At 39.2% G+C, this 72089-nt stretch overlaps 2 protein-coding genes across 3 annotated transcripts; one reads left to right on the top strand and one right to left on the bottom strand.

The window, feature by feature from the left end:
• The first annotated feature begins 11028 nt into the window (after nucleotides 1-11028).
• On the top strand, nucleotides 11029-36476 carry LOC103696513 (nuclear transcription factor Y subunit C-4-like). Its single transcript, XM_039119846.1, has 3 exons — nucleotides 11029-11105; nucleotides 11952-12015; nucleotides 34006-36476. Exon 3 carries the CDS (start codon nucleotides 34020-34022, stop codon nucleotides 34710-34712), a length of 693 nt encoding a protein of 230 aa, XP_038975774.1. The 5' UTR covers nucleotides 11029-11105; nucleotides 11952-12015; nucleotides 34006-34019; the 3' UTR covers nucleotides 34713-36476.
• On the bottom strand, nucleotides 36280-49383 carry LOC103713167 (probable potassium transporter 11). 2 transcript variants are annotated; one of them, XR_605036.4, is made up of 10 exons: nucleotides 48554-49377; nucleotides 47531-47756; nucleotides 42705-42950; nucleotides 40438-40488; nucleotides 39568-39828; nucleotides 39401-39453; nucleotides 39208-39322; nucleotides 38872-39126; nucleotides 36600-37748; nucleotides 36280-36521 (listed from the first exon to the last, which is right to left on the bottom strand). XR_605036.4 is itself a non-coding variant. In XM_008799994.4 (9 exons), exons 1-9 carry the CDS (start codon nucleotides 48671-48673, stop codon nucleotides 36700-36702), a joined length of 2376 nt encoding a protein of 791 aa, XP_008798216.1. In that variant the 5' UTR covers nucleotides 48674-49383; the 3' UTR covers nucleotides 36581-36699. The 2 variants fall into 2 exon arrangements, 1 of the variants encoding a protein (XP_008798216.1); XM_008799994.4 differs by lacking the exon at nucleotides 36280-36521 and having other exon boundaries at nucleotides 36581-37748; nucleotides 48554-49383.
• Between the last annotated feature and the right edge of the window lie 22706 nt (nucleotides 49384-72089).

A 72089-nucleotide genomic window follows, 5' to 3' on the forward strand; every position in this document is an offset into this window, starting at 1 on the left:
CTAAGCGGTTGGGGTTGGGCTTTTGTATTTGGAGCGGGTTTGTGCTACAAAATTAAATCAATGACCAGCAAATGAAAGCTTGAGATTAGCTTTCCAAAGTTTGGGCCAACTTTGGTCCACAATAGTGCAGGCCGAGGTGGTCCAAAGTTAGCTTGGACTAATTTGGCCCAACCAATTCAGATCAACGGGCACGCTAGCCTCAAAATTTGTGTAGCTAAGAGTTCATAAACTATATATTCAACAAATAGAAATAACCTAAAGTTTTTTGTAGAAATTAATACAAATAGTTAATTCATTAATAAAAGAAGTCAAAAAATGACATTGAGAAGTAGTAGCTGTATAAATTGATAGTTAATTTATAATATCGTGGCTTGTTAGATGAATATGCCATATGTAGTATGGAAATAATAGAACAGTTGATTATTTAAAAATTTGTATTTTACCATAAGAAGCATAATTTATGCATCCAACATGTAGACATTGCTATCCTATTTTATGCAAATTCAATATCTGTTCATTATTCAATAATAAAAATCTTGTAATTTGTCTAACTCTCCAGAGCTGATCCCACCTACGCAGGGAAAGCCATTGAAGGTTATATGTGCCTATTGCCGATAACTCTACGGGAGTCTAACAGACCAAGATAATGACTAAGGGAAAGAACGAGCAATATATTATTTCAGTAGAATTTTAAATCCTACTAAAAAAGTACATTTCTATAGAGAAATTTTATCTTCATCTGTACTAACTACTGCAAAAATTAGGTATTACCTGTTGCCATTAAATCTTGGACTGAGGTCGGAGTGCAGCTCAGTTGACCTTGAGGTCGGCAGGAACCAAGCTGGATGAGGTAGCCGAGCTATCGGGGGTTGATCTACTCCGGAGATGGCCTGTAAGAAGTCTGTTTGTTAGAGAGTTTCTAGCAAGGATTCTTCGATGCTTAAGTTAAAATAGAGAGGCAACGGTGGAAGAGAAAAATTTTAGCAAAGTTGAGTTCACTAGATGAGAATTGTATGGCATCATATGAGCTTACCTGAGGGCCCCCGAACCATCACTTTATATAGGGTGCTAGTGATCAGTCGTATGTTTATGGCATGGCCATCATTCCATATAGGCGGCGTACGACACAGACCGCGCGCTGACTGCAGTACTGTCACAACTGCTAGTTGCTGAAATTGTCAATCCTTGTTGGCACATGTTGATCGGCTCTCCGTCTGGCCAGCTCCTCGGTTGGGGCTGAGGTTGTCCACCTTGGTTTATACTGGGGTCAGGAAGATCAGTTTGGTTCGAGATTGAAGCATCCAATATTTTCTTTATCACGTGCCCCCCACTTTCGAGGCTAAGCTGTATTTTAGTTTGGACGACGGAAGTCATGTTGTTATCTCGATCAAGGACGGGGCTTTGTCATAGAGTATTAAATGCGTTGATTCGTCTCCTCAAAGCATCACCGTATTTGGCCTATCCCGAGGCGCCATTATTACGGGGTTATCTCTGGGTGTCATTAATGCAACGATCTTGTTGAACCACCCGTGCCTTATCTCGAGCTGATACATGGCTAAATTTGCTCGTGTAGCCAAACTATTTCTCAGATTAGGGCCATCCATGCCTCTATATAAGGGCAACCCCTCCCTTCAGTTTACACTCTTGCTTCATTTGTTTCTCCGCCTAAGTGCTCAAGTGTCCAAGCTCCTGGGTGGCGCTTCGGCGAAGTCCCTTTTCTCTAGCTCCGAGGAGCTGTTCCTTGGGTTCTTGGTCCTTTCTTCTTGTCTTCTCCCTTATCTTTGTCTTCTCCTTTGTCTTTCTCTTCATCTTTTTCCCCATGAGTGAAGCCGAGGTCAACACCTCAGAGGGGAGTTGGTCGACCGACCACTCTCCTCAAGCTTGACAGTCATCACCTCCAACTGAGCTTAAGGTCTAATCGGGCTCGAACTACGATGTGTCCGTCCTCACCCAAAAGGAAATGGATCTCATTCGAGCCAAGCACTTCATACCTCCTAAGTTCATCTTTGAGCTCGTCGGTCCCAATGATTGGGTGACCAGTCCCCCTCCTTCTCGGCTCGGCCTGTACGAGGAGATTCTTAGGGCCGGGCTGAGACTCCCCTTCCACCTCCTTTTTGTTCAACTGATGAGGGTCTATAGCCTCGTCCCTACCCAACTAGTCCGAATTCCTGGTGGGTCCTTGTTAGTTTTCTTACTCTTTGCCTCCCCTGGAACATACGGCCTCGTTTTCACTCTTCCGGGGATGCCTATTAGATTATTGGATTGTTTTTATTTTAAATGACAACATGGGTACTACATGTTGGGAAGAAAAGTGACCGATATTCCTCATTTTTTATGCTATAATGTATGGTTACTATGTAGATACAAAAAAACATGCACAATAGAATGCATACCTACATATATTTGAGTTTAATTTAGCCTCGAGCTTATGGATTGTTGGTTTGAGCTTGGCCTGCATTTAGGTCGTGTGAGATTTTCAAGCCCAAGCTCTGCCACGTTGGGGGGGGGGGGGGGGGTGGAGGACAAGCAAGCTATAGGGAGCTCAATGTGCATTAAATGATGCATCTTCAAATTTTTGTCTTCGTTTAATTGCTCTCGTGGAATCGGCCTGTGAAAACCTAAAGCGAGTAGCCTATTTAATAATTGGTAGGTATGTTTCTTTTTTTGGGTTAGATGGAAAAGAGTGTTCTCCTACCATGCTGTTTATTGAAATAACACTTGGGATGTGACTCATTTTTAAGTTCCTTTATGATTTTTTCGAAATTTGTTACTTAGGAGATAGGACTTAGGGGACAACTTCTAGTTGTTTTTGAGAGGAACTACTTCTATTTGTTGCCAATGATGTTGTTGTCCTTTGTAGAAGAAAGTAGATAGAAGGGTTTGGTGCATGGCTTAACTCTAGTTGGAACTTTTTAGCTCTTTTATGTGCTTGTTTGAAATAGGACACTGCAACACCCTATTTCTAATGTGCTTCCTTTTGTCTTTCTCTCTCTTTATATATAATCAAATTGAACAAATTTTGAAAAATTCATAAGGGAACTTGAAAATGAGTCACATCCCAAGTGTTATATTAATGTATGGTATGGCAGGAGAACACATAAACCCCATCCGTACTGTGTCAATTAGTATCAGAGCAACCATCCGGGGGGGGGGGGGGGGGGGGGGGGGGGAGGACAAGCAAGCTATAGGGAGCTCAATATGCATTAAATGATGCACCTTCAAACTTTTGCCTTCATTTGATTGCTCTCGTGGAACCGGCCTGTGAAAACCTAAAGCGAGTAGCCTATTTAATAATTGGCAGGTACGTTTTTTTTTGGATTAGATGGAAAAGAGTGTTCTCCCCATGCTATATATTGAAATAACACTTGGGATGTGACTCATTTTTTAAGTTCCTTTATGATTTTTTCAAAATTTGTTACTTAGGAGATAGGACTTCTATTTGTTTTTGAGAGGAACTACTTCTATTTGTTGCCAACGCTGTTGTTGTCCTTTGTAGAAGAAAGTAGATAGAAGGGTTTGGTGCATCGCTTAACTCTAGTTGGAACTTTTTAGCTCTTTTATGTGCTTGTTTGAAATAGGATACTGCAACACCCTATTTCTGATGTGCTTCCTTTTGTCTTTCTCTATATACATATATAATCAAATTGGACAAATTTTGAAAAATTCGTAAGGGAACTTGAAAATGAGTCACAACCCAAGTGTTATTTTAATGTATGGTATGGCAGGAGAACACTCTTCTTGACACAGTCGGAGGTAGGATGGTTGCTCTGATATCAATTGACGCAGTATGGATGGGGTTTATGTGGTGGACTCGGATGGAAGGGCTGATCTTTACTCTTTCTTTTTGTTTTTCTCAAGTGGCGGTTAGGGTTTTGATTGATAGAAGGATGAAAGAAGAAGAAGATCATGATGATGATGAAGAGATTGGGTTCTATGGATGGTAGCCAAATTAAGAAAATAGTGAATAATTGGACTAGGGCTAGAGTTAGGGCATGGTGATGATGGATGCAAAGAAGATATAAGGAAGATAACTAGATCTTGATTGAAAGAGTCTCACCTTCGCTCAAGAATTCGGAGCTGGCATGAAGAAGGAGAAGGAGTTTCATCTTTCTAGCTTCTATCGATGAAGAACCTCAGCATCTCACCAAGAGTCTTCAAGGCGTCTCACCTAGGAAGAAAGAACCTTTGGAGTCTCACCAAAGGAGGAAGAAGAAGCCTCACGCCACTTAATCTCAAGAACAATTAAAAACCAAATTAATTCTCTAATTTTATTCTTCAACCTTTTCTTTATATAGAATAAGAGGTTGGAAAAATATGGACTCTTATAACTAGAATTTTAGGACTCCAACTAAACATGGACTCTTTTAAATCAAATCAATCATTTGACAAATCAACTGACGAAATCAACTGATGAAATCCACTAAACTAACTAATACTTCCAAATAACTAGGACTCTTTAAAGACACATGGACTAAGAGTCCAAATAAGCTAGGACTCTTTCAAACGACATATGGACTCAATAACAAAACTCTAAATAATCTAGGACTCCTCATGGCACATGAAAGAGGGTCCAAATCAACTAGGACTCTTCTCCAAATGTCACATGCACCAAACAGATAACTCCTAATCACTTGATATTAGAGAGAATCTAAAACTCCTAGGACAACTTAACTTTGACCAAGTCATAGTCTCCACATCATACTTTGATCTTCATGCCATCTAATTGCCACTTGGCACTTAATTACATGGATTTAATCATCAACCACAAATCAACAAATTACAAACCCAAATTAAGGATTCAATGTAACAAGGTGCTAAAAATATTTGACCCACTGTAATTCAGGCACACCCAAGCAACGATCCAAACATGACACACATCTAGGATGACTCGGCTCGGGCTCCTACATCAATTCTCCCCAGCTGAAAAAGAACTCGACTCTGTCGAGTTGGGGTTGAATTGAATATTCCTAGCCCAAGTGATCGTGGGCTGATGCGTAGTGAAAATTCCTAACTCGGGTGGTACAGGTCTGGGGCGCATGAGATGCAAGATCGGTGCACACAAGATGTGAGTCCGGGTGAACGTCAGGAGGCTGCAATAGCCGATTTGCTTTGTTGCTTCTTCTTCGCTAATTTGTTCCTCTTGACGTCCATTAATGATCAAATCACCCACTTCGAAATCAGATCACACTTCTTCTAAAATTTCAAAGTCATCTTCCTTTACAATCGATGCAAACTTGGTCTCGAATTCATGTTTAATCTCCACTGAATTTTCTGAACTGTCTTTCTTGGCAATTTTTCTGGAGCTACATCAAAAAAATCAACTAAAATTGGCTCAAATTTAGATAGTTGTACCTCTAAAATTTGTTCTTCCACGTTGTCTTCCTTCTTGTCCTCAACCTTAGCGGGCTTATGAGAGACTTTAGGGGAAGAGGAAGGGATCCCAGCGGCAAAGACATCATCAGACGATGCTTCTGAATTTTTAGAACTAGCGCCAAGATCTTCTTCAAAATTTTGCTGATCTTTAGTGGGACAAATATCAGCGAGGTGCCCTCGGCCACCGCACTTGGAGCAATCGGGTTTGCCTTTTCTTTGCGGCATGGGACTCATTATTTTTTTGCTGAATTTTGTCATTCCTCGCTCCTGATATGTACCCTTATTTGCTGAAATTTTAAATCTTATAGATGAAAAAATACCTCAAGGAGAAGGGGTGCCTTTGTTGCTGCGTTCTAAAAGTCGTCACCCAATTTTTGGTTTGACACAGCTACGACGTCGTAGTTCTGCCTCCACAACAACATCAATCTTCCATGCTAGGGCAGCTATTTGATTTTAAACTTCATCCATCAGATCATCTTGTTGTCGTTCAATGTTGTAAGGATAGTATTGATCGTCATAGTATGGATCATCGTGGTAGGGATCATCGTAGTAGGGATGACTTCTTCTTGTACTTATGTGGATCGATTTGCTCTGATACTAATTGACGTAGTCGGAGGTGGGATGGTTGCTTTGATACCAATTGACGGAGTACAAATGGAGTTTATGTGGCGGACTCGGATGAAAGGGCTGATCTTTATCTTCTCCTTTTGTTTTTCTCAAGTGGCAGTTAGAGTTTTGATTGATGGAAGGATGAAGAAAGAAGAAGATGATGATGATAAAGAGATTGGGTTCTATAGATAGCAGCTAAGTTAAGAAAATGGCGAATAATTGGACTAGGGCTAGAGTTAGGGCGTGGTGATGCTGGATGCAAAGAAGATGTAAAGAAGATAACTAGGTCTTGATTGAAAGAGTTTCACCTTCGCTCAAAAACTCGAAGTTGGCATGAAGAAGGAGAAGGAGTCCCACCTTTCCAGCTTCTACCGATGAAGAACCTCGGTATCTCACCAAGGGTTTTTAAGGCATCTCACCTAGGAAGAAGGAACCTTTAGAGTCTCACCAAAGAAGGAAGAAGAAGCCTCACACTACTCAATCTCAAGAGCAATTGAAAACCAAATTAATTCTCTAATTTTATTCTTCAACCTCCCCTTTATATAAAGTAAGAGGTTGGAAAAATATAGACTCTTACAACCAAAATTTTAGGACTCTAACTAAACATGGACTCTTTTAAATCAAACCAATCATTTGACAAAATCAGTTGACGAAATCAACCAACGAAATCAACTAACGAAATCTATTAAAGCAACTAAGACTTCCAAATAATTAGGACACTTTAAAGACAATGGACTAAGAGTCCAAATAAGCTAGGACTCTTTCAAACGACACATGGACTCAATAAACAAAACTCTGAATAATCTAGGACTTCTTATGGCGCATGAAAGAGAGTCCAAATCAACTAAGACTCTTCCCCAAATGCCAGATGAACCAAATAGACAACTCCTAATCACTTGACATTGGAGAGAATCTAGGACTCCTAGGACAACTTATCTTTGACCAAGTCATAGTCTCCACATCATACTTTGATCTTCACGCCATCTAATTGCCACTTGGCACTCAATTACATGCACTCAATCATCAAACACAAATCAAGAAATTACAAACCCAAATTAAGGATCCAATGTAACAAGGTGCTGAAAATATTGGAACCACTGTAATTCGGGCACACCCAAGCAACGATCCAAATATGACACACATCTAGGATGACTCGAGCTCGTGCTTCTGCATCACTTCTCCATCTAACCCAAAAATAAAAAAACACACCTACCAGTTATTAAACATGCCACTTTCTTTAGGTTATCACAGGCCGCCTCAATAAGAGCAATCAAATGAAGGTAAAAATTTAAAAGTGCATCATGTAATGCATATTGAGCTGCTTAAAGCCTGCTTGTCCCTACCTCCCCCAACAAGCATTTTACTTGTGCTAAGGCAAATTGTCATTGAGCTTGGTAGAGCTTGGGCTGGAAAATCTCACCCAACCTAAATGCAGGCCAAGCTCAAATCAACAATCCATGAGTTCGAGGCAAAATTAAACTCAAATATATATAGGTATACATTTTATTGTGCAAGTTCTTTCGTATCTACGTAATAACCATAAGTTATAGCATGAAAAATGAGGAATATTAGTCATCCTTCTTCCCAACATGTAGTACCCATGCTGTCATTTTAAAAAAAAAACAATCCAATTATCAAATGGGCAATGGTAAGATTGGAAAGTTTTAGACCATTTTGAGCTACACTAATCTATGGCCAAGCCATCTAGTGATCGCCAAGCTTAAAAACACTTCTGGCCCATACCAACTATCTAGATATGCAACCATGGTTCAGGCTCTAACTTATATACATTCAAATGCATTGCTATGCCAAGTTTCATGATTGTGAGCAAGTGGGAGTAACTCTATACCGTAAACTATAAACCATGTACCGTGTACCATGTATAGTATATCGTATATCTTGTACCGTATACGGTATACGATATACCCTACACCACAGTATATGGTATACAATACACGGTATATGGTATACAATTACTCCCTCTTGGTCACTTTCATGGAACTTAGCATAGTAGTGTTTTTGAACATATATAAGTTGGAGGGTTGACCGTGGCTGCATATATGGTTGGTTGGTATGGGCTAGAGGTGGTCTTAAGCTTAGCTATCACTGGATGGCTTGGCCATTGCTCAGTCAAGCTCAAAATGGTTTAAAACTTTTCAATCTTACTGTTGCCCATTTGATTATTGAATTATTTTTTTTTAAATGACAACATGGTTACTACATGTTGGGAAGAAGAGGAAAAGGAAGAAGAAAACATTTAATAGGGCCGGGGTGCTTAGTCCAGTAGGTGGCCCGGACACTAAGACAGTTCAAGGTCTTTTTTCAGGGATCAACTCGGGTCATAGATCAAGTCGATAGGGCCCAATTCTGGGTTCCATAGATCTTCTAGAGAGAGAAAGTAGAGAGAGAAAAGAGCAAGAGAGAGAAATTAGAGAAGAGGGAAGGATCCTTCTGTTCATCTCTCTTCATCCTTCCCCCTTGTTGGCAACAAGTGGCAGCTGCGATGACCCAACTGACCACTCGACGGTGACCTCAGGTGACCAAAATCCCCGGCCAAACTTGGCGGGTAACGGTGCCAAATCCCGGTTGAAGAAATCGGAACAGGGGTGCTCTATTTCGGAAGAGACTCCTGCGATTGCTGGCTCAAATCCATGGGAACGAAAGCCCAAAACACAAAGAAAGAAAGAAGAGGAGATGGAGAACTCATACCTTTGTCTGGCAAGGCTTTCCAGTGACGAATTAAGGAGAAGACTCGGAGAAGTATCGTCGAGATCGACGATGATTTTTAAACTCATTGCGGACGACTTTCAATAGAGGAGGAGTTAAATAAGCGAAATCCTAGAGTTCTAGTCGAACTCGGATTGCCTGGATAACTCTGATTTCCACCAGAATCGAAGGACGAAGAAGACTCCTCCATTGCATCGTGCCATAGGGCATTGTGGCCTTGGGCCTGGCCTCTTCGGGCCAGCTCACAAGCCCAAGGGCAGGGCTAAGCATTGTCGGGCTGGGCTTGGCCACTTCAAGCTGGCTCACAAGCCTTTAAAATTAGGGTTATTACATTCTTCCCCTTTTAAAATAATTTTGTCCTCAAAATTAACTTATTTAAGGATCAGATTTTGAAAGCACTCAACCATTACACTTTTGCTGCACACTTTGATCTAACCAACTCTCTTCTATACTCATCTTATGCCTAACTTTACGAATCATAAATCTAAGCTTAAGTTCTACCTATTGCTAGACTTTATGTATTACCTAGAATCAAACTTCTTGCTATAGTACCATTTGTGACAACCCAGAACCTTAACCAAAAAGGCTCGCCATAAAATATTTTTGAATTTCTTAGTTGGGACTAAACACAAACTCACACGGGTCCTCACATACTCTCTCCATTCAAGTCTTGACGTTCTTATTAGGCTAAGGGTTCAAATCCATTCAAATCTAATCACAAGCATTATAATCGATCTGTGGTCATCCTCCATGAACTCGTGCTGTAGTGTCTCCTAGTCCACATAGGTTATGGGCTGGGTTTGCTCTGATATCATTCGTAACAACCCAAAACCTTACTCAAAATGGTTAGTTGGAAGGTATTTTTGGGTTTCTTAGTTCTATATAAGTATCCAAGATCTTCTCAATAAAAAACTGATGTCGGACCCAACACACGCCCGCACGAGTCCTCACAGATAATAGATTAATATATAAGAGACCTATTTATTATTCAAAATAAAAACCATAAATAATATCATCATACAAGCATCCATATAGTGAAGGAAAAGCTCAGTGCAAATTGAGCCTCTATTTTAATTATACAGATATATTAACCGATATAATAGATAGTAAAATATGTAATCAATAAAATAGATATAATAGCTCTATGTATTATCTAAAATAAAAATTATATTAATGATATTAATAATATAAGCTTCTACTTGGTGAATGGAGAGCTCGGCACAAGGTAAAGATAAGATTATTGCAGCAAACTAATAATATTATAAGTTATTTTGAAAATAATGGTTTAATTAATTGTAAATAGTTAAACAGATATACAGCCTACTAGTGATAATTGTCCACTAGTGAAAAACTTTATTCAACTTGGTTTCGCTGTCTGGCTGACCAGGCGTGCAAAGTGTTAAACCGAACGGGATTCTGCCAAGTACCACATGAAAAAGTTTGTCACGGCGGGTCGAAATATTTTCCCACGCGTATAGTTATCCACACAGCTGTACAGCATTACGCCGTTACCACTATTATTCCATAACCATAGCGGCCATTTTGCCGACTTCTGCAGCCGTTAGGGTGGTTCTAAATACACCCCCCCTATTGCTCAGGACACCCCCCAAAAATTAAAAAAAAATTAAATACTCTCTACACCCCCCCATTTGCTAAGGACACCCCTAAAAAATTAAAAATTCCTAAATTACCCCCCACCCTCCCCACCCCCTCACCTAAATTGCTCTCTACACCCCCCAAACCCCCCCCCCACCCCGCTCTTCCCCTCCAAAACACCTCGCCAACGCCCAAAACCCCCCCGTTCCCCCTTCTCCCTCTCGTCGCCGGCATTCTCCCGATCTCCGACCACCTCGCCGGCTTCTCCCGGAACCACCTCGCCGGCTTCTCCCGAAATTTTTTTTTTCACGGTTCGTGCTCCGTTCGGCACTGGATCGCCGAACAAAAGGCTTCTGTTCGGCTGAACAGTGCCGGACAGAAGCCTTCTGTTCGGCACTGTGCAGCCGAACAGATCTGTTCGGTTGAGGGTTGCCGAACAGAAGGCTTCTGTTCGGCACTGTTCAGCCGAACAGAAGCCTTTTGTTCGGCGATCCAGTGCCGAACGGAGCACGAACCGTGAAAAAAATACGAACAGCTCCCGGCGACGTAGCAAATTAAAAAAAAAAAAAAAGCATCTCCCCTGACATCACCCAGCCAATCAATTGCTGCCAGGTCTAAACCACCCCATGGCCCCACGATACACGTGGCCATCGCACCCCATTCCCCGCTACCTTTTCCCTCCCTTCCCCTTCTCTAATTCTTTTGTGCTTCTCTCTCTGGACTTTGCTCCTCTCTCTATCGCTCTCCTTTTCTCTCCAGAGTTTCCAAGGGGGCCACCGGAACTGTTCCTCTTCTCGCAGGTACAATGAGTAAAAACATCAAGTTTTTACCATGTTTCAGCTTTAGTTCTCTGCTAGTTTGAAGTTTCTGCTTCTGATTTCATAGATTTCTTTTGGTATCATTTTTGGTTTGTGTTTTTTTTTTGTTGTTGTTTCTTTTCTGATCGAGAGAAGAAAAGACGTTTGACAATGTAGTTCTGTTTAAGGTTTGTTTCGTTTTCAAATCGATTAGTATGCTTCTCTCTCTTGATTGCTCTGTTATTTCTATGTTACTTAAAGTTCTGAACTTCCAATTTGTGTGGTCCGTTTTGCATCTTCTTTTAATTTGTTTTTCTGATCCCCCGTTCCGATGGAGGGGGAAAAAGAAGCCTGGAAATGTAGTTCCGTTTTTTGATTTTTGGTAAATCGGTTATCAGAACTTGTTTAAAAATTTTGGACAGCAAAATTGATTGGTATGCTTGTTTCTATGGTCGATCTCGTCCTGTTCGATTTGGTGTTTCTATGGTGGGTTCGCTTGGTCCACAATCTATCTTTTGATTTCTAGATTTGGATGGACGGTCCGGGGTTTCTGATGTTGTGGCTATGTTCTTTCATGTGGAAGTATGGTGTTTTATGGCATGAATCTGTTTCCTTGGATTTTCGTTGATTGTGTTAGGAGTTTGCTGGCTTTTATCAATCTATTATCGTCTGCTAACATTGGATTATGAATTTTTAATATTTCTAAAGCCGGATTTTTGATGAGGGATTACAAGTTCACATTTTGATTTTTGAAGCTGATATTAGAATTTTGGAGAATGTGATCCTTTCAACTTTTATATAAAATTTTTATCAAAGTTTGATTGCATCTCTTTTCTGTTCATTTTGTAGATTCGATCAATTCAGTTGAGTCCAAGAATTCTGATCCACCCTGTTTTGCGCTACTTTATCATTGGTACTTTCATCATACTTCTACCATCAGCTTTTTTGTATAAAGTACCATTGAATTTTCATTACATCTCTTTCAATTCGTTTTGTATATGTGATCAATTCAGTTTAGCTTGATAATTTTGATATACCCTGTTTTCTGCTATTTTGTCATAGGTGCTTTTTGTTGGGTTGAACTGTCCCCCGCGTCTATCTATGAGAACTCATAGCAGTAGACAGCAATCTAGCCTAAGTTTTGGCCAGTTGCTGATTGTAGACCTCTCTGTCATGGTATGTTGAATCGGCCCATATCGACTGGTTCAACTCATACCGGACCGGTCCGATCCTTGACCGGTCTGGTTCAAGCATGAAAAACGGTTCTGGCCCCAAAGGGCCGAACCGAGCAATACAAGCCAGGTACCGGTGCGAACCAGACCGCTTCGCACCGATACGCGTGCGTTGAGAACCGCGCCCGCGCGCGGTTCTCCGCACTAGGTAGCCCGCTCGCATGGGCGTGAGCTGGGAACCATGCCCGTGTGCGGTTCCCCGCACTCAAAACTGCACCCGCATGCGGTTCCTTGCACTCGGAACCATGCCCACGCGGGCGCGTGATGGGCAGAGCACCCGCGCGGAGCATTTAATGCCTAAATGCCACTCTATGGCATTTAACGTGGTGTGTGTGCATCCACCCGCGCTTCCGCAGGCTGCGAGTCTGTTGGCCGGTTCGGTACTGGTTTAAGCTAGTCCCAACCAAAACGGTACCGATTCAGTAGGCGACCAGTATGCCTATTAGTACCGGTACGATATACCTTGCTTCCTGCATTGTTTCACGTCTTACAGTTTAGTATGTTTAGTTATTTCATATACATCTTACAAGCCTGCAATAAAAGAGGAGCTTTGGACCTCTAGCGGTTTTATAGTGATTGAACTGGTTGATGTGAAAGCCTTAATTTCGTCTATTACTATTCCCTTTGGCAATGCATAGTGGTGACTCATGGTTGTTTTCAGCCATTGGGAGGAAATTCAGTGCTGGGTTTTGATCAATCATGCAATTAAATTCTTGGATGGAGCAAAACATATAAGGGAGTTAGATTTAAGGCTGAAACTGGTTCCGTCAAACCATGACCCGACAGCTAGACCTGGATTGAACTATTTTGGAAGAGCCATTGCCTAGGTTGGGGTCAAAATCCTGGACCTGTTTTGAAATCTTGGGTCAGGTTTGGGCAGTGTAAATGCTTACCTGACTAGGCATGTAAGTAACCTAGGTCTAATCCAGGTCAAGTCACAATAAGCTTGATGCGATTTGAGCATGGAATAGCATAACTTGAGAACTCAAGTCATAGGAAACACCCTTCCCCCTTCTCTCTAAGTACCTTTTCTACTATGCCCATTGAACACTTCTCTAAACTAATCCCTCTCCTTTCACCCTAGCAAAGCGACCTCTGCTCACCTCCTCTTCTCACTCGGATGTGCTTAAACATTCATTGCTTACATTCATAGCTCGCTACTATGTGCTCAAGTTTATTGTATTCTAAGGTTGTAGTCTGTAACTTTGTATCTCAAGAATATTAATTTTCATGGATCATACTAAAGAAGTTTTATTTGAATGAAAGTTCATGTTTAAATTGGCTTACGTTTATTATTTTTTTTTTTTGAATACTTTTAATGAATCAATAGTTGATTACTGATTATTATGCACTTAGCTATAAAAGAACTGCTAAATGTTTGGCTGAAACTGTAGACTCAACCTAGCTTAGTCCCAAGCTGGCCCTGAAGATTTTGGGTTGGGTCTAAATCATGCTGACCCTAGAAACCAGTTTGATTGGCCCATTGGGTCTAAAATTCTTCAATTGGCTTGATCTGACCTGACCTTGTCTGCCAATGGTTGGTCTATCTGGAAGAAATGTAACCAGGAGTGGTCCAGGTCAAGCATGCCACCATCTTGATTTGACCCATGTGCAGCCCTATTTGGTTCCTATACTTATCAAACCATTTGATGGTCTAATTCAGCATTAGCCCTGATCTTGCCTTGAGATCTGTGAAAACATAATTTTGGTGTTAATGCTCTCATGCATCACATCTGGCCCTGTGTTTTTCATGGACCTAGAGGAAAGATCAAGGGTGGTGCTGCATTGGGCCATCAAATGATGCGATCAATGTCAGGGCGACCTCTCATTACACGATAGAAGGGTAGGGTGTATAAGAAAAGTGAATTGTTGGATCAGTCTGGTGTTCTATTTTTTGAAGAAATGTTGCAAAAAAATGTATATTGTTACTATTGCTTTACTTGCATAAGTTTTTTTTCCATTTGGGAAGATATGGTTAAAAAAGTCTTGTTGGGATGACACGTTAGTAGTCTCTTATGTTTTTAATTATTACGAATAATATATTTGTTCGTATTTCTTTTAAAAATTAAAAAATGCTATGATTGCCAAACATGCTTCCCATTTTCAAAAACTTGGAACGAAACTGTACCAAAAGAACTTGGAAAGAGAAAATAAAAACAGCAACAAGAATAAAGAAAATTTAAAATAAAATAAAATGTATACTGTTAAATAAAGTGTTAGCTTTCTACTGTCCACCTTAACATTTCTATTTTTTTTTTATTTCTCATTTCCATCTTCCCTGTACAATTGGAATCCTGGGTTTTATCGAAGATTCATCATCATCATCATCAAGAATTTGTCATTATCGAAGGGAGTTTGCCTTCATTTGGATCTTCACTTGCTTGGGATTGACTGTCTATGGCATTACTTGTTCAAAAATCCAGACTTTCATTGGAAACATTTTTTTAGGATTAATGCTATAGGATTTTGGGGTTCTATTGATCTGTGACAACCTGGTTGTGATTGAGTGTTGGGTTTTTAGTCTTATTGGCCACCTGATCAAATATCATGGATGTGGTGGCCTTGCCAACTATTTTTTTTTGTTGTTGCATTTAACCTGATTTTTTTTCGTATTATTCTCTGTTTTTATTTAAGTTACGGATAAGCTCGTAATGTCTTTATTTCTACCTTATTGGTTGTAGTAGTTGTATGTTTATGTCTATGATTACGTTGTGACCATTTTTTTATTGTATTTTTGCCATGAGAATTAATATTTCATAGTTCTGATTGTCGGGGAATCAGCTGTCACGCAGCCCAAAGTTTTTAGAACATGAGATTGCTTGTATGAGATTTTGTTTTATCTTAGTGTGGAATTTTCAGTAAAATTGACTCCTTAGCTTATTAAATCAAGCTGTTAGGAATTAATGATTTTTTGCTGAGATGGTTCCTGCTATTTTAAAAGTGAAGTTGGTTTGGTCTGTTTGGATGGGAACTGTACGATCTACATTTTGAAGATAAGGAAACCTTCATATTACATATACTATGCTTTTTTACTTGTACCGAACGTGCCTTTTAGAAGTTCATCTAATTTGCTGATTTAAATTTAAATGGCGGTTAGCATGTGATCATCCATGTCTGAACAAAAGTAGCACAGAACAACTTTCCTCTCATGTTGAGAGTTTAAAAAATGGAGGAAGGGAAAAGATTTGGTGAAATTAGTCCAGGTCTAAAAATTTGGTATGAATTTGCTGGATGCACCTAATTGGGTGGGAGGTATGGGCTTTTGAGACTTTTGATTCTACTTGAACTGCCTCCATGAACTTTTGAGGCATCCAGACTGCTGCTACTTATGTTTCCTCCTTGCCTAGTTCATCTTGTCACCTTTTAAAGGAAACTAGGTCATGGTTTATGTTCTGTTTATCTGATGTAAAATTTGATCTTAACATCAAATCCACAAAGCATCTGATAATTAGTTTATGATCTGACTTAGATGGAAAGTAATTGCTCAATCTGGCCTTGGAGAGAAATCTAAAGCGAGAGTCTGAAAGTTTAGTAAGAACTATGAACTGAGATCATAGCACTTCCCATTTTCCATGCTTTAATATCCTTTATTTAGTTTCTAATAGGACCACACTAGCTTTCTAGGGTTCATAAGATGATTAACATCACCTTATCATTATGTGTTCGTACTTTTATAATTGTTTCAAGCAAGATTCGCCAGACCGACCGTACCGACGTACCGGTGAGCACCGGTACGGGTTGTAACCGGTACCGAACCAGAGACGCGCGCGCGGACGTGTAAAATGCCACAGAGTGGCATTCTGTGGCATTAACTGGCCCACGCGGGCTGGCAGACCGCGTGGGCGCGCTGCCCTGCACGGAAAACCGCGCGTTGGCGTGATTCTCTGCTAGGGAATCGGCCGCAGATGCGGTTCCTGCGCGGGGAATCGCGCGCAAGCACACGATTCTTTGCTCGCAAGCACGAGATTCTTCGTTCGCAAGCACGTGATTCTTCTCGCACGTTCGCGCGCAATTCCCCCAAAAAAAATCACTACAATGCCACTCTGTGCCATTAAGTGGCCCATGCGAGCTGGAGCCCGCGTGGGCGCTTTTCCCCACTCGCGGGGCACGCGGGAAAAATGTGTTTGGGCTAGTGCGAACCGGCCCGGTTCGGTTCGCACCATTACAAGTACGGAACCAATCGGTTCCGACCCAGTTTGGGTCCGAACCATTTTTATATGCTGTACCGTACCGGTTCCTGTCGACACTGGTTCAGTATAGGCTGAACCGACCAGTTCCGGTCGGTCCAGCATTCCTTGGTTTCAAGCCTGTTTATATATGTTGAAATAATTGGAAGCTTGAAAATGCTGGAAAAGGGACCTTGTGAGATTATTAAGGTTGCACATGCACAAATTTCTATACATGGTTGTTTAGTTCGCTCATTTCTTTCTTGAAAGCAAATTTGCAAACATATTTTATGTTCATAATTTGGTGTGAATAGAAATTCCATGATAAAAAATTATCTCTACTGTTAAAAAATAAATGACCAGGCAAATTCCTATGGACTATCTTTCACATTTCTTTTAGCAACTCATGATTATCGACATTTAGTTTTGAATGACATAATGGACAAAGAAGGCCACGAGGAAAAATAGAGTGGGATGTAGAAAATAATGATATAGCGACTATGTCCTTTGATATTATGAAGAGATGCTACTTGCTATGATATGGATATTCAGAATCTTGACCTCTATATAGTCTCAAATGATAAATTTAAATAATTAGATTTATTGTTTAGATTCTTATTTCTGTTTATGATGTTCAATCTAGATTATATGGTCGAAAACTTGAAATGGTTTTATGTTGTGGAAAATAAAATTGTTATAATTAGTTAAAATATCATAAAAGGGTTTGATGTAATTGTTGGGATCACGGGGCACAAGAATGAATCTTCCCGGCTTACAAATTAATATATATTCTCATTCAGGCATTTCACCAAACACATCACAGGCATAAATAGACAAGCATAGAGAGACAAGGATTTACGTGGTTCGACAGCAAGTGCCTACATCCACAGGTAGGAGGAGCAATCCACTATATCAACTGTCCCAATAGGGTAGAAGCAAAGCTACACAAATGCCCAAAATATGGGCTGCCGAATGATCACAAGAGGAGGCAACAGTAAATCGAATATAAGGCAAAATAACCGATTGGACCAACCTTTCTGCAGCCACAATAGTAGATTAAGAGAGTAGTATGCAAAACAACCTTTCTACGGCTTCAATGACAGATCAAGAGAATATCAAAGTATCTTACCTTCCCTTCTTTCACTGTGAACAATAAGAGCAAGGACGCACGGAAATGAAAAGCCATAGAGAGGAGTCACGGCAGAAGAAAGGAGGTCTCCTGTGAGCGGAAGATCAAAAGCAGATGCCTGTTGTTGCCGGAAGACCGAGAGCACAAGAGAGAACGAGAGAGGATAGAGGGCACCGATCGGGATCCCCCTCTCTCAAAAATAAAAAGCCTTAACGAAAAAGAGTTTTGGCTGCCTTATATAAAGAGGTGTTAATCTTGCAAAAAAGTCCCTCTCAAAATAGTGATTTGGAGCAAAGTTCAAAATAATCAACAATCCTCCTCCTTGCGACAAACCATTTACCTAGTATCAAATATGGATTGATAAAAAAAAATAACTTCCTCACCACAAGCCCGGAAGGGCATTAACAAGTGCTCACACCAATCAAGTTTAGGAAAGTCCTGAACTTAACTAATGTGATTGGTTTCATGAGCATATCAGCCGGATTATGAGCAGTATAAATTTTCTGAAGTCGGACATCACCATTCTCCACCAAGTCTCTGATGAAGTGATACCTGACATCCACATGCTTAGTACATTCGTGATACATCTGGTCTTTGGCAAGATGCAAAGCACTTTGATTGTCGCAATGAATATCCAAGCGGTCCTGTTTGAGATCCAAATCCTGTATCAACCCTCTTAACCAAATAACTTCCTTTGTTGCCTCTGTCAACGCCATATGCTCTGCTTCTGTAGTAGACAAAGCAATTGTAGGCTACAAAGTAGCCTTCCAACTGACTGCACAACCAGAGAGAGTAAATATATATCCGATTAATGACCTTCTTCTGTCCAAGTCACTAGCATAATTTGAATCAGAAAATCCTATAATAGTGCAACTACTCTGTGTGGAGAATACCGATCCCAAATTAGAAGTGCCTTTCGGATATTTAAGTATCAATTTCACAGCTAACCAGTGAGCCTTCCCAGGCTTATCCATGTATCTGCTTACTACGCTTACTGCCTGTGAAATATCAGATCGAGTGCAGACCATCGCATACATGATGCTACCTACTGCACTTGCATATGGCACTCTGGACATATATCTCTCCTCATCCTCAGTCTGGGGACAGAGTCTAGCAGATAATTTGAAATGACTGGCAAAGGGAGTAGTGACTGGCTTGACTATAGACATACCAAATCTATCTAAGACTCTTAATATATCCATGCTGAGTAAGAAAAAGTCTACCCAACTGCCTGTCACGACTGATCTCCATCCCAAGTATCTTCTTTGCCGGTCCAAGATCCTTCATCTCAAATGCAGTACTGAGCTCAGCTTTCAGATTTTGGATGACTGATATATCCTTGGTTGCTATCATCATATCATCCACATACAGCAATAAATAACAAAAGGATCAATCTGAAAACTGCTGGTGATATACGCAACTATCATATGGAGATCTGTTGTATCCATGGTCGACCATAAACCTATTAAATTTGCGATACCACTGTTTTGGAGACTGCTTGAGACCATATAATGATCTTTTGAGCAAACATACATGATTTTCTTTGTCTGGAATCTCAAAACCAGATTGTTGTTGCATATAAATCTGTTCCTCTAAATCACTGTGAAGAAAAGCTGTTTTAACATCTAGCTGTTGCAGCTCTAAATCCTGAGAAACAACTAAAGCAAGCAACACACGGATAGAAGTGTGTTTGACTACAGGAGAAAATATCTCCTTGTAGTCAATTCCCTCCCGTTGACTGTAGCCCTTAGCTACCAACCTGGCCTTATATCTAAAATCCTGAGGACTGGCTTCCACTTTTTTCTTGAAGATCCATGTGCAGCCAATTACCTTCTTGCCCTCTGGTAATCTGATTAATTCCCAAGTCTGATTCTTCTCTAAAGATTGTAGTTCTTCAACTATAGCCATGGTCCATTGTTCAGCCTGTGAACTACTAATAGCCTCCTGATATGTTGTTGGCTCATCACCAATAGTGTCTGCAATGCTCAGAGCATAATATCCTAACCCAGCATAAGCTGAATCCTCAAAGCCATACCTTTGAGGTGTTCTGATCTGACGCTTGGGTCTACGAGTGGCAATGCTATCAATCTAATCCTGACCTTGCATGGTAACCTCCTCCTGAGTCTGTATCTCTGCATCTATCTGCTGTTGCTGCTTATTCAGAATATAAGTATCTTCATTTGCCTGCTGCTGCTGTGATTTGATAGTCTGATCAATATTCATAATAGTCCTATCCATATGATCCTGACCCTGATCTCTCTGAGAAGAACTAGGCTATAGCTGCCTTAAAGGAGTGGCTATCTCATGAAATGTCACATCCCTACTGACTAGAAATCCTTGGGATCCAGGCTCTATGCACCATAGTCTGTATCCCTTTACCCCATATGCGTATCCAAGACGCACTTCTTAGCCCTAGAGTCCAACTTTCCATCTCTTACATGTGTATAATCTGGACACCCAAAAACTCTGATTATTGAATAGTCTGCAAGTCTTCCTGTCCACATCTCTTCTGGAGTTTTCATGCCCAATGCTGATGCTGGAGATCGGTTTATAATGTAGCAGGCTGTGTGTGTGGCCTCTACCCAAAAATCTCTACTTAATCCAGAACTGGATAGCATAGATCTGACTCTCTCTATTATGTGCGGTTCATACGTTCTGCCACACCATTTTGTTGAGGTGTACCCACTGTGGTTCTATGTCTGACAATGCCCTCTGATTTGCAAAAGTCATCAAATTCAGTAGAACAAAATTCTAATCCATTGTCAGTTCGGAAGGTTTTCACCTTTCTATCATTTTGCCTCTCGACCATAGCCTTCCACTTCTTGAACGTGTCAAACACATCACTCTTATTTCTAATAATGTATATCCAGACTTTGTGGGAGTAGTCATAAATAAAGGTGAGTAAATACCTAGATCTACCCTTGGATGTAATTGGGGTAGGCCCCCATAGGTCAGAATGAATATAATCTAATATACCAGCTGTCCTGTGCACGCCTGTAGAGAAGCTGACCTTGTGTTGTTTTCCGAACACACAATGCTCATAGAATCCAAGTGCACCAACCTTCTGACCACTTAGCAAACCACATCTGCTCAGCTCCTGTAAATCTTTGTCTGAGATGTGACCCAATCTCTGGTGCCATAGGTGTATCAACTGCTCAATAGAAGACTGTATTACTGAAACCTGTCCAACTACTGTACTACCATCCAAATAGTAGAGGGTGCCACATAGCTTCCTTTTCAATAAAGTCAATACTCCTTTATTGATAGTTATTGATCCTCTACCCATCCATCTGCCCTCGAAACCTGCACTATCGAAAGCATATACTGAGAGAAGGTTTCGCTTTAGTTGAGGAACATATATGACATCGTCCAAAATCACCACAGTGTTTGCATTAGATTTAATTTGAACTGTACCAACACCTTACACTTTGCAAATACCATCATCTCCAAGAAGAACGGTGCCCCCCTCACATGATCTAAAAGAAGAGAACCATTCCCTATGGGGTGTCATGTGGAAAGATGCTCCAGAGTCCACAATCCAAATATCAGGATGACTAATACTGCAAGCAGCTGTAAATACTGCATCATTTTCATTACTGTTGTGACCTGCTGATGAAACTGCAACTGTTGCCGAATCTAAGATGGTTCCTTTATCCTTTTGTTCCCTCTCATTCTTAGACTGTAGAAGTCTACATTTTGATTTCCAGTGGCCTGGCTTCTTGCAATAGTGACAAACACCTGGTCTTTTAGACCTAGACTTTGATCTGGTTTTGGATTTGCTTCTACCTTGTCCACCTTTCTTCTGTTCATCTCTACCTCTAACTATAAGTCTTTGAGCTGGAGTCTGAACCTGATGCTGTAGTTGTACTTTCAATCTAAGCTCATTGGATAACAAAGTAGCTTCTACAGTTCTACCTCTTCAAGACTTATTGTCTCTTTTCCATAGAGCATAGTAGTAGTAATATGCTCAAAGGACTTAGGCAGTGAGTTAGATTAGGATCAAAGCCTTGTCTTCTTCATCTACTTCAACACCAATATTTGCTAAATCAAGCAGAAGCTTATTATACTCATCCAAGTAATCTTTGAGTGAAGTTCCTTCTGCTATACAAAATGTGTGCAACTTTCTCCTCAAATATAGTCTATTAGTAAGGGATTTTGCTATATATAGACTCTCCAATTTTTTCCATACTCCCTTAGCTGTATCAAGATCCACAACATTGCGTAGGACTTTATCACTCAAGCCTGAAAACAGAGTCCCTAGTGCTCTCTCATTAATCTCTTCTTTGACAGCCTCATTATCTCCTAGGATTGCATCCATACCCTTAAGGGCCTTTGCTACACCCTTTTTAACCAATAAGTATTTCATCTTTATCTTCTATAGTGAGAAATCCCTTGTGCCATCAAATACAGCCACTTCATGCCTTATGGTAGTGGAATGAGAAACAGAAGCTGAATCGTTAGCCTTAGAGGAACTTTGTTGCCCGTCAGTAGCCATAGCTTTGATACCAATTGTTGGGATCACGGGGCACAAGAATGAATCTTCCCGGCTTATAAATTAATATATATTCTCATTCAGGCATTTCACTAAACACATCACAGGTATAAATAGACAAGCACAGAGAGACAAGGATTTACGTGGTTCGGCAGCAAGTGCCTACATCCACGGGGAGGAGGAGCAATCCACTATATCAACCGTCCCAATAGGGTACAAGCAAAGCTACACAAATGCCCAAAGTATGGGCTGCCGATTGATCACAAGAGGAGGCAACAGTAAATTGAATATAAGGCAAAATAACCGATCGGACTAACCTTTCTACAGCCACAATAGTAGATCAAGAGAGTAGTATGCGAAACAACCTTTCTACGGCTTCAATGGCAGATCAAGAGAATATCAAAGTATCTTACCTTCCCTTCTTTCCCTGTGAATAGCAAGAGCAAGGATGCACGGAAACGAGAAGCCACAGAGAGGAGTCATGGCAGAAGAAAGGAGGTCTCCTGCGAGCGGAAGATCAAAAGAAGATGCCTGTTGTTGCCGGGAGACCGAGAGCACAAGAGAGAACAAGAGAGGATAGAGGGCGGCGATCGGGATCCCCCTCTCTCAAAAGTAAAAATCCTTAATGAAAAAGAGTTTTGGCTACCTTATATAAAGAGGTGTTAATCTTGCAAAAAAGTCCCTCTCAAAATAGTGATTTGGAGCAAAGTCCAAAATAATCAACAGTAATGGGCTGGAATGAATGTAAATTCATTACAGAAGTTGAAGGAAGGTCATATGTAAGTCATAAGATAGCTATTTCGTGACTTGTTTTATCAAGGAAAACTCATCAATTCAAGTACCGTATGTTGGAAATTTGAAATATACATGATGACTACAATGACATGTGAAAGAAATGGAATGGATTGTGGGATGGAATATAATCAGTTTGACCCCATGAGTGAGATACCTTAACGAGAATAGAGTGAATTTTACAAAGATGATGATTCCAATTCGGAAGGTAAACAGAGAGCCAAATTGGTTCCTAAACTGGAAGAATTGCATTTTCTTTTTTTTTGTGGGTAGTTTTTATTAATCAAATTTGGAGTTCTTCACCCTCAATGTATTGAAGGATAGATACTCTAACCATTTCTCCAATAAAATCACATGCTTTAAATAACTTTTTTTTTGGAAAGGGATTTGACCCAATTTTCTACAGAAGGAGAAAACACATGGGAAGACTCTATGAAAATGTAGAAGTTTGGGGAAACCATTTATGAATGAGACGAAGCATATGGGAAAAAAATAACCATTAATTATTGGTTTCCTTGTGGTGTTCATTATTTTTAGTAATTCTTGTTCATAGTTGCATCACACTTATGGATATCATTACTTGTTTTTTATATAAGAGCACCATTTTTGGTGGCTCCTTTACCTATATCACTTTCTGCATGTAACCAATGTGACAATTATTACACTACCTGTATTAGTTGTTTTACGTTATTGATTGAACAGCTACAAAATAATTCTTCTTTTAGTTTACTCATTGTAAATGGCTTTCACACTACAAAGTATATAATGTGACCTTAAAAAACTGAGACTTAATTGAACTATTCATTTTTTTAATTTTTTCTTCCGGTTCTAACTCTGAAATTGAGCTCAACTGTCAAAAAAAATAGAAGAGGCAAAATCACGTATTACTTCATAACACTCTTTGTCCATGATAACTTCATCTGATGTTCCTAACTTTTTCGAGGATGATTCTCACTGAGATGCCATAACTTCTATGACCTATGTTTGAAACAAATACTTAAATCCTGAGTCATGGCCTTTACAAGTCTCAGTTTTATTAAACCTACAAAAGAAACATGGTTTAAAAATAAATCCTAGTTCTAAAACTAATTAGTTGCAATAATCTTGCCTTGAGATCTTTTGCGGTAAGTATTAAGAGCAAGGCCAACTTGTCAACATTTTGAGATTCAGCCATCAAGAAATGACTTCAGTTGATCTTGACTAGAGATCCTGATGTGTTTGATTATTGGCTGGATGAAGCAAGATGATAAATCGATTAATTGCAGATGATTAAAACCTTGTTCAACGTATGCAAAATCTTGTGATTCTTTGCCAATAGGTTCTTTCTTGTTGTTAGTCTTTTTATCCACTATATTGGCTTACATAGGACATTCTTTCATTGGATCAAGTTCTTACCTTTCTAATATTTTCATCATTAATAAGATCCACCCAAAAAAAATCATTCAACCTTTCCTATAGGCAAGCTCACCTGGCTTATATTTATGCAGCTTCTCTAGAGCTTCAATTTGCTCCTTTGTGGTGTGGATATAGTTCCTCCACCACTTATGGATTTAAACTTAATCTCAAGATCTTTTTCTAGTTAAAAGCAAGAGAAATAGATTGATTACACCTATAACTAAAATAAAGAAAATAAATTAACCATGTTCACCATACTCCAAGAAAATGCTCGAGCCTCATTCAAATTTTCTTTTAACTCATTTTCAAGTATAGACTAACTCCCTATGTATATTGGCCACAAATGACTTGGAATCTGTTAACTTATTTTATTAGTTTTTGTACGGTTGATACAAATACTTTATTCAAGTTATGGTTCTTATTTACTATAGCCATAATTATATCTAAAGAAAGATAATTAATAGAAAATTAAAATTTTAAACATAAAACCAAATCAAAAACCTAAACTACATCCACTAATTATACTTGTAGAAGATTGTTCCTTACTTTGTAGGTAGTTATCGCATGGCAACACCAAAAGATACACAACATAGTTTATGAATTCTTTACAAGTAAATGTTGATATTGCTGCTTTAAAAGTCTAGGTGAGATTTTGGTACCCCTATCTGGCGCCAAATTGACAAATATAACTTAGCTATTTATCGATATATCCACCTAAAGCTGCTTTGTTATTATTAACGACTTCAAAAGAAATCAAATTGTTCTTACATCCTAGACAACTATCTGGGTGATTAATAGGGAAGGTCCCACCATCCATATTCATACTTGTGTGTTTCTCCATGATAGATCTTTGTAGGGAGTTCTGCTTCTACTCCCACCCTCAGTCTTCTCATGGATCATTGAGGCGGGCAAAACTTGTGCCCTTGGTCTGTCGAACCAAACCGGCGCAGAATCAACATGGTTCAGTGCTGTTTTCTGGAAAACAGTGGGGACCGCTCTGAACCGGAGAGTTCAATGTGGAACAGGTTCAAACCGAGAGTAGAATAGGTACGAACTGCTCGGTTTGCACCAGTTTGAATCGGTTCAACCCCCTCCTTTTCTCTTTCAAATCTCAAAAGGCTTGAATTATGGTCTACTGAACTGAGGTGAATTGCCCTGTTTAACCCATACCGAACCGATACTATATCAGTAACCAACAACATGGGTCTTGGTACCCACCTTTGCTTGTGCCACTTTCATTTACTTCTCCATCTCCACTTTGCCACCACTAACACTGCTTTCTACAACTTCCGTCTTTGTTTTTACAGAGTTAGGTAATTAAAAGAGATGGCATGCCATTGCCGCCTCCACATTCTAGTTCAAGTCTAGCATCTCCTATCTTTCCCAACGATGACAATTTGGTCTCCAAAGGCAATGAAGTCGTTGGATCCATCTCCTTAATACTTGACATGAAAACACATTGGCAAGGAGAAGAAAGACCGAGTCTAGTCATCTTTCTCTTCAGCAATAGTAGCTCGTCAGAACAATGATTGCTAATTGGTTGAGTTCAGAGAGAACTTGGTGACAGCTGGCTAACCATGGAATGATACAAAGCGGAGGATTAGACACATATTGGTGGCAAACTAGACACACACTGGCACCAAAATGACAAAAATAAGTTAGCTATTTATGGATATATCCAGCTAAAACTGCCTTGTTATTATTAACGGCTGCAAAAGAAATCAAAATATTCTTACATCCTAACCACTATTTGGGTGATTAACAGGAAAGGTCCCACCATCTATATTCATAATTGTATGTTTCTCCATGATAGATCTTTGTGGAGAGTTCTGCTTCTACTCCCACCCTCAGTCTTCTCATGGATCATTGAGGCGGGCAAGACTTGTGCCCATGGTCTGCTGAACCGAACCGGCACAGAATCAACATTGTTCGGTGCTGTTTTTAGGAAAATAGTGGGGACTGCTCCGAACTAGAGAGTTCAGTGTGGAACAGGTTCAAACCGAGAGTGGAATAGGTACGAACCGCTCGGTTCGCACCAGTTTGAACTGGTTTAGCCCCTCCGTCTCTTTCAAATCTCAAAAGGCTTAAATTATGTTCTGTTGAACTGAGGTGAACTGCCCAATTCACCCCGTACCGAGCCGTACCATATCAGTAGCCAACAACATGGGTCTCGATACCAATTCAGCTAACCTTTGCTTGTGCCACTTTCATTTACTCCTCCATCTCCATTTTGCCACCACTAACACTGCTTTCTACAACTTCTATTTTTTTTTTTACAGAGTTAGGTAATCAAAAAGAGATGGCATGCCATTGTTGCCTCCACATTCTATTTCAAGTCTGGCATCTCCTGTCTTTCCCAACAATGACTATTTGGTCTCCAAAGGCAATGGAGTCGTCGAATCCATCTCCTGAACACTTGACATAAAAACGCATGGGCAAGGAGAAGAAAGACCGAGTCTAGTCATCTTTCTCTTCAGCAACAATAGCTCGCCAGAACAATGATCGCTAATTGGTTGAGTTCAGAGAGAACTTGGTGATAGCTGGCTAACCATGGAATGATACAAAGCGGAGGATCAAGCACATATTGGTGGCAAACTAGATATTTTTTCTGCCTATAATGTAATATCAACACATAGAATGTACAGACTTTAAATCACATGCATGTCTATACTGTATATGTATACATTACTAATACTTGAAAGGTACTTCTTGGAAATACTTTTGTTAAATTTCCTATCTCTCAAAATTAAAAATATGCCCCTATACTTCCCAAAAAAAGGAGGGCATTCTCTTTTTCTAATGCTAGCATTTTAGTAGTGAATGACCATTTTGGAGTCCGTCATAATAATATTAAAATATGAAATGTTATTTGGGCTCTATGGATTCAAATGATGACTAAGTGATAAGCTTATCAAAGTGATGTTATCATATAAAGTATGGATTAAGGACTGTTATTTTGATCGCCTACTATCTATAGATGCTTTTCACATACATATATATAAATTTATGTATGTGTATCCAAGTATGCATATATATATATATATATATATATATATATATATATATGTATATTTCTCAATGTATTCTAGCCATATCATATCATATATATATATGTATATTGTTGCAGCCAAGGTCTGCCGTATCGGTACCGGTAGGCATACCGATCGTCTACTGGACCGGTACGGTTCAGTTCGTACTGGAACTAGTCCGATACGAAATGGTAAGCTCTTTTTTTTATCTTACAATTTTCGCATCCGTGCACCGGCGTCTGCGCACGAACGCGCAGGATAAATGCCACAGAGTGGCATTAATGCCACTTAATGAGCCTGCGTGGGCGCGCGGGCGCGCTGCCCCGCACAGGCGGGGGAACGCCTGCGCTGCGCTTCACAACGTGGGGAATTGCATGCGGACGCGGTTTCCCAACGCGCGGATCCGTGTGCGGGCCTGCGGGATAAATGCCACTCTGTGGCATTAATAAGCTCGTGTGGGCGCGCGGGTGCGCTGCCCTACGCGGGCTGGGAAAGTGCGGGTAGGGGAAACGACTGTGCGGCGTTTCACAGCGCGGGACTCCAGTGCATGGAACTGCACGGGATGGGGCACTTTGCCCAAGCATGTGGCCGAAAGGGCTACGTGCGCTTTCCAAAAAAAATGTACTGGTGCGAACCGGCCGGTTCGCACCAATACACGATGGGTACCAGCCGGTACATGACCGATACACATGCATGCCGGTTGAGATCGGTTCGAAAATAGCTGGAACTAGTTTTCATGTTGTCCGAGTACCAGTTCCAGGCCAGACCGATCCGTACCGAGCCGAACCGGCCAGTACGGTCCGGTTCGACAGACCATGGTTGTAGCTATGGTCTGCCGTACCGGTCGGTACGGGCCGGTACCGGATCCTACCGGTACGGTACGGTACAGCTACATATTTCGGTACCGAACCATACCAGCCCGTACCGATACGTACCGGTCTGTACCGACCGGTACTGACCCATACCAACTCGGTATCGGCCCGTACCGAACCGGTACTGGCCTGAACCGACCAGTCCGTACTGGCTCCAATTTTTGTTTGGCTTTTAGCCCCATCGGTACAGTACCGGTTCGGCTCAGTTTGGTTCGGTACCGTATCGGTACCGATGCCCGTCGATACGTCGGTACAGTCAGTGCCGCGTACCTTGGTTGTAGCTATACCATGGCATATCCATATTATCATTGTAGTTCCATGCTTCATAAGTCAACGCTCCCTTGTTGACATGGCATGATGACTTATGGCGCCACCTTTGGTGTTTTTGATGGCTAACAAACCATTTTTAGAAAGCAATGAAGAAAAATTAGAAGATTTCATAATTCTTGAGAAAGAATATTTTCCTAATTAATTGTTGAAGTTATAGTGAGACATAAATAGAGCTATAAGTGGGGAAGAGGAATGGATAACATTGGGAGTGGTATGGAAGTAAAAGATTTGCATAAACTGTTGTTCCTCTAAAGGTATTCCTAGAATGGATATTTTTATAAGAGTCGTGGCGTAAAAAGATTTCTGCCAAGTAGGAGAAAAGCATTGTCTTGAGATGGCAAGATTTTTGTGCGAGATAAAGTTCCTTTTTAATAAATGTAGCAGAACAGATAAAAAGACATTAATGCTACCATATGTTGAAAGGAAAAATATTGATGCAAGGGGGCCTTTCATTTTCCATTTCATTATTAATAAAACGATATCACATTGAATGTCAACTTAAGTGGGTAAATGAACCACTCTCTAGAATGAGAGATGTGGAAATGGACCAGCTATCTGGGTATTTTAACAACAAAATGAATTATAAAATTATTCTGACTATATATAGTGTTAAGAATTATTTGATGCAACCACACTATTTGGTTATTGTCAGACATGGCAAAAGGTGTTGGTAAGATTGAAAAATTGTAGTTGTTTAGATGATTCATGTAAGTCTGTGACATGATCACATTGCATAGGCCTAATAATGGTTGCAAGATCGTTGTGCTAGTATTGGAACCCATACTGGTTGGTCGATGGCATGGCTCGGTACGCCTCCATGTCGTTCCATGTTGGGCTCGAATCGATACAACAGAGAGAGTAGGGAAGAGAGAGAACGGGAGAGAGGAAGAGAGAGGGGGGAGGAAGGAAGAGGGAGAGGGAAGAAGGGAGGGAGAGAGAGGGTGAAGGCCGGTGGAATGCGGCCCGACATGGCAAAGAGGGCGGGGGAGAGGAAGAACATGGAGCAAAAGAGAGAGAGAGAGAGGAGGGAGGGAGAGGGAGGGAGAGAGATGGAAGGTGGAGGATGGCCAGTGGAGGGCGCTGGAGAGCTGTAGAGGTCCGAGGAGTGGTGCATAAGGGTTGAGGAGCGAAATATGGGTCCGGGATAGAGCCCCTTTTTTATTTTAAAAATCTTAAGTGAAGTCGGTAATCTCCTTGCCAACTTCACTTAAGTCGAACGAAACAGAGATCTGCAAGGCGAAGCCCCTCCTCTGCCCCTCCACGCCACTCCACGGCCCTCCAGTGGCCTTCGCCGGTCGTCCGACAGTCATTTGCCACCTTCTATCTCTCTTCCTTCCTCCCCCTTCTCTCTTTCTTTTCCTTTCTTTCCTTCTCCCTCTCTCTCCTTGGTTGTTTTGTTGTTTTAGATGCCAGAACAGTCCCGATCCACCACTAGTAAGGCTCGGTATGCCTTGAACAGGGCGATTCAGGATGGTTCCACATTCTTTGGATGGTTGTGCGATCCTATCTATTGACGGAACATTTGGGATTAAATTTCAAAATACAAAATGGTCTAATGGATGATTATGATCTCAAATTTATGTAGCTAATAACTCATTCAAATAAGAGTGTTTGATGGAAACTTATGACTTTCTTCTTATTTTTAGAAATATGGTGGTCATTTGTTGCCACTAGGAATTGAAGCTGGGACTTCGCTATTGAGGTTCATGCATGAGGTTTAGTCCACATGGAATAAATAGTTGAAAGGATACCCAAATCTAATGCTTAAGCTTTTAGGTTGGATTGGATTTCAAAACATATATCAAGGCCTTTTGCTTAGACTCCATCTCCCTAACAAGTGCTATTAGAGCTAATAGATGAAGATCCTGGGCTGCTATCCAAGTTGTAAGGACACCCTCTTGGGCTGGTGTGGTAATATGCGACACACTTGGAAGGGTAATCGGTCATGGGCTTGATTAGAAATAGTGGATTAGACTCGAGGGGAAGTTGAATGGGTTCATATATGAACGAGGAATTTTAAGGTTCATGGGTGAGGTTTATTCCCACATGGAACAAATAGAATGAAATAAAAGGACTGAATTTTAAGGTTTAGACTCACTGTTAAGGGCTTAAGCTTTTAGGCTGGATTAGGTTTTTGACTTGTATGTCAAGTCCTCCTGCTTAGACTCCTCATCTCCTCAACATTCTCCTATGGAGAATTTGATATCTCTGATTTTACTAATTGATAAAAGATTAATCCATGATTTTTCTATTTTCAAAATTTATATATAACATTGAAGACTTGCATGCAAGAGGAGGTATTTTTTGATAGCTGTCTGCAGTCCCTTGGCATGCATAAGCAATGATGGTTATCAGACTTCTTTACATTTGATGGGTATAATGCATAACCACATGGATAGCATGACCTTTGCAACTGACTTTTTTGGAATCTACCCTCAGCTACTAGAATTTTTTATCATGTTTTCTGAACTTCATTTGTAAATTGTTAGAATTTCGCATCAAAAGTGATACAATAAGTTTGCCAACCTTGTAATCTCTAGAAAATATTTGCTTATATAAGTGATCTCCTTCATACAAGCTGGACATACTCATAAATATCATGCTATTACTATTTCAAGCTTATTTCTATAAGGAATCAAATGAGGTAATAATATAAAATTGCATCACTATGGAATATGTGATAGTCTAATAGTTAAATAGCTTTATGCATGTGCTTGTGCATTGCACATGCTGATCAACTAGTATCTAGGAACACATTCATTTTATTTTTTATTTTTTTGGGGGGGGCCTCTATTTCCGATACACCAATTGAGGTTTTGACATATGAGGGGAGCATTTTTCCTCCACAGACGGGTGCAGCTTGGAGGTGGCATCGAGGGAGAGGAAGGAGCCCAAGCACCATATTTCGCCCTCATGAGCGAGCACTAGAAACCATGGCTCACTATACTGGCCCGAATCGGGCGGTATAGGGCGTACCATACCGATTATATATCGGTATTTGGTACGAGTGGCGAACCTTGCCAGAAACTATCCCAACCCAACATGAATCTTGCTGCATTTTTAGCCATCATCACCTCACTTCTTGCAATTAAGGAAGGGATCACTAAGCCTCCATTTAGGCTAGGTTGGCATACACGCTCCCAAGAAAGCAAGTGCACTCTTCTTGAGCTATCTAGTGGACCCCATAACAAATCTCTTATGATCCACTCCAGTCTCTTGTAAGACTCCCGTAGGGACAATAGAGTGGGTAAGGTGGATAGGATGTGAGAAGGGTTGGTGGAGAGAACACATTCTTTTCTTATACTTGGTCATTTTGGTTTGCTTGAAATATTTTTTTTAAACATTATGTCATGGTTGACTAGTCAAATCAACATAACATCTGATTACAAACAAAGGTGCCGATGCTAATAAAAGAATGAATCAAAGGCTCACAATAGCAAAATATTACCAACTCAAGCCCACAAAATTACATGACATCAAACAACACTTTTTGCTATGATAAAACAAAAAAATAAAGAACATCAAATAATTGAATTATAAATCACCATATCATGATGTAATATAATAGAATAGATAAAGTGCGAATAAAGAAATTATTTTCATTATTAGAGCAAATTATATGTGCATTATAACATAGTTCTATGATAGCTCAATAGCATTTTGAAATTGATGACAACTAAAAAGGCACCATCAGCATTTTTCTTAATGGTTCCAGAAAATCATTATTTAAATGTATTAAAAATGGCATATTTGTATAAAAAAATACATATATATATATATATATATATATATTCTTATAAAAGGAGCAGTGATATAGAACATATTAAAATACCAGCAGACCAAACCATCTAATTAATGAAACCTAATTATGTAATTTTCAAAATCTAAACTTAAGCACATTAACCCATCATTTTTTGGGACAGGTTTAAGCCATCTCTTCAAGTGTATTAAAATTTTGATTCACATGTAGACCCTTCAATTCGCTAATGGTTCATGGACCTATTATCTTTTTGCCTTTTGACTTTTGAGTATTTTGAAGTAAAAGAGAGAAAAAGAACCAACCTTAATGATGACAATGGGTTGAGACACTGATTGATATCATCTTTGTAGATGATTTCATAGAAATTGAGTCTATTCAACTCCTATTTGATTTCAAGTAGCAGTCATGGTGATTTATTGAAGAAGAGGACAAATACATTCTTAACCTTGTTATGCTCTAGAGGGCGGTGACTTCCTAACCTTCGCATGCTTTGGTGATCGGATCTTGTTTTAGGATTTCAATGGTTGTGAACTCCTTGGAGGAGGTGGAGCGCAGGAAAAGTAGAGAAGGGGCTTTGGAGGTGGCAATTGTGGAGAGAAGGGGCTTTGGAGGTGGCAATTGTCGACTATGGAGATGGTGACAGGAAACGAGAGGTTTTCTGGTTGGATCATTAATTGTGCACCTCTCCTTTGATGTTGACCATGACATCCATAGCAAGATGGATTTAAGTGAGCCAATACCCCTTCAAGAAAGATAAAGAGAGGGGATAGAAGGATACCATTAATTCCAGCTCTTACAATCCCCATATTGCCACTGCTCTTGATGTCTAGTAGGGCAGCAATTGCCACTGCATATCATCTCTCTAACAAAAAATAAGGTTGGGAAGGACTATGATTATTACATGCCACTCATGGCAATTGTGACCATGTCAGAGCATCATACAGTTCTGAAGAGCTCAGAATCAAATGCTGGTTGAGGATGTTGGCCTGATGGTGGTAGCAAGGAGGGATGCTAGATGACAAATGAGGAGAGGAAAAGATGGGGGAAATGAAGGTAACATCCAAAAAAAGAAAAGAGAAATTCCAACTAGTGAAGTAGTTGGTTGAACTAGCAAATGTAATATATGGCTAGCCTATATTATATGTAATTAAATGTAATGTGTCACGTCCAATTGATGTTGCACAAGATATTATTAGTTGTAAGGTCAATGCTTTCGACAGGATCATTAGTAGGACAATATTTTTTACAAGCACGCCATATTGGCTTTCATACCTATTTATGGCACCAAGTAATGCAAATTCTGCCATAAGCTTAGTTACAGTACAACTCTGGCTTGCACAACCACATTGGATGCCTATTTCTGGTATTCGTAGGTGAAGTGCTATTAGCATTAAAATCCATTGCACTTTCTTTCTTCTGGTGTATGAAATATATCATAGCCTCATTGCTGACCATTTTCAAATTCATACAATTATTAATAAAAAAATATAACGCAATTATTAGCTCTCATGGCTTGATTGTCTGTTGAACTTAATAAGAATGAAATTATAAAACTTCACCACTTATTTCAGGTTTTAACCTCAAGAATCAAATTACTAGTTCCTTTTGTCTCTAAATCTGTAACCATTGATACTCTTAAACTTCTTTAACCATCCTAATATAGTTGCCAGTCATGTAATCAAAACTCATATGATCAAAATATTTAGGTGTCACTCTGGCCATGGTACAGTCCGCACAGCCGTCTCAGCCTCTGATGGGACTTGTAACATGCACTGCCCAAACAGCCTACGCTGCTCCTTACCAATCTGCTGCAATGGTTCCGGGAGCTCCAGCAGTGATCGGAGCCATATCACCTGGCATGCAACTGACATCAACATTCCCCACCAACCCGCACCAGCTCGCATATCAGCAAATCCAACAGCTGCATCAGCAGCAGCAGCTGCAACAACATCCGCAGCTCCAGGCCTTCTGGGCCATGCAGATGGCAGACATAGAAGAAACCAATGACTTCAAGAACCACAGCCTGCCTCTCTCTAGGATAAAGAAAATCATGAAATCTGATGGAGATGTCAAGATGATCTCAGCTGAGGCTCCTATGATATTTGCAAAGGCGTGTGAGATGTTCATACTGGAGCTGACACTGAGATCATGGAATCATACTGAGGAGAATAAAAGAAGAACACTTCAAAAGAATGATGTAGCTGCCGCTATATCCCAGACTGACATATTTGACTTCTTTGTTGATGTCATTCCCAGGAATGAATTAAAGGAAGAAGGCTCCAGGATTGCAAGTGCTGCTTTGCCAGTGATATGTGCTCAGGCCGACTATCATGTACCACCACAGCATCAAGTAACAGGCACAGAGATGATCTTGGGGAAGCCTGTTGATCAAACATCCACAGCTGCAATGTAGACTCCAGTTGCTTACATGTGGCGGCAGCCACAGCAGCAGCAACAGGTGCCTGATAGCAGCTGAACATATGAAATGGTTAGAAAGCTATTTTATGTTTCTGGTTTCTTCAGATATAGGAAGGAACATTGTTAGATGGAATTTCATGTTCCCTAATGTGTCAGTACAAGTAGTCAAGCTTGTAGTAGACCTCTTTTCACTTGGGTAGTAGGTGAAATAAGAAAAACTTGTCACTTGCATGCAGATGGAAGGGGCACAACTATTGTAAAGTGGTGCCGTCTTAAGCTTCCGTTCTGTGACTCTATAGACAATAAACTTTACTGCTCTTAATCTATGACTGATGCATTAATGATCTTGAGACCTTCAGAAAGTTCCCTTTTATTCATGGTAAGTTACAGGCTGAGTATAGTGTGAAGTGCCAGCATGGAAGCCATGCCGAAAATTACTATTTCAGTGCTTGCAATACTAGATGTTATCAAGTATGTCTTTCTATGGGTAAGATACAGTGTTTACAATGAAGGTGTGACATGGAACACAAGCCAATCATTAGTGGCTTAGTGCTTACATGCAATCGATAAGCATGTCTTTCAGTAGGCAAGCATGTTGTGTTTATACTGATGCAGAACATGTACCAAATATTGCTAATTTAGTGCATCCCTGCTTGATATAATTAAGAATGTCTTTCAACAGGTACAGTAGATCTCAGATGAGCCAATGTATTATAGACAGGAACTTTGCCGTGCATGAATTGTCAAACCTTGCTAAAGAATTTGAGAAGACATGGGCGATCCTGATATTATTTCCAGACCTCTCATTTTACGTTTTAAGATTTCACTGCATGATTTGCGTGCACCAGCAGGCAAAACAAATATATAGGGCTCCATCCGGCCATGGAACAGACCTCTCTCTCTCTCTCTCTCTCTCTCTCTCTCTCTCTCTCTCTATCTATCTATCTATCTATCTCTCTGGGTGGGATTGTGCCTAGGTAAAATATCTGGAAACTTTGGGATGAAGACCCTTTGCGTAGGAGGGGTGTGACAACTGCAGCAATGCCAGTTGAGGAGAAGCTTTTGCTTTGTATCAACCTCTTTCTTCTTTTCAGCAACCTTCTTTAGGATGTCTTGATGATATCTATCGTTCAAATCTTCATCAGTGTATATGCTTTAGAAAGTTGCCTATATCTCTTCACAAGGATCTCTGCGCCGGAGAGAGTAATTTGGTCACTTATTCAAGGGAGCTATCATTTTAACTCATTTCTTGGAGTATATAGCAGAATTGAGCTACGAACTCCTGTTGGTTTGCCTCGCGCAAAATGCCATGGCTATTCTGGCATCTCTACCAACAAAGGGCCTCGATGATGCTCCTAGAAAGCGATCATACTCTGATACCAGCAGTCAAAAGCCAAGTTCCTGCATAAGCTCTTGATGCACTCTTATGTTTCTGTGTCAATGTAAAACGGGGCTGAGAACACAAAGCATACAATAGAACATGTAAAGATTAAGAAGATGAATGAACCTTCTACCAATTCATATGATAAAAGAATTCAAGCTCTTTTCGGCACTATGGCACATGTAACGGGAAAGATCCCTATTCTCATATTGCAACCAACCATTTTATACATCATGAATGTCTTTCTTTTGATGAAACAAAGGAGCCAAAGACCCTAAATGCTTTTCACTCAACTGATCAACATATTTCCAAACATAGCATATCTCACAATTAGTCAAAACCTGCGAACCACTTTGGGAGAGCACTTCATTTCTGTAAGAGAAATAGTGAGTAACAGCAGCTACCTGGTGCTCAACCCTGTGCCTGCATGGATTGCTGATAACAAGTAAGACCATCGAGCAAAATAAAGAAAAAGCAAGGCATCTATGAAAACAGTCCCACCTTTACATTCTTCTTGTAAAGATCCCACATTTGAAAAGAAGTTTTACGGAAAGAGAGCAGGCCGCAAGTGCAGCTGACCACCTTTTCTTGATCAGATGAATTATACATAGAATATCTGTCCCACGTTCAATAGGCTCTCATGGGGAATATTAAAGATCACACTGTTTTCCCTGCAGATCCTCCGAAGGAAGGCATAAATGTAATCAACAGCTATCCTTTTAATAATTCCCGAATCCCTCCGAGCCCTCACAATTGTGTTCCCAAGAATGTGCACCACCCCAGCATCCTTGCACCTGTTCAAGAAATCCAATTCATCCCCAACTGTCTGGATTGTCTGGCCTGATGAGCTCACTAAACCATTTCCATGGAGCGGGGATTGGGCAGGTACTATAGAATCATTCGATGGTGAGTACGTTAGCTCTACATTAGAGGAGACTCTGTTGCCATTGCCATTCTCAGTAAGAAGGAAATCACTATATTTCTCGGTCCGCTGCCCGCATAAGCTGTACTCGTCAGAATCAGAGTATCCTTCCATCATACTTTCAAGACGAACAAAAAGAGAGAGGCTATCAAAGAGCATCTTCTCAAAATCATCGTCTTTCTTGTGGAGATCTTTGTATCCATACCTTGCAATACAGCGGAACATGTGGAAATTCTTCGGACCAATCCTTTTTACAAGAAACCGTTCTTCCACAGGTACTGTGTAGACTGGGAGGTATTTGACACAGACGAAGACGACAACAGAGTGGATGGCAGGGAGGTTGGTAATGAAGTGGGAGAAGATGCGAGGAACGCCGCTTGCCAGCTCTGTGTACACGAAGCCTATGCCAGGGACCCGAACCAGGCCAAGGCTGGGGCCAAGGCCCAAGATCCAGGCCATTGAGACCTTACTGTGCATCTCAAACTCATACCGCTTCACAGTTCCATAGTGCCATATATACATGATGAGGAGGAAGACAGCAGCGATGACAAGTGGAACCCAACCACCTTGGTCTATCTTGAAGAGCACTGCAGAGAAGTATGGGAGTTCCACCAGCAAGGAAAGACCGGTGAAGATGACAATAAGGATCCAGTGGCTCCGCCATACCAACAGCATTATAGGGACCATAAGAAATGTTGTCACCAGCATAACTATCACCACAGCAGTTCCTGTTCATAAAATATAGAATTTATTTATTATTATGAAACAAGCATGAAGAAATTTAATGGAGAGATTCATGTATCAAGCACATATAATCAAATTATATTATGAAAAATGACAACTTGTTCAATGATCAATTAAAACTAGATTTTTGCAGAAAACCAAAAAATAGTTATGGCACAAAATGGAATGCCATTTCAAAGTCATGAACAATCAACTTGCTGGTCACAGGTTCTAACTGCATGGAAATCAGACACATAGAGCAACTTAAAAATAATCGAATCTCAGCATGATATATCATGCAGGTGGCAGCATTAAGTCATTGATTATATTTTCCACTTGCAAATATATATCTATTGGTGTCTACTAAGTTTTTACAGTTGAGAGTTGCTCAGAGTGCTTTCTGCTGATGTTTTCTTTGAAAAAGCCATCCTGGTCCCCCCTGTGATTATGCTATTGTTAGCATGATTTGCTACACCTAGGTTTTCTTCCTCTCTCCTGATCTCTTAATTCTCCTCCCCCTCTCCCTCACTCCCTCTCTCAATTCTACTCTCCTGATGCCCTCTCTCTCGATGCTCCATGGCGATGATGCAACAACAACAGCTAAGGTTAGGGTTTTGCGACGACGAGGTACGCCTCCCCCCTCTCCCTCTCTCTCTATCCCTCCCTCCCTCCCTCTCCTTCTCCTTCGTCTTCTCCTTCTCTCCCTCCTTGGTTCTAGTATAATTTGGCTTGGTACGGCACATACTAGTACCATACCAAAGCAGTTGTCGGCCCAGTACATCCTGGTATCGGTTCAAAGAATCTTGCATAGGGGTGTGTATGCAATTGCTAGATTTTGGAGAGGCATATCCATAACTTGCAGATTTTATGAGGCATATGTGCAAGTTGTACGCTTTTAGAGGGATGTATGTTCACTTTAAACTTTTTGAGGGATAACAAGCAAATAAGCATTTTTTGAACTGTATGCAAAAGTATCTTAAGTATCAAACCTTATGATGATTAGTCACATGATAAGTCTTCATATGAAATATTGTCATCATTGCTACTTCATTGTAACATCTGACTGTTTTAAAATAAAGCAAATAGGTCATGAAATTATTGTTGATGTGTGTGAAGTTAACAGCTTACCATATGCATTTCCAATCTGACTTTGATTTTTGAATCCAGCTGTGACAGCTATGCAAAGAACCATAAGGACCCAATTAATATCTGGTATATATATCTGACCGAGGAACTTTTTTGATGTATGAACAACTTTGACCCTTGGAAAACAACCAAGTGCAAGTGCTTGTTTGATTATTGAAAATGTTGCAGATATGGTGGCTTGACTCGCAACAATTGCTGCTGCTGTTGCAATGATAAAAGCTGGCCAGTATATACTATCTAAAAAAATAAAAAGATGTCACCATCCACTTATATAGAAAGAGACTTAAAGGATTCTGTACTGTAAGAGTCAGAAGGGACCTGGAATAGAACGATAAAAAGCATCAAACACATGCCCTTTATTGCTAACTATATAAGCAGCTTGTCCGGTGTATGCCAGAAGAAGACAAGGGAACACAATGAGGGTGAAAGCAATCTGCAAACGGAAAACACATAATCTGAGCACATTCAACTTAAGATATTGATCATAATTGTGTGAATTGATAATAAATACCTGAACAGCTAGGACAGGAAAGTGACACAGATCAGCAAATAATGCTTCTGTCCCTGCATAATAATGTTGCAGGACAATGCAAGTTAGCTTTCAGTATACCAAGAAAAATCCATGGTTACATACAATGACGCACCACAAGAAGGTGCATCAGTTCAGAAGAATCTCACCTGTGATACTAAGAAGAATTCCTCCAAGAGAGGTCCAATTATGAAGTTTCCCTCTTCTAAAATACCGATATGTATAAATTGGATTGTAAGCCTTGAGAACAGAACTATCATATTTCCATATGTTTAGAGCACCAATAGCACCAATCAATAAAAACCAGAGGAGAACGATGGGAGCAAAAAGCCATCCAACTTTGTCTGTACCATAGTGTTGCATGCTAAATAAACCAACTAATATGACCACAGCAACAAGTATAACCACATCTGAGACATTGGGACATGAGAATGAAAAAGCAATTAGCCATGCATAATTCAACTAAAGTCATTTTTTTATTTTCATTACTTAAGGAAGCTTTATCATTCAAAAACATGATCCCTTTATAATTCAAATTTCAGACTTTAAGTGTTTAGATTTTCCAGCAGTTGTTTAATAATTAGAAGGAAAAAGTTGAAAAATGGAAAATTATTAGGAAATTCTACTCAAAGTAGAAATTTCTAATTCCATGATTTAAGGGACTTTTTGATATTCATAATACAAGTGAACATCTAGTTGTCTAAGAACATAACATATGATTTTTTTTCTTTCCATAGCAGTAATATTAAATATTTTATTTTCAGTCCAGACATGCCCTTTGAAGGGCATTTATAATATGTTTATAATGGAGAATTTCATGGAATGACCAATCCTTATCATCAGGTCCAATAAATGAGAAAAATTGGCATCTATGCCTAAGAGTATAATTGGTACGAAATAGATTGATAGTATTCTAGAGCTTATAAGTGAGAAAAATGATTTTTTGAAATTGAGAGCTTCAAGGGATCCATGAATTCAAGAGTATGCATCAAAGCACATATAGGTGGTAAAAGCCATACCATTACTCATGTTGGGATGGTCAACCTTTATTCCACCTGATGCTGAAAGAACTGCAGAAAGATAAAATTTTAAAGTTAGAATTTTAGAGAGGCTAACAGAGCAATCACATCCAAGACACTCATAGAAACATTAGCAGTAAGAGTGCACTATAAAATGCGAAAGAATCCTGGGAAAAACTTGGACAATTGAAGGAGCCCCTTTAAAAACTTATACAAAACAGTGACAATTTTTCCAGCACATTCAATGAAAAATGTTTGGTGAAACTTATTATTTTTCCATGGAAATGCCTTGAAAAAAAAAAGAGTATCTGAAACTTAATGGAAAACCTTAAGCATTTAGTCCTCGTTTGGATGCCTTTACAATTAAATCAAACTCTTTATTTCTTTTTGCTTGTAAGGTTAGGCAAAGGAAATATTTAATATTTATTTAAGAGTTGTATTCTGTTATGCAAAACTCTCTAGGAGATAGTAACCTGAGAAAAATAATGAAATATGATATTCTACTACCAAAGAGATTTTAAGATTTTTTTTTGGTTATTTCTGAGCCATGCAAACAGTATACCATGTTTAAGGCTACAGCCTGAGGTTCGCCGTCTCGGTACCAGACCCATACCAGTACTATTCTATTACAATGTTGGTATGTAGTACGAGACGTACCGAATATTGGTATGGTATGAGACTGCATACCGGTTCGGTACTGGTATGATATGGTACTGACCGGTATGGCAAACCTTGCTACAGCCTATTGGTGAAGCAACGTGATGATCGAGGCCTCTATAAGAAAACCTAATTTACAAAACATAAACATATTGAATCTTCTGTTTAAAAGAAAAACAGTTTAGGAGCAAACATATCAATTCATAGACAAAAAGATCTGATAGCATATCAGATATGGATCATAGCCTTCAATCAAATATGTATATCTCAAATCAGAGAACAATCAACATAAATTTTAAAACAAACTATATAATAAAATGAATTCCTGATATCAAATTTCTAGGGTTGACAGAATTATAACCATTCATTAAAGCAATTCTTCCACTACACCAAACTCATGCATACCATGTGATGGTTGACCCACCATCTGTCGAGAAATCTTACCTTTTAAATCTCTAACATAAATCTTATGCGCCCATAAACCAGATACCATGGTAAAAATAACCCAGTTCCAAGAATCTCAATGATTGACCACAGAGATATAATGAAAGTATAAATACGGACAACTCATAAAAATGATTATTATGTAATATTTGTATGATATAGTAGATCACTGTTCTGGTTTTTATAGACCCACTGACATAGGAAGATAGACCAACCATAGGTTAATGCTAGATCCTCCTATAGAAAAGATCAAAAGTAAAGAATCATACTGCAGCAAAAGAATGAAAATGTTGAATTAGAGACTTAGATGCATGTCTTTTAATTGGGGGACGTTTTTGGGCAAAACTATGAAGATGCAATGGTAGTTGCAGAGAGCAAAATGCTATAATAAATGCAGCACATTTGCACAAAACAATATCAATAACAATAACAATAACAATGATGATGATAATAGAAGAAGAAAAAGAAAAAGTAGCCAATGCATCATATTCTCACAAAGGCATGTTACTAAATATATATGCAAGAATTACACCCTAGAAGATGCAATCACCAAATGGCTGTCAGAATCTTAATGACATAGATCCACGCCATAGATGCAGAAGAAATGCAGGAGGCAAAAAATGGAGGGAGAATTTAGGGAACTAGCAGCAGCAGAAGCTCGATAATCATGATCCTAGATTCTGATCATGGAATGGAGATTTGTTTGGACAACCACAAATGATGCCCACGTTGTAAGGAGTAAGATCCAACACTTTGTACAATAATGTGGATTTTCTGTGAACTAATTACAATATATAATGCGTGCGTGTTTGCACTGGTTTGTAAGTCACGTATTGTCAGGTAGAAAAGCTCGAAGAACATGAACCGATCTTTGACTAAAAATATTGCTGTAATGAAAGACTTGAACATAAGGAACAAATCTTTGCAACTAAGGGAGTCAATAAGCTGTTAGATATGGTTACAGGAAAGAAGAAAAAAAATGTAAACAAGATCTGGTTCTACCTCAAAAATATATATATATTAATCTAAATCTAACTCCAGGAGCTTATGTAAATGGATACATGAAGGGGATTACAGGGAGCAAGTTGTCTTAAGAGACTGCATACAGAAAAGCAATACAGTCAAGCTACTAAACCATGGAGAAGGAAAATATAGAACAAACTGACCTGATATAGCTGGAGTAAGAATCCCATCTCCAATTGCCATACAAGTACCAATAAGAACAAGAATGAGAAGAGCATTCTTTTTATAAGAATGTGTCTCTAACCATCTCTTGATTTTCGCGGCTAGCGAATTCTCATCATAAGTCTTACGACTGTATGTTGTTAATTCTTCATCTGTTCTATGTTGGTTGGGAATAGTATTTATATTTGCATGGCGGCAAAGCAGTGAATAAAGAGCAAATGTACCACCTGCACATAACAAAGCAGAATTTGTATTTTCTCAATATGCATAAAAAGGAAAAGACAGCAGCCAAGAGAATGAAGGTTAATTTTTAATAGTCCTTGATATTAGTGACTACAATCAACAGCATTCACGTTTGCATTCTTATTTTTATTTTTTTACTAACAAATTGAACCAGCAATCTGAATATATTAGCTTCCACAAATTTATGTTGAAACCTATATTTGATGAGTAATCTAAATCTTCATTGTCCAGTAAGTCTCTATTGTATTGTATACACATAATTGACAATTATAAAGAATAATCAGCACACTGCCAACTGTTCTGCATGGACACAATGATAGAGTTGATGTATAAGACTCATTGATAGACCTTGAAAAGTACATTTAACTTAACATCTTCCTCAATATTTCTTTAGATACTGCAGAGAAAATAATTAAGTGGATTTATGACCAAAGTTTTCCAAACAGTAGATGGATATAGTTTCATTAAGGGGATTACCTTGTAGAGAATGCACAGTGAACAATAAAACATCATATGATGTAGAAAACTGAAAAAACTGTTTCCAGGCCATGTGTAACTACAATTCTCATAAAGAGGCTAAGGACCTTATGTACCCCTTGATGGGGTCTCAAAAAAAATGTCAAACAAATAGCAGTGAGACTGATAGGGCTGATGGAAGATGTTTTTCTCTTAGACTTAACAAGGCCATACAGAAGGAGAATAAAGGAGACAAGATTTAAACATATATGGGTTTTGAAGGAATGCAAGATAAGCAATGCTAAAAAAGGCTTACGGCAAGCTAGTTCTTAGATAGGAGTTTTATATTTTTACTTACTTCTAATCCAGCATAATGACAACTAAATTCCATAGTTCTTAACCATCGTGAAATCTTTTCAGGAGATATTCATTTTCCGGGAGAAACAAATAAGATAACCAGGCACAGCAGCATTTTGATCCCACCAGAAATGGAGAAAATAAATCTAAGGCCAAAACAACTTTAATTGATCTCTCTCATCAGAAGATGTTTCTTTGATGCCAAGCTTTGCAACATATTTGCAAGGTGTAGATAACTCCCAAGATACCATACTTGGAAAAAAAAGAAGAACCAAGACTGAATGTCTCTCCAAGGATCTTCATGTCATCTATCGATTTCTAGGTCTATATAAACTTTTTCTATAAAATTAAGAAGAACAAACCATGAATATAAAGTTGTAAGTCATAGAATTGTGAAATTTATGTAGTGTTAGTTATAACTGCACTGGTAAACATAAGCATGTGGCATAAACATGTGTTTTTTGTAAAAATGCTGTCTATGAGGATGAATTTGGGTCATTGCCCGCAAGTGAGTTGATCATTGCTACAGCATCCCAACACTTGCTCCTCAAGTTCATAGCACTAAGACAGGATTTATCTTCCTAAATGTCTTGTGATAGCCTATGAGTCTAAATGAAATACATCAATTTAGAAACAATGGAACATCTTTACATTTGATAGCATATGAGTCTAAATTTCCACCGGAAGAGTTTATAAATAAATAAAGATCCCTAGTATCATCTTCTATACTGAGATATACCATGAGACCAAGAAGTTGATTCGAGATCTCGCTATCAACTTCTTGGCCTAAAAAAAGTCATCTTCATGGTGATACATAATTTCACCAAACCAATAATATTGGATCTTACCATCAGAGCATTAGAATCCTTTTTGCTGTCGATTCATCTGAAACATAGGGTTCTCATTTCCTTTTGATCATCATACAATTACTTCATATTTTGTGTGTGTGTGTGTGTGTGTGTGTTTGTGGCATCAATTAATACTTAGTAGTGTCAAAATCTGTTGAACTTCCTTTTATTACTTTGTTTTCTTTCTAGCTCCAGTTTCGTTATCACCAAGGTCATTTGGGTTACAGTAGTAACGAACCTTCCTTCCTATCCATCCCCCATATATTCTCTATTACATCAACAAAGGACAGTTAATAGGAGATTAGTGGACAATATAATAACACTATTAAACTCAGTTTTGGAAAACTTTGCATTATTTGTTCAAAATTAATTCACTTAAGTATTTATTTGTGTTTCTTGAATTGAGATCAAAATATTGATCCAACAATGCTCTAAATGGTTTTTGAAGCTTTCTCTTTTAGTTAAGCATAGTTGACTACTCTAGATTCTCCTAGTTAGGTTATCTCATACTACACTATGGTCATTGAGACTTCTTTAGCAGTTCACCCTTCTCTCTTATACTTTTGACTGCTTATTCCTTGTCATTCCTGTACATTATTTGCCTCTAAGGAGATCAACTTTTTAGGATTGCCCAATAATGGAGCACAAATTTGACCGTTGCCGCCCTCTTATGCAAGGCAGCCTATTCACTTCATGGGATTGCAGTAAGAATCTCATGATTACAACTTCTAGTTTGCAAGTATGAGAAACTATTGATGTGTATTATACATTCCTAACTTAGGAGGCAACACATATATGATACCAAAACTAGGGCCAGCAGTCAATGCTTGCTTCAGAACATACAGAGATTGCAACTGTTTGACATTGTGCAGCCCTATGCAGCCTGGACCCCTGTTCTTTTGATTGGAGCAACCTCCCAAAACATTTTGTCCATGAATCATTACTTATATATGGCTCAGGAAGATCCTCAAAAATCTTCAGTCCAATGATATCTCCTTTCAATATGAAATGGGATCTCACCTGCTTTCTCCCTCTGTGTGTGTATGTGTGTTTATGCGCATGTTCACATGCACATATAGGATATTTATCAGTTAAAACTAAGTAATCTTTCCCATAGAAGACCTAAGACCCTTTCCCTTTGCTTCAACTCAACAAGTTTGGTTCTCCTTTTTCTCATATTTCATTTTTTACTTTTGCTCAACCTTTAGTTTATCTCTACTTTTAATCTTGAAATAGTAGTTAGTTTATGAGTTCCAAGCATCAAATAAACAGTCTGGCCTTTATACATGACAAACATTCTAAGAACAAGGTGAAAGGTCCATTAAAGCATTATGTACCCTAATGACCAGATATTGGTAGGAATTCCATGCTGAGGACCATAAAACCACCTACTATTTTACATTGCAAAGTAGCAAGTTTTGGAAGATCTCCATATCCCTATCCAAGGATTAGAATATCATCTGTTGATGTTGTGCCAACCTAGAATTCTCATGGCTCATACTATGCTGTGCCAGTGTTTGGCATGCACTAGAATTATAGCATGGCAAGCAATGACATGAAGCAGGCATCACATAACTATCATCTGCCAGCAAGGCACTGGTAGGAAACATATTAGCCTGTGCTGATCAGGCACAAACAACACTTAAATCCATGCCTCCATCAATTTTTCATGTGCCCTCACCTCAAGTTTGAGCCACTCCATGGCAAGCTTCTCCATTGTAATTCTTGTCTTATCACCCCTAAGATTATCTGCCCATAAGCCTCTATTACACCATATTCATTCTTCATGCTTTACCCATATTGCTCTCTTACCTTGTGTATCTCACCTAACAAATTGAGTGAGGTTTGGACCATTGATGGTAGAACCTTTGGTAACCACATTAATTAAGCAACAATCATTTTTGATGTTATAGAGCTAACCAAGCTTATTTAGTTTATATCGTACATATCGAACTAATGCTTGAGTGATCCAACAATAAAGAAAATAGCGAATGTCTTTGATGGAAAGAATTGGTTTGTGGAAATATTACCAACTCTTAAAAAGAGGCCATCTGATGGTTAATCTTCCAAAAAAAAAAAATCTTTTTTTTGAATAATATCTGGCACTGACCATACATGCTCAAGCTAAAAGTAGCCAAAGAGTTGAGTATAGCTATTAAAATAGATGCTTATGGTATATATATTTCTGTTGGTTAGCCATGACTTTATTCTTACCTAATGGAACTATTAGATTTTCCTTAGGGTATTTATTTCTAAACTTGCCCATCTAATGAAATTATTTATAAGGCATTAGAGTATAGTTACCTAATAAAATGTTTCAACACGATAAATTCATGTCAGAAACTAAAATATTAAATGATGTCACACACCCTTATTTTCCATGAGAAATTACAAATTCTAACACATGTAACTACTTCTGCAATTTCAGCATTTTTATGATTACCAATCAGTTTGATTCAATCCAACCCTTAGACATTCATATACAACCAGATTTCTACATCATTGCAATAGATGTTGCAGTGAGAAGATGAAGATAAGATAGATTCTACATCATTGCAATATTTCAGATGTAGACCCATTTCATAAACTTAATTGTTGATATTTTGTTTGTTCACTCTGGCTTCTATTAGAGATCTGTTCTCCATAAAAGTAACCCCCCCATTTCCACATAGTCTAAATTGCATCAGAATTTTTTGTAAGTATCTTAGTTTGACAAGATTGAACTTTTTTCACATAAATCTAGCCGTAGATGTATTACTTGGATGCAGCAAAAGCAAACACAAGAAACTAAAATGGACAGTGATAGTCTACCTTGACCATTGTCATTAAATCTAGCTGTAGATGTATTACTTGGATACAGCAAAACCAAAAATAAGAAACTAAAATGGACAGTGATAGTCTACCTTGACCATTGTCATTGGCCCTCAACACTACAAAAACATATTTAAGGAGTGGGATGAGAGTAAGGGAGTATATGATCAAAGAAAGTGCTCCAATAACATCCTCTGGATCTTCCACCCCTTTAGGAAATGTATTGTAAAAAACATACAGCGGTGATGTGCCCAGGTCTCCAAATACCACACCAAGGCTCTGAAATGCAAGCCGTAAAACTAAAACTGATGAGAATTTCTGCATGGTAGACAAAAGCATATCAGCATATCAACGTGCTTCAATGACTACATCACAAGCATTGGTTTGAGCAAATAAAAACTAATGAAAATAGAAAAATAAAAACAGTCCATCCGATCAGCTTGTGCTAGAGAGATTCCACAAATAAAAGATAAATCACATTTTTTCTTATAACAAAACACCAAGAAACGCAGAAGTCAGACTGCTAATTTGTTGAAGAATTTTCAGTTTCATAATTGTAAGAAGTTCAGAATGTATCAAATTAAGAAACTGAACAATAAATCATGTAAATCATCAAAAAGACCCTTGCTAATTTTTTGCCAAATGATTAATATATTAGTCCTCAACATGATTTTTAGTAAGTTGTATAACATTTAGTTCCATCTCAAACATAGATCAGCAAAGTATTGAAAAAGGATACATTTTAACTGATAACATCACTAGCAGTAGGCATGAAATTACCCTTCCTTCACTTCATGTTAAAAAAACTAATAATCATCTTAGAGATCGAAATCAGATAATATTTTTGACAGATGTTAGCTCTTACATGTTATTTAAATTGATTATAAGATCTGATCTGATAAATCAAGAGATTCTACTAACAATGCACAGTACTCTAGAACTGGTATTCTAAGAAAAGGGGAAAAGACAAAAAAAAATATGATGCATCTGAAAGAATGTGAAGTCTTTCTACTTCTGCCCAATTATTGGATAAGCAAACAGCATCTTATTTCAAAGAGAAACAAGAAAATACTATAAACTATAAGAGGGGCTCCAAATGAAAGATTGAAGAGCACCTTTTCTCTGTACATATTTTTAAGCCTGCCAGCCTCTTCATCCATGGGCTGGTCGAGGTTCTGATCCAAATCCCACATGTTCCCTTTATTTGTCTCCTCGTTTGTCATCTCCGATGCCATGAATCCCAACTCCTTCAGCACACTCCTTCGATATCTCGGCTCTTCGAAGCGGCCCGAATCGATGCCCAAGATCTCAATCTCTGAGATCTTGAGATCTCAACTCCTCGCTCACACCATAAACAGACACCAAAACGACATCCAAGCCTGGGAGGAGCGATGTACTTCTGTGGATTTGAGCTCAAATATAGGGTCCCAGCGGCCAGAAAAATGAAACTTCGGGAGTGGCAGTAAAAGCTACTGGAAAGCAAGATGCTAAATTTGGAATAGAATTCAATCCCATATCACAAGAAGCATCCAAAGATCTGATCTTTTTTTCCAGTCCGGATAGCCAAAAACGGCTGACAAACTAAAAATCTACCAGAAAAGAGACACCTGGGCGCGATTCCAGCAGGAAAGACAGAGATTTCCAGAGTTCGGACGCCAGGAAACTCCAAAATCTGATCTTTGGCCAGTAATTAGATGGCAAGTGCCACCAGGGAGACAGAGAAGAACGAGTGGAGCCGCAGGGCGAGATGAGGGGAAGGGAGAGGAGGATAGGGAGGCACTTCCGGAGCTTGGAGAGCTCGCAGGTGGTACTCAGGGGAGGTGATAAGGGCGTCGCCTTGCGACGATTTGTAGGGTTTGGGATCCAAGGGAAGGTGGGGTTCAAGCGGGGACTCAGCAAGAGAGCGACGCGGGATTTCTACTGCCATGAGAGAGGTTGGTCGGGTTACAGAGAGTGAGAGAGAGAGGGCGGCATCTTACTTTGTCCCGTTGACCCAAGAACTATTTAATCAACTTTAAACTGTACTATAAAAATATAAAAGCTGGAAAATTTATTTCTTTTTGCCAATGGTGTCACCAGAGATCCGACTTTGGATTTAACAGTAGATTAATTAATATCTTATTAGATTCCTAACATGGATTGTTTTAATAAATAAAAACTTTGTTTTATGGGCGGTGGCGCTTATGACCGTAATTAATACCTAGCAAAATCCCCCCGAGCATTCGTAGCATCTCTAAACTTCACAAACAACCAAAATTGCAAGAGATTTTTTTGATGAGTGTGGACCTGGGATAAAATCACTCTATTTTTCCTCTTCCTCTTTTGTTATCTGTGATGGTAATACTATCTAAAATAATTTCATCCTTGATCCATGATGAATTAAGTCTATCTAATATTTTTTCCTAAATTATATGAAAAGTAGAGGAATAGTGGATCACATATTTTTGCAAGCATAAGATAACTCTACACTTAATATATTTATCAAAAAACATGAGGAGAAATAATCCATAAAGAACAGACCCATAAAGAGTGAACTTATAAGAGCTGCTTTGAAAATAGATTACAGTGTCAATCCCATTGAGGTATTCTAGTGCATATTTTTATGTTACATAAAAGAAGTGGTGTATGATGCCCTTGCATAGTTTTTCTGAATTATATCAATGTAATATGTTTTTAATTCTTTTTGGTTTCGTTCATATTTATAGAAGTTATTTTTGTGCCCATTAATATGTGAGATTAGCTCTAGTTTAAATATCTAGAGCCACTAATATAATCTATGGTCGCTTTTTAAAGCATAAAAATATATCCATAAGAAGTTGAAATATTTGATCCTTCCCTGGTTACATAATATTAGCCTAGGTGAAGTGAATTACAAATTGTTGCTTGTTATACGTAGGTATCAAGATAGAGACAAATGTTTCCAGGTTAGCCAATAATAAACGGAAAGCTGTTTAGAATATTCGAATCTTTAGAGACCCTTCTCCATCAATATATTCCTCCTGTGGATAGAGAGGGATTAACCACTGTCCATTTTTTTTATTAGTTAGAGCTCTCTAATAAGTGTTACCTACCCTATTATGGTAGGGTTCCGGTTGTATTATTTGCACGAAAAAATAATTCACTTTTTTTTTTGCAACATTGTTAGATCATGCAATGACTGCTTTAAAGCCGATGCATGAAGTTGGAGTGCTTTGAGAACCATACAAAGCATGTAACCCAATAATTGATATCATGGAGAAGACGAATTATTCTTTCATACGAAAGATACAATCCAAATCCTGTTGTATCAGTGGAAAAATTATATTCCACATCATACGCACCGTGTAGTCGTGCATCATCCCTATCATAAGCGCATATTTCTATCGGCTAATCATCGAGATCAGCGCTTCGTAAATAGAGCTCATAGAAATGCTTGTGTGCAGGGTCGACCCAATTCTTAAGAGACTGAGGCGGTCACCTAAGGTCCCGGCCTAAAAAAGGTCCACCACAAAAAAAAGACCTCAAAGACAAAATAAAAAGAAAAAAAGTCTCAAAGACAAGACAGTCTTATGCCTTCAAATACATTCGGCCGTCCCTGCTTGTGTAGGGCTGCCATGGCCGTCAGAGAGGGACGTGATAAGTGGGTCGCTCACAGGTCAAAACTTCACACCCCATGAGATAAAAAATAGTTAAAATATGCACACGTGGCAATAAACGGCCAAAGCTGGCGCTGTAGCACGCAGGGGAGATGTAACGTTGTTTGCCGCAAGTTTTTGACAACCTATCCTTCGACCGCCGTCTCTTTAGGCATCATCGTCCTGACAGCCACGTGGCGGGCGGAACAGTCGCCTAAATTCGCATACTTCGGAGAAAAACGACGCCACGAGCGAACGGTGGCTATTTAGCCACCGCTAAGTCAGCATCGATTCGGGCATGGTTGGTTGCATACAATGGATCCAGTTGCAATTTTAATTGCTGCAACTATCTCAAATTTAATGTTTACTTCTGTGTAATTCAATATCCAAGATACTCACACTTAGATACTTCCATCCAAATATAGTATTTTGAAGATAAGATGATGATCTATTTGTCATAACATTGCTGGTATCATATTTTATTATCATAATATTAAATTATTGTTTCTGTTATAATCATTAGTTTAGTATACCATAATAGTAGTAATATTATTATATGATTACATTATTATGTTATATAACAATATTTGATAATAAAGATTGTATAAGGCTTTAAGTCCGAGGACATATTGATCAATACTGACCTTGTCATGCCTATTGACAAGGCATGATATCGGTATACTGCTTTCATATCATATTATGCTAATACTTTGTGCATTACCTCAATTTTATTGTGTTAGCATCAAAAAGCATACTCTTTTGTGGTCGAGTATTAATAGTATTGTACTGGCGTATGTTCGAGTACCGTTACTTCAACCTAAGATATGTATGATATAGTATATTGATATAAGATGAATTAGGCTCTCACTGATTGGATTTGACGCTGTGTCAAGTGAAAACGAGGGAAGGGGATCCAAAATGAGGATTTTAGATATTGAATATGATCTACTTATGAACTAAAAGTCGTACATTTTTTGAGACTATTTGCTTATGAATCAAGTGATCACAAATGAACAATTTAAATAGCATGATACAATGCTCGTTCATAACTACATAATGTAAAGGCACAAATTTCCAAAATATATGATTTTAGTTTGTAGATAATTTAGAAGTAACAAATTGCATTGATGGCTTAAATCTTCATATTTTATCTAACAAATTAAATCTGGTTTCAAATTTGGTCAACCGAAGCCTAGTCTACCTCTATTATTACTAAATTATATATTATATTAGTATATATTATAAAAATCTATTATGTTAATTATACTAGAAAATATATTATTGCTATACCATGTAATATTATAATAATTATATTACCTTCGTCATTATCACACTACCCTCGAAAGAGAGAGATAAGGGGTATAATGTTTGGCTATAGTAAAGAGGTGTAGTACTAGACTACGGTAGGGGTGTAACGCCAAGTTATAATAGTAAAAGTTAAATTACTTCTATTCCTAAGGTAGAAAGTATGGTAGACTAAGTTAAGATATAATGTATTAGACCGATTGTCGAAGGGTCCTTTTACAACATTATTACATGATATTTATAACTAGGTCTCATTAATTATTGGAACACTTGTCTTTGCTGGTTTGTACTATGTGAGTTACTATTGTCATGCATGATAGTTATCTTCCCTCCCCCACTTCTTTATTCTGAGTAGTTGTTCCACTCTTTCCATATTTTGGATAGTGGTATGGGTAGTGATAAGATAGTTGCAACTAGCCTGGTCCTCCCATATTTCGAGTGGTAGTGATGAGTATAACTACTAGTTAGTTTATGCCACATGGCCTACTATGTATGATAATGACCTTCCTTCTCATCTTAGGCTAATAACTCTCGCCCCTCTCAATCTAGACCCTATTCACTTGGTTGCACCATTCGTGTTTCAGTCTACTACTTTGTTAGCGTATCGATCTTTAGATCATAGTCGGTCTGGATGTGGTGTAAATAATACCCCCACATCTCATTAGCTGATGGTCAAGAGAATGGTAGAATATATTTGACACCACATCCATCGGCCTAGTTTTGGACTTGGATATCATTCAACTTGGCCGATTTGAAGACCATGAAAGTTTTGATGGGCACGACTCAAACTTGAGCAATAAATAGAAACCATGGAGGATCTAGTAGTTATAAGACCCATCGTCCTGTTTGCCCTCCAGCATATGACCTTGAAATGCACACCATTCGAGAAAAAAAATAGTGGCCTCCATTGATGCAGTTGCCATCTAATCCTTATAAAAAAATAGGCTGCATTGTAGGTTGATATCATTGCTGCCCTCCATCTATTACTATTAGGGGATGATTAGCTTCGATCGTAGAGATGTGTATCAGCATGGTCCTACTGACCTTCCTTTCAGTGACCATCTACAAACCAGAATGGTGGAAGCCTGTCTCGAGCTCGAATATTGGCCTAGCATTGACCAAAGCATCATTGACTATCTACTCCTGCATCTGTCTGTAGGACCTCTTCCTTATTATATCAATCTATAGATTCTAAGAACTCCATAAAATAGTCTTCAAAAATTACCTCATAATAAGCCAAACTCTTAAATTTGGGTCCTTCAAAGATTTCAACACCTTTGTGTTCTGGTTGATAAGCAGGTTCACCCATAAAGATAGGCTCAACATCTCCATTACAGAATTTGCCGGAAGGTGCTATGACTTGATGTATCAGCTCTCTATCATAGAAACACATCTTCTAACCTGCTCCAGCATTAAAGTCGAAGATGTTGCATATCGCTCCAAGAGTGATCTTAGCACAATAGTTCCCTTTTTTGGAGTTACTTCCTCAATTTTCTTCCATAATGGCATGATGCCAACTATGCATGATCTTGTTGAAAATAGTATGATGATAACTATGTGATGCCCTACTAGCACCAGGGTGATGATGACTATGCAATGTCCCACCAGATATGCCACAAACTTTTTGGTGCTCTCTCCATCCCGTCTGGACATGTTGTGGCACCTATTGATGGAGACCCATCGAGGTCTGATAGAGAAGAGCGGTGACAAGCAAAATGGCAAGGGTTGGTATGTATGAGTATGCCACCAGCATCAGATCAGCAGAAAAGTGATCAAAGGGAGGATGGAGAGTAGCATGGATCTAGATACCTTGACATTCAAGAATTTTTACCACCATCATACCACTATTCAAAGGAGATAGATGGGGGCTGCAGTGCTGGGCTATGTTAGGAATGTAATACTGGGCTATAGTAGTGAAAGCTAAGTTACTTCGACTTCTAAGTTAGAAACTACAGTAAACCAAGATAAGGTAAAATATATTGAATTGATTATCGAAGGATCTTTTTACAACATTACAATATGATATTTATAAGTGGTTCTCATTAACTACTAGAATACTTGTCCTTACTAATTTGCATCATGTGAGCTGTTATTGTTGTACATGGTAGTTATCTTCCATCTCCTACTCTTTTATTCTGAGTAGTTGTACTACTCCTTCAATGTTTTAGGTAGTAGAATGAGTAGTGGTAAGATAGATATGACTACCCTACTCCTCTCATATTTTAGGTGGTGATAAGATGAGTGTAACTACTTATCGGCTTATGCCATATGGCCCATTATGTATGATAATAACCTCTCTTCTCATCCTAGACCAATAGCTCTTGCCCCTTTTAGTCTACACCACATTCACTTGAATGCACCCTTGGTGTTTCAGTCTAATCCGCCATTGGTGTATCAGCTTTTAGATCATAATTGATCTGGATGTCGTATAAACGGCATGCTTCTGCTTCAATTATGGTACAAGAGTGCATAGGGAGAGAGAGTTTGCCAACATTGGATTTATGACATAGGACAAATTCTTAAACCTCTAGTTGTGACTTTGCATGGCTGCTTGATCACAGATCCCATGCATATCAGTCACTACCACATAGGTAAAGCATTTTAGATTGAATATAGGCTAAGGGAGCACGAACAAAAGTAGGTAATGTTGATTACCTACCAACTAGATAAAAGAAATAGATATCATGGTTAACTACAAAGAATTCACCGGCATAGGCAACCAGCACCATCACATGCCTCCCTGACCATTATTTAGGTGTGGACAAAGTTGCGGGCCAATAGAAATTTACTACCTTGATGACAGGTATTTCCTATCATTAGAATCATACAGGATTCATATTCCTTCCAAAACTCATTACATCATTGCATACGAATGGCCCTTTGTTCATAATATGAATTGGTTAGCTACAAATATAGTACGACATATTTTTAAAACCTTATGAGTTGTTCCACCGTTGCTTATTGAATATTAGAGTTTATGGTGTGGGAGCCTACAACTTGCCCGGAATACTGTGATGTTACATGCAAATCCAAGCAATAGATATGGCCAATGGACCCAACTTGTCTCATCACAATATAGACAACAAGGTATCCTATAATATACACTATGAGGGATCCAATGATTTGTATCAATTGTGACGGTTTTGGAGACTTGAGGTGCCCATTAGTCCACATTCATGTGTAACAAATGGCACCTAGGTTCTTTGGGGATGGGTAATGGTTTTGACCCAGTGAGAAAAAGTATTTGGGTCCCACAAGCCAACGAGCCCTAGGTTCCCCTAGACCCAGTGAGAAAAAGTCCATGCCACACAGGGCATGATTATAGATTAATTAGCCTAAGCAACACTATCTATAAACTTGCAGCTAAAATATTCTTGGTTAACAGGCTCAAATATATCATGCTAATGTTAATTTCAAATGCTTAGGGAGCCATTGTTCCAGGTCATAACATAACTGAAAATATATTGTTTGCCCAAGAAATTATGCATTTCGTGATGAGAGGACCTAAGTCTAGAAGCCTTATGGTCATTAAGGTGACATAGAGAGAGCTTATGATCGGGTTATCTGGCAATTTCTCTCGCTGGTATTAACCCATTATGGCTTTCATCCACAATCTATTAGATGGATGCAGGCATTTGTACTTAATCCTAGGTTTGCTCTATTAGTTAATGGTGTGGAATTTTTCATGGACACTATACAGCAGATTAGGACACAAAAACTTATAAAATAAACCAAAAAAGATCTAAGCATGCCTTGAGAACTCTGAGTAGCCATTGATGATCGCTATGGTGGAATCTCTTAGAAGAAGAAAGTACAAAAATAGGGTAGATCTTCATCTCCTTCTAATCCTTAATGCCTATCTCCTCAATGGAATATGTATCCTCTAGGAATGTAGAGACCTAGGGGTTTTACTACAGACAAATATATATAAGAGTGGAGCAGAGATCCACCCCTAATTAATATAATGCTAATGGGTCCACCTATTACATAGTCCATTAACCAATTAAGGCCTACATCAATACTCATTACACCATATAACTAAGACAATAAGGTCCAAAATAACCATATAATCATAAATTAATTATGGACTCCTTAAATATTCCTTCAGGTGACAACGTAACTGGTATTACGTAATAAATCAAAATAAAATCAGTCCATAATCAATGGAAGCCCACCTTACGAAAAATTTCGATAAATAGCACTCCTACCTCCTATTTCAATCCATCAATGGGATTACAACAAGGTTGCCCACTTTCATCTGATTTATTTATTCTGTGCTCTAAAATGTTGCCTAGATTGTTGCAACTTGCAGTGGGATCCAATGTCCTTCGAGCCTTCAAGCCAGGTAGGACGAGGCCTTCTATATCATTTTTTTTTTTTTCTGATGATTGTTTACTTGTGGCTGGAGCAACTACTAGGGATTCTATGAGTTTGAAGATGTTCCTCGAATTGTACTGCTCTTTATCAGGTTAGGCCATCAATGTAGCCAAGTCCTCCATCAAATTCAGTCCACTCACTCCCACATCTGTCAAATCTCAAATTTGCAGCATCTTCCAAATCCAATTAAAAAGGGTGTTTGGAAATATCTGAGTATTCCTCCGTCAAGGTGCCAAGCTCTCGCCTAATAGTTTTAGTACCCTTGTGGATAAAGTGGCAGGAAAAATTAAAGGGTGGCAATGGAAGGCTCTATCGATCCTTCATGTGTAGTGCAACCTTGCTCCACTCGGTTTTATCTTCGTTGTGCACATACCACATGGCCGCTGTGCATGTCCCACTCTTTGTTCTTCATCGGCTGGAGGACCTTTAGAGCATTTTGTGTGGTCAGTACTCTGCAGATAAATGAGGTTTACATCTTATTTGTTGATGTGCTCTCCTAAATCACATGGTGGCTTAGGCCTCCAGTCACTTCGAATTAGGAAGGAAGCGCTAGAGGATCAGAGGTATCGTCATACAGCTCTATCTGGGGCATCTTGAACCGAGATGGGATCGGTTCCTTTATGATCTGTCTGATGAAGTGGGCTCCAAAGAGAAGTTGAGGTTTTTATTCGCCTTCGGAGCTTGTCCTCGGAGGGCGTCAATCTGTCGACTCGTCTCCTCGATTCTCCTATCGAAGTCGGAGTTCCGATGGGGCGGGGGCTCCACATGACAAGAGGACGAGAGGGTTGGAGTGGAGTCCCCGTCGAAATGGAGGCTCGAAGCATGTCATTCTTCATCATGACCGAGACTGCTTCGTTGGGTGTGCCGACTCTGGGGAGACCTTTCCGAGCCTCGACCTCAAGATCGGTGGTTGATCAAGTGCATGCGGTGTACGAATGATTGACCAAGCATATATGGTGCATCAGAGACTGACCAGGCGCATGCGGTGCGTCGGTGACTGATCAGACACATGTGGTGCGTTGGTGACTGAGTGTGGTGGCTGAGCTAACCGAACTTCGACTTGACCGATTTCGGTCATGCTGTTATCTGGTACAGGCCCTAAACCATTGCGGTCAGCACCTACACTTGTCGAATGAATAGGTTGAACTATTTTTTGCCCACAGGTGCGGCGGGTTGTTCTAGTGGAGCAGGTTTCGGGCTCTGCAACGACTCTCGGAAAGTCGCAGCACGACAGTGTGAAGCATGTGATGCACCGCGGGCTCCTCGTGACCTCATGCTGGTAATCTCTTCCTTCGATTGATGTTGATGTAGCTTGGGGTGGATATGAGACCGAGGTTAGAGGACAGCTTGAGCGACCCTAAGGTCGGCTGGGGGCAAGTTGAGCAGGCTAGCCAAAGTGCAGGAAAGCGGTCTACAAAAAATCTGCTTGATGGAGAGTTTCCAGCAGGGGATCCTCTGATGCCTAAATTAGAATAGAGAGGCAACAGTATGAAAAGGTAAAATTTCAGCAGTGTCGTTCTCTATGAATTGTTTATTACCTCTGTTCCTCGAGGTCCCCCAGGCTGCTCTTTTATATAGGGAGCCTGTTTTGTTATTACCGAGGCTGATGTAGCATGTACTGATGACTAGGTAATGGCTAGTAGTACAGCAGCAGCATTGGAGCAGTCCACATGTGCGGCGTGTAGTGCTGGTCGGGTGCATATTATGGTGCTGCCATGACTGCGGGCTGTCAGAGCTATCGGTTGTTAAAACTGTCAGTCTTCAGCTAATTAGCTTCTCTGCTGGTGGCTCTTCGATTGATCGGCTCTTTAGTTGGGGCCGAAGTCATTCTTCTCGGTTTATATCTGGAGTCAAGGAGTTCAATCAACTCTGAGATCGAGGTGGCCAATATTTTTTCCATCAATCCAATAGAGAATAAGGTAAGATCATTGATAGCATGTTTAGCTTGGTGGCTGTGGATTGTAAGAAACAACCGGCTATTTCAAAATTAGGTCACCATTCGAAGGCCGCTGGTGAAGTCTTCTTATTTTTATATGCCGGACATTTGATTTGTTTGGGATCAGGGATGCTTCGAGGCATGGTCAAGGATCTGGGATGGGAACTTCATAATCGAAAAGCAGACCTCGGTTCCACCTCCCTTGGGAAGCTTTTTATTTTATGACGTATTTGACGTACTATATACACACACACAAAAACAAAAGCCACCTTGGTTCTCGTGCACCATTATTTTATGACGTATCTTAGTTAAAGCTCAGCCTCCGGCCTTGCACGGTTGCGCACACACACACAAGCACAAAGATTCTCATGCACTATTATTTTATGACGTATTTGGTGCATTATATACTACAAATCTTAGTTAAAGCTCAGCCTCCTGCCTTGCGCGCACACACAAACACAAAAAGAAAAGCATCTAAGTTCTGATGCACCATTATTTTATGACATGTATATTTGGTATATTATATATTACAACTCTTAGTTAAAGCTCAGCCTCCTGCCTTGTGCACACACAAACACACAAAAAAAAGCATCTAGGTTCTCACGCACCATTATTTTATGACATATATATTTAGTGTATTATATGCTACAGATCTTAGTTAAAGCTCAGCTTTCTGCCTTGCACACACATAAACACAAAAAAAAAAAAAAGGCATCTAGGTTCTCATGCACCATTATTTTATGACGTATTTGGTGCATTATATACTGCAGTCTGCAGATCTTAGTTAAAGCTCAGCCTCCTCCCTTGTACTACTACTACAATAACAACAAAAACAGCAGCAGCAGCAGGAAAAAAAAAAAAAAAAAAGAGGCATTTAGGTTCTCATGCACTATTATTTTATAACGTATATATTTGGCGTATTATATACTACAGTTCTTAGTTAAAGCTCAGTCTCCTGCCGTGTACACAAAAGAGAAATAAAATAAGCATTTAGGTTCTCATGCGCCATTAAAGACACTATTTATTGCAAATTACAAAGCAGCCATCGTTTTCTCCTCCTAACAGCAAACGGTAGCCAACACGTGTCTGTTTTTTTTATCCTATTATCCGCCACTGAAGTTTGCTTACGTTAACAGAATAGGGAGCCATCGTTTTCGTCACCGAATAAACATTGTTAACGTCCACGTGTCTCTCGTTTCTTCTTTTGTCCTTTTATTCGTCACTGCATTTCGCTTGCGTTAGTGGCGCACTTGTCCACGCTTTCTTTTTCAAACTTCATTGGATACCATTAAATCTATCTCACTTTTAGGGAGATTCATTGCACGATAGAAGAGAGATGACTTTACCCGACAAATCCAAAACCACCGGCGGCGCCATCCTTTGATTTTTTTTTCCTTTTTCTTTTATCTTTTTTTTGCTATCACCTATGACCAAGATATTTGAAACTTTTATCCTCTACATTATTTACCTAAGTGCATTATCACTTGCTACTGAAAAATTATACACTACACCATATATACGGCATCAGCGGTGCATCACACTAATTCTATTTCGAGGCCTTGCTAAGCTGAGCAGACAAACTTTTTCTGAAAATTTTTCATGAGGATTGCTGGACTTTTTCGAAGTGAGATTGGTATGGTGCACTGCAGACATAACGTATATGATGTAGGATATAATTTCTCTCTGCCACCTGCATTTCAGCCCTATTTTTATATGTTTCATTTGGAGCTCCTTACTAAGTGCTTCAAGCATTCTCCAATTTGAAATTAATACTAGTGCTAGAGTAGCATCATCATGTTCTACACGACGTGCACCATGTGGTCATACACATGGCACATTCTAGCCGCTTATTTCTATAAGCACCATTCATCAAGAACTTGTCTTGGTGTGTTGTTATAAAAACGAACTGCCGTATATGGCAACCGGCGTAGTCGTGGTGTAAGAGATAATTTTTCTAAAAAAAAAATTGAAAAGCCAACCAGCATGGCAAAAGAAAAGCAAAAAAAATCTTTGAGATGATTGGCACTTCTGAGAGGCAATCTTTTCTTGATGCATGTCAATGTCTGAAACGCAGCTTCCAAATGGTTAGGATACCTAATCTTAAATAGGAAGACTTTCTAGGACAACTTTCTTTCATTGATTTGATTGGTGACTGCAAGCTAGTCAGCTGGGATTTCTATCACCTTACCTAAAATCATGGTGTGATCATGCTTCTAATCAATGATAGCAAGACAGCTTAAGATCCAACATGAATTTGGTCTTGAGAACGACGACACATTAGCAAAAGAGATGGATCTATGATTGGATGGAAGTGTTCTTTAAAAAGAGTATTGCTACCAAACTAATGCAATAAAAAGGTCAAGTGGGTGTCATGTAGGGTTGGACCACTCACTAGGCTGGCAGGTAAAAGCAATGAATGTAGTAGGAAATATAGTGAGGTACTTCCAAGTATTTAAATATCAAAACTAAATGCATGGCACTAATGAAATCCAGGAGGTCCTAATGAAATCCTAGAAAGATGCGAAATGCACAACAGCAAGAACAAAAATTTCCAGGGAAAATAGAAAGGTGCTGCACATTGTATGCTCCACATTTTATGAAATTGCCGGATATATGTCAACTAATCCAATTAGAGGATTATATCAACAATTTTTCAGGCATTTGTAAAATATGAGGGATTTAGCGCATCTGTAATGTTTTATTCGTTTACTTATACTGGAATTTGTAGGTGTCGGTATTTAAATATTAATTATATTTTGTAGCATTCGGAAATATAGGGGGATTAGGATATTTTATGCAACATTTGTAAACACGAAAGATTTGTGATTTGGGGATAGTTTACATGCATCTTTTCCAGCATTTTTTCATGCATTTTTAGATACTGATCAAGTCATTTATAGTAGACATTTCATCTACATTTTGCGGTATTTAAAAATGTCGGAAATTTAGTGCTGTTGGGGCTTCTACATTGATCTTTTCTAGCATTCCTTAAATGTCTTGATGACTACTGATATTTGTAAGTATCAGAAGGCTACATATGATGGTCATTTTTTTCTAATATTAACTACATTTTCTAACAATTGTGATTACATTTAAAATTGTAAATATCATGTTTTCTGCAATTATTATACATACATACGTATATGTGTGTGTGTCTATATGTACGTATATATGAAAAAGTATATATACAAAAAGTAAATTTACAAGGATATATATGCAATTTCATATATTTATATGGGTATACATGCAAAAAGAATAATTTATAAGAGTATTTATATAAATAGTACATTTGTGAGGATATACATATAATTTCAAATATTTATAAAGGTATATATGCAAAAAAAAAAAACAACAAGGAAAAAAAAAACTAGTTGCTTCACATCTTTGTCTATTTTGCAACCATCTTTCTTAGTTTTGTCTAAATGATAGGAGTTCATTCTTTTGTTTCTATACGCATTTTATTTGGCTGATTGATTCAAGTATAGTTATTGGTTAACTTTGGTCAAGTTTTGACTAATGCTCCTTTAGATTGACCTAGGTAAATACAAGTTTAGTTGAATGAAGTTAGAGATGGTAATTTATGACCCAACCCACCAACCTTATTTGCAATCTATTCATTTTGAGTGGGTTCCGGTCTGCAATAAACATGTCCAAATCATAAACAGGTCAACTTGACCTAACCCATTTATTAAACGGGTTGGATTTAGGTTTAGAATCTTGACATATTTAACTCATTTAATCCCTTTAATAGTTGGATCAAGTTATAATCCAACTCATTTAAAACCCATTTAACTAATATATGACCTTTTTAACCTGATTAAAATTTGTTTAACCTAACTTTACCTATTTATTAAATGAATTATGCATGTCGGGTCAAGTGACGTATTTAATAAAAAGGCTAAGTTTGGGTTTCGATTTTTGACCCATTTAATAAACAGGTCATGTTCAAGTTGATAGATATTTGACCCGACCTCCATCCAATGGACCTATATATGACTCAACCCAATTTGACTTGATTGCCACCTCTAGCTGAAGTTCTCAATAATCCATATCCAACCCCTTTTGAGTTTGCACCCCAAGGTATTTCCGAAATCCAACCTAGGGTTTAAGGTACAAGAAGAGACCAACTCAGGTTATGTATAAGTCTATTAAATTGCACCTCTGGGAAACCCTGTGGCTATAAATGTGTCCAATTGGATTGATTTTGGCTCTACCAAACTTTGACTTATAATCGAATCAAGGTCAAAAATTTTGAGTGCAAGCCTGCTTCACTTTCACTCATCTTAACACTGTACATGCACTTCAAGAGATATATCTGTTGATCACTAGGGTGGTGGTCCAAACTTGCGAGTGCCTCGAGTGTGGATGGTCCACTTAAAAAAGTAGATTTGTAAGCTGAATCACAAGAAAAAAGAACCCTTAAAAGGTTTTTGAGGCAAGATGGTGTTCGACCATTGTCTCACCTTTTGGGTAGGCATTGGGCCCACACATGCCACGTATTTAAGAAGCCACAGCAGAACACGACACACTTCTGGCCCAAAAAAGAGGGCCAGGATGGGTATTCTTAGTGCAAGTGTACATGATGTTATGTGCTACCAAGATTTGCCAAAGGGTTGTTGTCATCGAGTGCCAGCTGCCACCTAATTTTGGATCAAAGTGGAGGTAAGGAATTTTGCTTGAAAGTAGAAGTTCTGGATGGACCCAAAATATGGGACCTCATTTTGAGACTATGTGCTAGAAAATATACATATCATTTATTTTTAGATGTATTAAGCATGGAAAAGTGTCACATGGACTATTACATTTCATGTCCATAGAGATCACATGTTCAGATAATCTACTATTTGATTTTTCTCACTAAATTAAAAAGGTGATACTATTACCGGAAGGCCAACTCAGCTGCTGACTGGGTAGCCTCCTATGCGGCGCATCACTCGAAAGAATTTCTTTGGGTGAAACAGGCGGATCTTTCCTTCTCGCTTAGTCTGCTTCTATTTTCTAATTTTTTTTATCGTACTCACATACGTTTGGTATGAGAAGCCGGTGTACCAAAAAAAAAAAAAAAAATTGCAAGCATTGAGTATATATGATACATGTAACCTAGTCCATGTATGCTCGCACTAAGGACATGGATTGATGAATTATTAGAAAAAATAAATAAATGCACCAATGGGTATGAGATCCATGATGGAGGGGGAATATGAGGATGCAAATGTACTTTATATTCCTACTATATAGTAGTATATGTGAGTAGAGAGTCCGATAGCTACATGTATGTATCGGTGAGAAATATTTATCTACGATGTACGCTAAAGAGCTTTTCAATATCTAGATGGGTAACCTGCCCGGGGCTTATTGAAATAGAGAATATATATTACATATGGTTGATCTTGACATTTTTTTTCTTATAAATTGAGAAAAATATAATTTTTATGTTCTCCTTGTGTCCCTTTTGCTTGGAATCAATTTGGACTAAACATTAGCATGATTGACTTGTTCTTTACCCTATTTTGTTCTTTCTTGAGACAAGAAATTGGAAGTGTCATCCTCTAATTAATGACCTTAGCCTGATGGGAACAAGGTCATTGTCAGTCACCATTTTGTTGTCAGAGTTCGGAAGGAAATCAGATACCTCCTTCCATAAGCTGGCTTGGCACTCATCCCCTCGGCAAATTTGTCAAAGGGGAAGTTCGGTTTGAGCTGAAAGGTGATATTCTCGTCGCCAAATAAAATAAAATAAATGTACATCAATAAAATATTTAGAAAATTTAAAAATAATTGAGAAAAAATTACCCTATATATATATTAAAAAAATATAACCATTTACTATTACCTTCTTGTGGTTTTTTAGCGGGTTTTTAATGGGTTTATAACGGAGGAGTCTTAATTTTAAACATATGAGTTGGTCGAGCATCTGATGGTAAATTTGCCTATAATTTGATAAAATATAATCAAGAAAGCTGGCTACTTGTTTGAAGGGATAGTTTTCATGCACCTTTATGGCCTAGGCTTTATCATACGAATTTTCATATTTCCATCCATTTTCTATCTAATTTCAAGTCCGCTAAGGGTGAGGGAGGGTTAAATTAACCAAATGTCGATGCTGGGATTCAATCATACTGATATTACAATAGTAATTTGAGTATAATGAGCTGGCAAATATTTCACATCTACGTGCTTGCGATCACACCAAATGGCAACTTGTCGCTTGGTCAGATATTGAGAAAATCATTATATAAGATTAAGAAGCTAGGTTTAGTCATTTTGCTATTGCCATCGGCATCTCTTTGTTTTAGTAGTGTTAAGTTATTAGCAACAAGATTGTTCATAATCGGTAATTTCGTCACATTAAAGTTGACCTAGGCAAAACTTAGCTTCATGGTCTCTTGTCGACGCCACCACAAGTCCTTCTCATTTTAGGCCTAGAGGCTTTTATATGATGAAATTTAGAAGGGGTATGTGCACAATTTTATTAGGAATAGTATCTTAAAACCTCGACTCTAGTGCATTTATTTTGCCCGTCTATGTGGCCTTATACTATTTTCCAACATGGATGCAGTACAATCTAGATTTGAACCCTGAATTCTAAATCTAAACTATTAGTTGCTGTGTATGGTCACAAACTAGATCACATAAATAGACTCAATCAAACTAGGCCCCAACAATTATATCAAAACAATTGATTGGTTGGAACCACACCAATGGTGATGTAGACCAAACACTAAAATTTGGGCCATCCTGGGCCATGCAAAATGGGATCCATACTGGCCCGTTTGTACACTTTAACAGCTGACAACTTGGCATCAAGTGCCTCGAGCGAGGATAAGATGCCTTAGGCATCTGTCAGTTGATGTAACTTTCCAAATTTTTGTTGAATTTCTTTTCTGATAAATCAAGAAAGTTAAACCATTCTAGTACAAATATATTTGTAGAAATCATGAATCGGAAGACTAATCGTGAAATCCCATAATATAGTCCGAGTATGATTGGCCACATAAGACATCATCCAATCAGTTACACTATTAGCTTTTCAATTGATATGTAAAGCATCAAAAAGAGAATAATGTACATACCATGCACCTATTGTTGCTATTTGTTAGTAATAGCTAGATGGATAGACATATTCGATGTTCCAAAGAAGGTATAAGTGGGTCAAGTAGACCCAGTCCAACTTGGTCGACTTGGATCCAAAATGTGGTCTTATAATGCAAGTTTGGGTCCCAAATATATCTTTGGATGAGTCTTCAATCAGGTGTGAGATGTGTAATTCTTACACGGATGAGACTGATCACACCTGATCAGTGAAAAATTCTAACCACACATGGAAACAAGACCAGACAAAATCCAGCTGCGGAGATGATCAAAAATAGTTAATAAAATTGAGTTTGTTTGATAAGAGAACAGTTCTTAGAGAAGTTCTCAAGATGGTTTCCATGTCCTTAAAAGATAGGTACTAATTTAGTTTGAAACTAAGGTTTGCCATATTTTTTGAAAGGTAGACATTTGATGTAATCTATGCTAAGAGATATATGGCGTTCTATTAACCAAGAGGCTGTGTAGAATCTTGTGGGCCAAGTGTTTTAACGATGAAAATATTATTTCACGATATGCAAGTCAAATTATAGACAAATTTGTGATAAAAAAATATAAAAATATATCTAACTGATTTGCTGTCAGAAAAAGACAAAAATAGTTGTCTGCTTCTACTACCATGCTACGTGAACAATTTGACTATATGTCCCAATTAAGAAAACTTGGTACCACCAATAATACTTTATTTTTTATTCAAATATTTTTTTAAGTGTATAAAGCTTTTAACATTAGAATGATGTGAGGTTAAACATCTGATTTCGACTATATTACATTTTGTTTGAAAAAGAGTATTTAATTCAAAATAATTCATATTTGATGAAATTCGAAAAGAAATACCCGAGCATTGCACTGGTAACATGCTAGTTACCACAAATTTTGCAGTTGGAACTGCAGCTAATTTTGTTCATAGTTTTAGCTATATTTCTTTTTTAGTTCAAACACATTCTGCATATTGAAATATTTGTTTTAGAGGCGTTAATTCAATAATGGCATTCATAATTATAGCATGTTCAATTGCAAATTAACAAACAAATAATTCCTACGTCACAATATGAGATTGTACATAACATTTCATGGCAAGATAAAATGTTATGCTTTCTCAGGGATGTCATTACCTTTCATGCTATCCTGTCACGTACCTAGCTATAGGCTTGAGGGAAGTAATGATTACCCATGGCGCAGCATGGCTATGGTATGATATCAAGGGGCTAAGGCATTTGCGAATACTCGAGGATTCCTTTTGGTCGAGGAGAGGCTTGTAGGACCTGGGTTTGCCGTGGCACGATTGCAAGGCAAGGTGATGCCATGCTCGAATATTCATGTGTGGGGGCACTCGGGACTGCTGGTCGGATGAGAGACATTGCACAGGGAGGGGATTTCCAAGAGGTTGGTCCTTGAGAAATTGTTCAGGCTACTCTATGCAATCTTGATCTCTATGGTGGAGCAACGAGATGATCGGGCACTAGTCGGACAAGAGATCGGCCTACTGTAACAGGGTAAGTCTCGTAAACATCATGGGGATCATGTGTGTCTTATGGAATATCGATCGGATTGTATGCCTTCGAGCTGGGCTAATGATCAAGGTCAGCCAAGAGGGTCGTGCCAAGGAGAGGACACTGGATGCAAGGATTAACCAATCAAATATATTTATTTGATGGGCAAAGGCAAACTTGGTTGCCAATGCCGTGGAAGTGCAAGATGTGCAAGCAAGCCGTGGACATAGAATATTGGGTGGTATGGCTATGGACCTTTAGGACCATGGCAGTGCACAATGATGTGTGAACATGCCATGAACATTGTTGGATGGTGTGGTCATGGATGGAAAGGCATTGGAGGATGCAAGGCCAGGATTGTAGCACAAGAGCTTGTGTGGAAGCTTGGATGGTGGAACCCGGAAGGGCTTGAACGTGCATGATCAACCATAGCTCCGAGGGTTGCAAGGCGTGTCGGCTTGGCGATTTGGCTAAGTGACACTAGAGATGAATTTGCTCGAGTTTTATGCATAGCTGTGGCATTGCGTAGTCGTGTCATGCGAAGTTGGTCTATGTATTCCTGAAGGGCAATAGTTATGTCATGGCACGGAAGTATTATGAGAATCGGAACATCTTGAGTGCGCAATACTTAGCTTGTGCAGCAAAGCCATAGAGTTGGCACAGTAACTGCCGACCTGCCAGCATGCTTAGAAAGAGTTTATACTATGGCAGGGAGATGCACATGAGTGTTGTGGTTGACCTGAAAGGTCAGATTGCTTATGGGTATTTAAGGGTATCTTCTTCTTCTTCATTTTTTTTAGTGGTAAAACAGCGTTTCATATTCCTCTTAAATGAGTACAGCCAGCTACATCAGCAGAAAGAAAATAAAACAGAGCATCAGGAACATCAGTATCCTTCGATTGAGTTGCTGAACAAAGGCATAACGATATGTGCTTGGTTATTATATATATGAAGAAAGGGCTCACCTGAGCTGACTTTGGTGTGGGGCGTGCTGGGTGTAGGGGTGGCAATCGGGTCGGATCGGGCATAAACGGATCGGGTCAGATATAGGTCGGGTCAAAAAATCATAAATCTTAATCTAACTTGTTTATTAAATAGGTCAGAAATTACAACCTAAACCGGACCTGTTTATTAAACAGGTAACCCGATCCGACCCAAACAGCCTTCTTGACCCGTTTAAACAGCCGACCCGACCTCCTCCCCTCCTCGTTCTCCCCTCACCTGTATCCTCCAAGCTACCCTTCTAGCCCCAAAGACCCTTTCCTACTTCATCTGCCTCCCCATCCGTCCGCCGGCGGTGGCTGCCGCCCACCTCCCGGAAGCCCCACCTCGGAAGTCGAAAGGTCCCATGACCCCAACCGTGGCAAGCTCTAGGCTGTCGGCCCCCGCGTCTCCCTCTGTGGCCACCACTCCCTCCTCCGCTTCTCCGACAACCCCTGGATCTCGATGAAATCCTCTGACCCTTAGCCCCCTCCTCCGACCCTTAGCCCCCTCCTCCGACCCCGACACCGGCGGCGCCGCTATCATCGTCGAGTCCCTCCTCACCGACCTCCTCGGCATCATCGAAGGCCTAGCATCCCTGGATCTTCTGCTTCTCCTCGAAATCATCGAGTCCCTCCTCACTGACCTCCTCGGCTCGTTTGTTCACCGAATCTTAGGGGACCGAGGTCAAATCTCACGAAAAGCTCAGAATGAGGGGACGAGAATGCCGGCAATTGGCAGAGGGAGGCAATGGCCGGCTCCAGTCTTCGACGGAGGGGCGATGGCCGAAGGGGCGAGGTCGGAGGGAGACCTTCAGCAGCTCGGCAGCCGAGGGAAGAGAGGGAGAGATGGAGGAGGGAAAGAGGGAAAGAACCCGGGTTTAGTTAGGTTTTCATCTGGTGATCTCATCTCCCGCTCCCAGCTGTTGGATCTTGGAATCGTTAGCCTCCATCTGTTTTATTTGGGATAAAATCAGGCCCAATGAGATCCATATATTAAACAGGTTATACGGGTTAAATAGGTTAGACATTTAAAACATGTATCCGATTCAATTAATAAACAGATTAAACGGGTTAATTTGTTTATAACTCGAATTTGTTTAAGTCAAATCCCAACCTATTTATAGTGGGTCGAATATGAATCGAATTGGCGAGCCGGGCCATATTTTGTAGGGGTGGCAAAATATGATCCGACCCGCCAACCCGACCCGTGTTCGACCCGCCATAAACAGGTTTGGGTTTGGCCTAAACAGGTTCGGGTCATAAACAGGTTGACCCGTTTAACCTGTTTATTAATTGGGTCGGATATAGGTTTTACATGTCTGACCCGTTTAACCCATATAACCCGTTTAACTGTTGGGCTGATAGAAGATAAGGGCTATAACCCACAAGGCCTAAGCCGGCCCAACTGTCAGCCGCATGGCCCGCATCGCACTGAGAAGTGAAGCCCAACTCCCCTCGGCCCAATTTCAAATTTTCACCGCAAGGTATGCTTAGGGTTAGGGACTTAGGGTTTGTCTAAAGCGCCGCTGAGCTCTCTTCCCATCTTCCCTCAGTGTCCCTCTCGGCCTCTCCCCTCTCCGCTCCTCCGCCTCCGCCCATCTCCTCCGGTCCTCCCCCTTCCGATTACTTCCTCCTCCCCGTCAATGGCGACTGTGGCTACATCACACCCCCCTAACCCCTGTTTCCTTTTACCCCATGATAACAAAATAAAAGAAAAGAAGAAAAGGAAGAAGATCTCATCTATTCCCTCTCCCTGGGATTTCTTTGGCTCTCGTCGCCTTCCCTCTCCCTCTTCTATTCGAAGTCTTCCGTGCGTGCGAGCTATTTAGGGTTCGGGACCTTTGGGTTCGATCTCATCGACGCGAGGTCGGATCCTCTGCTCTACCGAGGTAAGAAAGATCCATCTATTTAGGGTTCGGATGGTTGATTATGCTTTGGCTTTTTGTCATTTTAAGCTCATATATTTTGGATGCTTGTGCTCCAGCATGAAGTTTCCCTCATTTACTTGGTGATCCAGGGGATTGTCATGAAGTTGGTGGTGGATTCTCATTTGGTTTATTGGGGAGAATAGATCTCATCTACCATGAGGGGATCTGCAGTTGTAAGTGCTTTTGTTGCTTTTGCTCTTTTCTTCTTCTTCTTCTTCGTTTTTGTAATTTTTTTTCCGTTTTTGTCTGGAGATATGGAAGGATCTAATGATGTACCGGTCATCTAGGATCTAATGATGTACCTTATGTTTTCATTTCTCATTGGAGTTGATTCATATTTTCTTTTGTAGTATAGAAGACGAACATATTTGTGTCTGTGATCCATTATAGATTAAAAGAAGGGTTGGTTCACCCCCCAAAAAAATAATGGATAGGAAAGGAGATCTGTTCTTCTTCTTCTTCTTCTTCACAGCCCATCAAAAATCATCTCTTTGATATTGGGAAATGAAGATATCAAGTTTAAGTATCAGCAAAAGCTTTCTAACAAAAAGGTTTCTTCTTGAAAATATCAACCATTTTTCTTGAATCTGTACCATGGTATTCTCTCTGGTGAAACAGGGTGTGGTTTATGTTTTCCAGTTATTTCTTTGAAATTTTGTGTGATTGTTTTTCTTCTATTTGTTCGCTCTTTTGTTTTCTTTTTTGACCATAGAATCTTGTATTAATTTTGAATATTAATAGCTTTGAATAAATATAGTACTTTATGTTTGACGAGATTTTCACTGCTGTTCTCTGGAGCTGATTGATTTCTGTTTCTGAGATTTTATTTCATGAAGTTAGTGTTGATTGCATGAATGCATCCAATGTTTTTTCTGGTGGTGTCTCTGATGTTCTTTGTCTTATCTGGTTCTATTGTCACTGTTCTTGGATAGAGCAGATTCATGGTTGCTTGATTTCAGATTTCCTGCAGCAACTAAAATCAGTTAGCAGAAATCATATTAGGGTTACATCAACTTTCATGCCGCTGTTCTTTTTTAATTTACATAGATATTTTAGGATTTATAATCTTACCTTTGTTTAAGAAAAACACTAAGATGTTACTATCTCTTGATTATATATATGTCTAGTTTCTTTGTGTATTATAGTGCTATTTCAAATGATTGAAGCTCTAATTTTGTGAAAATATTACAATTTTTTGGTGTAATTTTTAATTTATTTACGTGGCATCGTTATTTGGTGTATTATACTGTATAACATTTCTGAATATGCTTATGTACCTTATTTTCTTAAATCATTATAAATTCAACCATGATCAAGAAGCTTGAAATGAATCATGATCATGGACTTGGACTATCCACTTTGTTATCTTTAGTTGTTGTAGAGTCACCGATATCCATCGTGTTTAGTTTGAACTGATGACGTTGAATGATTTGTTTCTTTGCTCCTATGCAGGGACATCGATTGACCAAGGAATTGCCTATGTGCTGATGCTAGTGGCCTTAGTCCTCACCTATCTCATCCACCCCTTGGATGCTTCATCACCCTACAAGCTATTCTAAGCCCATTCATGGACTGAATTGATGGATTTGTTAGGGAAGGGAGCGGGCATGTTTGGATTGGTTGTTCATTTTGTTTGAATCTGTTGTGGTTTGGGATTTGAACCTCTGGTTATAGCAAGTTGGTTGTTGAAGAATATAGGCTCTTCCAGAAGATATGGAGCAATATTTTAAAGGACCAATGCAAGCTTTTGATTCTGCTACCGTTTACAGTGTGCAGTGACCTTAATGTGTTTCTTATGATTGATGCATGGCGTATTTAAAAGAAATCTGTATACTTTAGAATAGAAGCTCCTACTGACTTGGGTTGTAATGATAGTTGTTCAGTTTTCTGCTGTCTATCATATTAATTTTTCCTGCAGTGTTT

Source organism: Phoenix dactylifera, unplaced genomic scaffold (genome assembly GCF_009389715.1).
Source record: "Phoenix dactylifera cultivar Barhee BC4 unplaced genomic scaffold, palm_55x_up_171113_PBpolish2nd_filt_p 000638F, whole genome shotgun sequence".
NCBI lineage: Eukaryota > Viridiplantae > Streptophyta > Magnoliopsida > Arecales > Arecaceae > Phoenix > Phoenix dactylifera.

Bases quoted from the DNA above. Each gene is read 5' to 3' on its own strand.
- LOC103696513 (XM_039119846.1), top strand. From the start codon at position 34,020: ATGGTACAGTCCGCACAGCCGTCTCAGCCTCTGATGGGACTTGTAACA.
- LOC103713167 (XM_008799994.4), bottom strand. From the start codon at position 48,673: ATGGCATCGGAGATGACAAACGAGGAGACAAATAAAGGGAACATGTGG. The intron at 47,757-48,553 runs GTGCTCTTCAAT...TCTACCATGCAG, and splicing joins AAAATATGTACAGAGAAAAG to AAATTCTCATCAGTTTTAGT. The intron at 39,454-39,567 runs GTGAGATTCTTC...ATTATTATGCAG, and splicing joins AATTCTTCTTAGTATCACAG to GGACAGAAGCATTATTTGCT.